Source organism: Cupressus sempervirens, chromosome 7 (assembly GCF_028749045.1).
Source record: "Cupressus sempervirens isolate cs-2001-9-10 chromosome 7, ASM2874904v1, whole genome shotgun sequence".
NCBI lineage: Eukaryota > Viridiplantae > Streptophyta > Pinopsida > Cupressales > Cupressaceae > Cupressus > Cupressus sempervirens.
The window spans coordinates 89,002,308-89,074,396 of NC_143124.1; the positions used below are offsets into that span (position 1 = coordinate 89,002,308).

Here is a 72,089-nt window from a genome sequence, read left to right on the forward strand (position 1 = left end):
ATCTTCATGAACATATGCAATTCTGGCCTGGCCTTCGGTTCTTCAATCTGTCCTTCCTTGGTGCTAGGAACATTCAAATGATATATGCCCTTCTTCTCCACAATGAAAAAATTTCCCATAGAAGCCTCCTCTTCCAAATCCTTGTCCTCTGCCTCTTCCTCTCTGATCTCTATTATTCTGATCATGGAAATTATTGGAATTGTTTCCCTTCTAGTTCTGACTGCTACTTCCAGCCTGATCCTTGTTCTTTTGATCATCATTTTGGTTGCCATAAGATCATCTACTAGATCTTCCACCACAACCTATTCCACTATTCTCGTTATCAAACTTCTTGCTTAGTTTCTCCTTAACTCTTAGGGAAAATTGGTATGCCTCCTCAATACAGGTCATTCGAACCAGACTCAACTCATCTTGAATACTTGGCCTTAACCCATTAAGATAACGAGTCACTTTCTCCTTATTAGCTTCTGCATGGTTGGTTTTGATGAGAACTCGGTAGAACTCTTCGGTATACTCTTGAACATATTTTCTCGCTTTATTTCAACCCTTACATTTTCTTCAACCAATCAAGCTCATAATCCATAGGAATGAATTGTCGCTTTAGTTTAGATATAATCTAATCCCATCTGGTGATTTTGTCTTTTCCCATTCTATTTTGCTCCAACTAAATCGCTTGCCACCAGATCTTTGCATGTCCCTTCAATTTTGCCTTCACAAACTTGACCCTATCAGGATCCTCAATATCCTCATACTCAAAGTACTCCTCCAATTCATTGATCCAATCGATCAACTCCTCTGGGTTAAGATTTCCTGAAAATGTGGGAACCTCAAACTTAGGTCTTTTTCCAATCTTTGAGATGGCCTTAAAACATCTCTCTTTCTTTGGGTTTAGAACTGCCTCTGCTTTGGCATTTTCTTCCACTTTTTCCTTATCCTCGCTTTCATCTCTTATGAAAAGATTTAGTCCTCTACGCATCCGTTCTTCCAATGCTTGCATTTGTCTTTAGAGGGCCCTAAAACCCTCCAGTGTAACACCTACAACTCTTCCCCCAAGCTCTCTTTGTGGAGCCATTTTCACACTTCCACTGAAACCCTAGTGCAAACTGCCTCACAATCGGTGATTTGTCTACTTGCTCAGCCCAAACTACGGTCCTAGTGTAAATTGCCTCACAGTTGGTGATTTGTCCACACACTCAAGAGCTCTAGCTCTGATACCACTTAATGAAGGGTGCTCTCCTTTAATACCACTAACACATAACAGAAAGCAAATAAATAACAATAATTTGCAAGAACAAAATATGGGCTTTCTATTATTGCCACAAATGCAAAATTATAGAATTTAGGATTACAATATGCTAACCCACATGGGTTCCTTCATTAAAGAAATTTGCAAGACAAAACTCTGAACTATCACCTAGAGCTACCCCAAACTGTCATAAACAATCCTACGGACCTTTCTTAAATAGGCAATTTTATGTCGCTTGGGAAGGTTCTAAAAATTAATCATTGTGGTTGACAAACCCCAAAGTACATAAATTCCATTTGTTATGTTAGATTCAACTCAAAGAATTACAAACTTTATTTTAGGACTATGAGTAAGGTAACCAAAATTCCGGAGACCATAACTCACAAACCATAGCTCTAATTGTCTATTGTAACCACTTTTTGGAAAGGGGAGATCCTGAACTTCATTGCTTGAATGTGAAGTGCTACATAGCTGAGGTTTTATCCCATTATGAAACCTCTAAAGCCTTCAAAACTAAGTTCAAAGATATTTCTAGAAAATTTTCCACCAAAAATCTACAATAACTTCTCCGATATAGAAGCTAGAGCCATGAGCTTTTTATGGTAGGCTTATAATTCTGAAATGAACCTTCCTGTAGAAAATGAGAACATTTCGAGATCGTATGAAAAATTTACTAAAAATAGAAAGTTCCCAAAAATAGTAACCCCTATTTAATAGTCCAGATTAAAATAGAAAATCCTGAAAGTAAAAATATTTTTGGGTGATGCAAGATTACTCTCACACCCAGGATGCTCCTGCATCAAAATAACTAAGAGACATTGTAGGGAGAATGGTCACATTGAAGGGGGGTTTGATTATCGTTTATTGGTAAGTTGTTTGTTATATTATTTTCGCAATTAACATACATATGAACCACGAAACAAGGGTTTGATTATTATCATTTTTATATAGGTCGATCTCCTCAGGGTAGTACGTAATCTGGACCAACACATATCAGAGGAACATGGAGGTGTGAGTATTGAAGGAGAAGATCATGGAGGTGTGAGTATTGCAGTAGCTTGGCATAATTTATGGATTAACATGCATGCAATAGAAGTCGAGATGATATTATTTGAATGCCTACGAATAGTTTAGCATTTATGGTTCCCTGTCTCTACAACAGGTGATAGATTTTACACAATTTGTACTTACCTAACAAGAGACATGCCTACTCGATAAGAGACATACATGATCCAAACATTTTATTTGCAACTTGCTTCCAAAATGATTATCTTAATGAATAATTTGAATCGAATAAGATGTGTACATCACATCACATCACATTTTCAGTAACCCCCAAAACAGACAGATGAGAACCCAGACAATAGAAGACATCCCATCATACCCAACCAATTAATGAGAATGTGATGACGGAAGCCAACCAGACATGTGATACAAATTTTTGAATCAATTTTAAATTTAATAGTGAACAAATGGGAATGAAAACAAGGAAAATAGTAAAGCCTCATTTACTACTATCTATTGCATTTCCTAACTCCTGACTTAAAAATTCAAGCTCATGCTTACAAGATCAAACTCTAGTTGAAGAGAACTTCACTCCAAAAATATCCATCATTGTTTAATTCCTACTATGTGTTGTGTTTAATCCTTGGGTGACAGACTAAACAGATTACCCCATTGAGTCATCGAAGCTAAAAAGATACATGACAAAAAATTCCTATATAAGTATCCTACCTAACTTAATGATCAGAATATGTAATGTGGAGCAGGCAATCCCTGGAAGCCCAACTAATTTTTGACATGAATATATTATGATCTTCTCTAGTGATCTTATGTTTTCTAGACTATCTATGCTCTCTAATTTGTCAAGAAAGTACAAATCAATTTGTTTAAGTGATGTTGAAACTTCTACCTTTTCCAATTTTTTGCAAAACCACAATTCAATTATTTTTAAAGAAGCAATCCCTTGGAGTCTTGTAAGTGCCTTCAACTTTGGATAGAAACGTAACTTGAGATCCTCCAATGATTTTAAATATTCTAAATTTTCAATCTGTTGCAATTTTGTAATACAAGTTTTTTTAAAGAAGTATACTCTGCAAAACTCGAAAGCTCGTCTATCCCTATGCTCAGCTCTCGCAATAATCTCAGCTTTTCTAGACCACCTATTTTCTTCACCTTGTTGCTATCATTGAATGTGAGATTTTCTAAAGACACCAATTCTGCAAAACATGGAAGCTCATCCAACTTCTTACAGTTTTCTATCTACAGACTCTTAATTTCTTTCAAGCAACAGACACCTCTAATGTCCTTCAAAACCTCACAATATCTAACGTCTAAGGTCTTAATTTTTTCTGGCAAATTTTCTAGCTACCTCATATCATCATTAAAAGAGAGGTCAAGGGTCTCAAGAGCAGGACAACTATCTCCACCAATTGAAATCTCGGACACTTATGTACTGTGTAGAATGATGCTCTTAAGCATGCACCATGACCTAACACTCAATTCACTAACTGGGGTGGACTTTATTGTGAGACTTTGAAGATTGACTAATGATTTTGGTAAACATTGCACTCTTGTATCATATATAGTCAAATATCTGAAGAGGGAAAGATGCTCCAGAGAATCTGATAAAGGTTTCAACTTCTTGCACCCTTTGATTGTAAGTGTAGTTAAGGGAGACAAACTCCCAACAGAGGTTGGCAATGTCATCAGGAACTCACTCCCTATCTCTAGATTTTTATGCTCAATATTAGTACACTGAATCCAAATGAGCTCTTTAGATATCTCGCTAAATTCCCCACTTAAAAATTCTCCATCCCCAACAAAAATATTATATCCAAGCACGGAGGGTATGAGGCTTCGCTCTCCTTAGTTTGTTGTGTTTATTATGAGCTCCCCATTTCATTGTTAACAATTATCACCAACTACGGTTCTTATTCCTCGTACTCATATTGCTTCCTTAATTATCAAAGTAAACATAAGAAATGTTTTAGAGCTCATTATAACTGGAGAAGTTGGATGCCCTATCCATGATTATTAAAGCCATAAAAAGAAGGCATTGACTTTAGAGCACCATTCTACACATGTACAGAAGTGTCCAAGATTTCAATTGGTGCAAATAGTTGTCTTGCTCTCGAGACCCTTGACCTCTCTTTCAATGATGATCTGAGGGAGGTAGAAACTTTCCCAAAAAAACTAAATACTTAGATGTTAGATATTGTGAGGTTTTGAAGGACATCAGAGGTGTCTGTGGCTTGAAAGAACTTAAGAGTCTGCAAATAGAAAACTGTAAGAAGTTGGATGAGCTTCCATGTTTTGCAGAATTGGTGTCTTTAGAAAATCTTACATTCAATGATAGCAACAAGGTGAAGAAAATAGAAAGCATAGAAAAGCTAAGATTATTGCGAGAGCTGAGCATAGGGATAGACGAAACTCCGAGTTTTGCGGAGTATACTTCTCTCAAAAACTTGTATTGCAAAACTGTAACAAATTGAAAAAGATTGAAAATTCAGAATATTTTAAATCACTTTACCTATTGAGGAGGAATATCTCAAGACCAAAGGGAATCATGGAATACCAATTCAATGTTTGCCACTAAATTTTATTTTTAATAATTTGGTCACTTGTTGCAATTGCAATGACATGTTCTGACAGATGGTCATCATTCCCTCAGCATTATTATCGCATACCCATCGCAATTGCTAAGGTCGTTCTAACGGATAGTCATCGCAATTGCAGCACCCTGTTCTGACAGATAGTTTTCGCTCCTATAGCATAGCTGTCACAAAACTATTGCAATTGTGACAGTAGACTGAAAGCTTAAGCCGACGTAATTGTGACGATCTACTATCGCAATTAGGTTGGCGTGAAGATGAACTCTTTCCCTTGCCTTCTTCCAAGTTACGACAACTTTGTCCATTGTAATTGTGACGGACGCCCTTGTCGTCGTAATTTGCGACCACAATAGACTGACGGGAGCCACTTTGTGGTACTGTCGCTTGGGCGACAGATTGTTGTCGCAATTGTGACGGCCTGCCATCACAATTCGGGCCTAAATGTAGTAGTGTAACACAATCCAATAAAGGTTGGCTCTTATCTTCTACTCTTCAAATATTTTAACATCATTATTTTCAATCCCCGAATTATAATTTGAAATGAAACATACTACACATTGCATCTAAAACGTAATTTATAAATTGATAAGTAGGAGATAATTTCCACTGCAAGTCAAATTATGATATTGCTATCAGGATTTAACTGTGTAATTTATACATGTTTTACCCTAGTTGTCATCTTAAAGTGTGGTGAGATAGTCTATCATTAGCATCAAGTATTTTCTCACTTATTTTTAACAATTCAATACCATGTACTGCATATGGAAACACTCAATTAGATATGAAGATGCAACAACCAAATGGTCCAAGTACTTAAAATTCAAGTCACGTCAAAATTACAAGTTTCTTTCTTTGTATAACATGTTTTGAGTATTATGAACATGTAGGAGCAACAAGATTGTTATTACGAGGTGTGATGGAGCCCTAAATTTTGCAAAATTTAGGATCTCAATTTAAGAATCCTCTCTAATCCTTAATTATATGATTAATCTTATATTTTACCTTAAATGTCTCTTGATAGAGTGTACAATCAGCAATATGCTATCATAAGCATACAATCCAAGCACATTCAAAGAGGCATCCATTATGTATTAAGAAAGACATATTCAAAAAAAAAAAGGAAAGAATTTGTAGGGAGGGATAAGGTGCTTATAATATGGCTTTGTAATGTAAATTCAAATATTTTATTTTAATAATAAAATAAAAGGTCATTTTCTTTTTTTAATAAAGGCATGGAGATTTAAATTGCAGTTGATTCGTCTTTTATAATCATTTCGATAAGTGGACGAAGTCATCTATGACATTTTTAACTCAAACATCACAGATATTGAGAAATATTTAATTGTTTCTAAATCTATATCCAATCTGTCTCCTTGATCTTAGGAGTTAAAATGCTATCTAGACTAGTTTAGAATTGCTTATTTATCTATATGCTATGCCACATCTTGATTATTAAATTTTGTATAGTTATGTGCATAGAACATTATAAAGTTGTATGTTATAATCTTCATTGTAGTTGACTTTGTTGCCTGAATAAGCTAAAGCACTTGTCTTTTATCATTGAAGTATTGGATTTATATTTGAAATCAAAAAATCTATAACTTCCTCCTTATAAACCTCAAATCCATTGTTAAAACCTTATACAATTCATTCAATTCAAACTCTCAGCATCCAGTTTCATTTTGATCAAGTTTGAGGTGAATATTTGAAGAACATCCATGAGCATCACCTAGATCCAATGAGTGCTAAGTGTTTCATTTATTCTCATGAGAGATGGATTCATGTTGAATCACTACTCATGAAACATGGGTCAATGAGTTTGACTCAAAATTACACAGTTGAATCCTGATAGCAATATCACAATTTGACTTGCTGTGGAAATTATCTCCTACTTATCAATTGATGAGCTTAAGGGGCTTTCTAATGAATGGTTCATTAGGCACAACACTTGGTGAAGGTTTTGCAAATGGGGTTGCAAGTTTTGGGTTTAACCATAGAAAAAACTCTGTAATTAACTGCGCTCAAGCTGGAGTAGTACTAGGATGGGTGACCTCCCAAGAAGTCTTGGTGCTTCACCGCAATGAGTATCACCTAGATCCAATGAGTACTAAGTGTTCCATTTATTCTCATGAGAAATGGATTCATGTCAAATCACTACTCATGAAACATGGGTCAATGAGTTTGACTCAAAATCACATAGTTAAATCCCGATAGCAATATCACAACTTGACTTGCTGTGGAAATTATCTCCTACTTATCAATTGATGAGCTTAAGGGGCTTTATAATGAATAGTTCATAAGGCACAACACTTGGTGAAGGTTTTGCAAATGGAGTTGCAAGCTTTGGGTTTAACCATGGAGGAAACTCCATAGTTAAGCGCACTTAGGCTGGAGTACTACTGGGATGGGTGACCTCCCGAGAAGTCCCAATGCTTCACCCCTGTGAGCATCACCTAGATCTAGTGAGTGCTAAGTGTTCCATTTATTCTCATGAGAGATGGATTCATGTTGAATCACTACTCATGAAAAATGGGTCAATGAGTTTGACTCAAAATCACACAGTTATATCCTAATAGCAATATCACAATTTGACTTGTTGTGGAAATTATCTCCTACTTATCAATCATTGCCTCTTGTTAATATGGCATCTACAGAATAACACCCTCACAATTGTCAAACATTGAAATTTGCATACTTGTTTGGGGTTTTTATCACAACTTCAAATGCATTGCTCCTTGATTTCTTGCAATTGTCAAGTGACTTACAGCTATACTATATAACTTCGTATTTGACAATGATGTTATCAAAAGAAAAGGACTATATTCAAGATGGTGGACAGAAATGGACATTAAAAATTTGGTTGTAAAGCTGGGTTCATTTTTTGTCTGTGGAAAGCTGCTCATAAGTTCTTGCTGGATATGACAAACAAGAACAGCTTGAAGTTGTCATTTGAACACATTCTAAGCAGCCCTTGACATAAACAACCAAAAGTAGAAGCATTAGTTTGTCAACTAGGCAAACCTCAAAAAATACAATTAGTTGTTTACATTGAAGGAACAGAAAAGTGGAAAATAGTATCCTTGTTGATCATAATCTGCATGGAGACACATATTTTGTCATAAACCATATGAAAGTGCTAATCAATAACTTCTCACAAATCCTTTCATAATCTGCATGGAGGCACATATTTGTCATAAACCATATAAAAGTGCTAATCAATAACTTGTGGTCATCAGACAATTTGTCTGAACAATCACTTTGCTTGGACGGGTAACTTTATTATCCAGGAAAGTCCTGAAGATATCAGTTTGTTAAAAGTGAACCAATCTTGTATTGTCGCTAATTTATTATAGACCTTCATTAAAGGCTAACCCTAATCCAGCATTTCATACTCCCAATAATACAAAGACTAATTCCTTATAAGCCACATCTTCATTAATATTTTTACATTTTTGGATGGACCAATATTTTCTGTATGCTTCTCTTTTCATGGAGCCCATCAATTGGTTGAAAGTTTCCACTCGACTTTAACGAATGGTTTCATCTAGCAGATGGTGATCAGAAAAATGATCTACTAGCTGACATTGTCAACACTTTTTTACAACAGATTAAAAAAATGGTTATATTGTCTACTCTTGCAACAGAGAATCTGAATATTCAAGGCCTTTGGCTCCTGATGCTGCCTCAGATCGCTTCCTACTTGAAGTTGCCCTCTGCATTAGACGAACAAGGGCTTGTACAACCTCTGACATTGGTGGTCTAAATTCAGGCTCCGGCTGGCAATCAATAAAAGAAATCAGATTCTTGCAACCTATAAGGAAAACACAGAGTATGATAAAAGTAATTGTTACCTGGACACACAAAGAAATGATGTCAGCAAACCGTGAAAGAGATTTAGCAGAATACATTCCTTTCAAAGCAGGGTCAACCATCTTGGATAATGAATCGATATCATGTAGCTGGGGAGCTGCCCATCTCACCAGTGACTGCTCTGGCCTAGGCCTTGAGCTGTCTCCATATAACATTAGATTAGATGTACAACATCCAAAAGAACCAATATCTTGCCAAGTTTATTAATTTCAAAATATCTTTTTCCAGATGATAGCAATAACTGTCTTCATATGTAAATATTTTTTGCCCAGGGATTTAAGAAAGACTCTCTCACCAAAATCCAATAACGACATACCTATCCAAGGGCTTGCGACCTGTTAGAAGTTCCAACATTACAACACCAAAACTATATACATCACTTTTCATGGTATAGGTTCCTGACATTGCAAATTCTGGGGCATTGTAGCCTGGCATGTGAGCTGGAACCTGAATGTAGCAAGCATAACATGCCCACACTTCAAATTCTGTTCATCAATAGTGAGCCCATATAATATACAGGTCCCAACCCTCATCATAAATATAAAACCCATGTATCGTAGAACTAGCAACCCTGAGCATCTAATGTAGACACATTTCAGTATTTACCTGTCTGTCAGAAACAGATGATGTAAGAGTAGCCAAACCACAGTCAGACAGATGTGGATTGAGTTCATCATCCAGTAGAATATTCGTAGATGTGAAATTTCGATGAACAACAGCAGGTTGGAAAACTTCATGCAGGTACCTGCAGTAAGAAACTGATTATTAGGTGCTCCCATGCCTGCTACTTTCCGTATTAAAAAATAAATCTAACCAACCCCTTCGCGTCATAGAAACTTTTAGATCTGTAGAACTTACTCAAGAGCCCTTGCTGCACCTAGAGCAGTCTTGACACGAGCATTCCAAGAGAGCTTCTTGTTAAGTTCATCTCTCAAGTGGAGCATCTCATGAAGTGTGCCGTTACTCATGTATTCATATACAAGTAAACGCTGACCATGTTCAAAACAATAGCCAACAAGCTCTGTAATGTTGCCATGCTGGAGCTTTGAAATATTTGCAACAAAATCTAAAAAGTCTTCATCCTTTTCCAACATGGAAGCTGAGCAGTCAAGCTTCTTTATGGCCAGCAACTGCAATCAGAAAGCACAGCTTCAGTATAACTATTGCATAAAAAGGCCTATACAATATTGTTAATGAGTTCTAATCTATCAGATTACATACAATAGTCTTGTCCCCACCCTTCCTACTTACTTGAAATAGATTTCAGAGTCCATTATTCTACACAAATATTTGCCCATTTGAGCTGAAAGGCACATGAAAACAAAAAATGTTTTTCCATTTCAACAGTCAACATTTTTATACAGTTTTGATATTTTGAATTATTCATCTTAGCTGGTTCTACTCAAATACATATTCCCATCAACCACTAGTACATTACCATTCCAAGAGTTTTGATAGTACCACTCTCTCCATCTTTATGTTCACTTTTGTTTCATGGTATAAAAGCATTTAATCAGTGTATACATGGGAAATCAAAACGTTCAGAGAAATTGTTTAGTAACCATATTCAGATAATTAAAATTCTTGGCATTATTTGAAGTAAACCCTCAATGTCCAGTATTTGATAAATTTTATTCAAAAGATGTGACGCAATAGAAAATGGTGTAGACAAGTATACTCCAAATCCCTCTTCTGTATTAGAGAGACCTAAAAATCAGACGACACTCGAGCATGAGAAAAATAAACATCCCCCTATTGCCCTTCCCAAAAAAAGTCTTGCTTAACTCAATATATGTCTTCAATATCCTAAATTACCACCAATTGGAAACTCATGAGGCTTTGTGAGATTCTTTTAGTTGAGAGTGGAATTCTTGCACAAATACAATTGCTCTCCTGGGATCACTCTATAACTGTCAAATGAAATCACTTGTAGAAACATCAACTTCCACTTTGCTTTGGCTACTGCTACCCAATCGAATTGTAACATTGAAGTGGCACAAAAAAAACTTTCATACTTATCATCCTTCCTAGATAGCATATCTAGCACTCAAAATCATATTCCAACATCTTACTGACCCATTTTTGTTGCTTTCCAGAAGAACATCTTTGTTCCAAAAAATATTTTAGGCTATCATGATCTATCTAGAATTTGAAGTTTCCACCCATTAGATAAGGCCTCCAATGTTTGCCGCATGAAAAATAGCTAGCATTTTGTTATCATTGATAGTTTTGAGTGTTTCTTATCCTTCAATTGATGGCTCTCAAAAGTAATGGGCCAACCCTACTACAAGAGAACTGCTCTTATACCAATTCTTGAAGCATCACATTCCACAATAAAATCCTTGGTAATGTAGCAAGAACTAGAGTAATTCACATAGCCCCCTTGAATCTCTCAAAGGCTGCATTAGATAACTCATCGCATCAAAAGGAAGCCTTCTTCAGTAAAGTTGTAAGTGGTACTGTTATACAGCTATAATTCTTCACAAATCTTCTATAGTATCCAATCAATCCCAAGAAACTCCTCAAGTTCTTAATGGTTTTGGGAACAAGCTATTCCATGATAGCCTTAATTTTGTTAGGATCCACCTTTACTCATTCGTGTAAAAAAATGTACCCCAAATACTCCACCTTTTTGAGTCTAAAAGCACACTTGGATGGGGCTTAGTTTAAAGCAAGTGATCTTTCAGAACTTGCAATACTTGATCTACATTTGCAAAGTTACTCCCATCTCTTCCAATAAACCAATATCCCATCAAAGAACACTACTACAAACTTAAAAGTTTCTTAAAGATGGAGTTCTTTAAAGTTTGAAATGTAGATGCTGCATAAGTAAAGACCAAATGAAATCACTAAAAACTCATAATGACCCTCACGAGTCCTAAACATTGTCTTAGGAATACCTCCTTTTTTAAATTTGAATTCGGTGATAACCATATTTGTTAGGTCTTTAAAAAGTTGCTCCACTTCCTAGAACCAAATGTCACTCACAACCCATGGTTATCGTAATGCAAGTGAAATCAGTTCATGAACAAACTGTGGTGGTTAATGGCCAATTATAAAGGAGTGGATTAAATCTACACTTTGAGCTCAGCTTAGACTTGGAAGGATATTCCCAGGGGTACACCTTAACAGGTACTCAAATAACATAAAATATACGATGAATAAGCAATTTGCAATCAGAATCAACCTGATATCTCAATCCCAAAGTCTGCCACCAAATTAGAACAACTGGTTGCCATCACCCCTATATAGCTGATACGACTGTGCATACACAAACCACATGAAATATAGTCACTAATCATTCTCTAAAGATAAATTCTTGGTTGTGATAAGAGGTTATGAACACAAACAATCTTGTACTGATTTGTGTTTTTCATTTGAATGTTATGAAATTGGTAAGTGTTCTAGACCGGTGGCTATATATTGAGCAACAAAGTCATAACATATTGAGAGGTAAAAATAGAAACAAAAGAACGTGAAGCAATGTATTTGCATAAAATAGTGACTACATGTATTCATGTATAAAAAGGAGAGATTGATACAATACTAGAAACAATTCTAGAATGATGCTGCATTCATCTGACCCAAAATTACACTCATCCCAGTAAATGTAGCAAAGGAAAATGCATGGCTGTGACCAAGAAATCTTCTTAAACATACACCTAATGCCCTGCAGAAATTCTACAACACAACTCACTTGCAATATTAATATTCTTTTATCCCCACAATTTGTACCAACAAAACAAATTGGAATTGTATCAATGGCTGTCTTGCAACCTCTTTCTGCATATGCAGAACAACACCAAACCAGTCTCCACAAAAATCAGAACGATATAGCATTTCAAAATTTGTGGCCAAAAGCACATCACACCCCAAATGAGCATCCCAAATCAAGGGTATAGATCTGCAATAACTTATGGAAGCTGAGAAGAGGGATGCCATTAATGCATGTAAGCACAACAAACAATTGAGTAATGTCATCAAGTCACAAGAAACCGACATGAACATTAAAAACTTGACCACCACAAAATTGGCATTAAAAAATCATAGACCTCCGACGAGAGAAAACTATCATGGGTCAAGCCATAGGGTGGAACTCAGAAACGTGTAGGAGGTTGTGGTGGTCCTTGGAACCACTCACTAGAAACTCCAATAAATAGATAATAATATACTAAATATAATTACAAGTTAACTAAGTTTCATGAAAGGTGAAGAGCTATACAATGAAGAGTTGTGACTCCCTCAACATAAGATATAAAAAAGAGGAGAGTCCATTTGAAAGAAATTAATAGAGGAAGAAAGGAATGGGAAGAAAATGAGGGGACTCTTCCAAAGGGCATAAATTATGAAGGGTTGTAATTCTTTGAAAGGGATGTAATTATGAGGGATTTGACTCTTTGAAGGGGGTAATTATGAAAGGTTGTCACCATTGCAATTTGGGAAATAATATATTATTCTAAGGCAACAACAAAAAGCGGTGACTCAATTCTTATGAACAATTATGACCCTTCACCAATAAAGTGTAAGGAGATCTCATTCCAAGCATTCAAGAAGGGCAGGGATTAAGTGTAGATATGAAGGAAAATAAGATCTAGGAGCAGATCAACCTAATTAGAAGAGAAGATTGACCCAATCAGAAGACATATAATCAAACATGAGTAGCAATAAAAGCAATGGTGACAAATAAATGAGCAGGGGTAAGGATTAAAATTTAAAGCAGCAGAGATATACTAATGGGCAGAGATAAATAAAGGAAAGCAGCAATGAATGTAATTAAGCAAAGACAGTAATTAGGGGCAGTACTTTATCTCCGTGATGAGTAACAAATTATTCTTGATAAAATGACCATGTGAGCAGACAATCGTTCTTTCTTTTCTCATCACATAACCAATGATACCAAATAAATTGGTTTATTTACAAGTATAATGATGCCATAGCCACCTTCCACTGACTTGGTGAAGATTAAAATACTACTTCATTTGGCAAAGTCAATTGGTTGGACCCTTGCCATCGAACTTTCTGATATCCAGCTTCATTATAAATTGCCTAAGCATGGGGTATTAAAGAGATGAATCTTGTTGAAATCATAAACAAGACCAACACTTCATGTCCAACAAAAGAAAGCATTATACTTTACTAGTGTGAATCTTCTCCCTTATACTTCATCCCTGAGCAAGCATATTGAACATCCTAGAAACTTCATTCATCTCTTTTCTGGAAATTTTGCAGGTGTGGTAGCATTATTTTTGCCTTTTATTGCAAGTTTCATCATGATGGAAAATAAATTTACAATAAATCACACCAATAAAGTAAAAATACTCAAAAAAAATATTGTTACTTACCAAACCTAGGTCACACTTTCCTGATCTTCATTGTTGGAATTTCATCTTTGACCTTGTTGATTTCCTCATCAAGGGTAGTATTAACAATTTCTACATCATCCTTATTTGGAGGTTTCCTAGGTGTGGTGGCATTCTTTTTGCCTCTCATTACAAGCCACGACATGATGGAAAATAATTAACAATAAATCAGACAAATAAAGTCCAAATATTGTGAAATTTTTATTGTAACTTATGAAGGCCCTAGATCACATTTTCCTAGAAACTTTCGTAAAAAATTGTTGATTTGCAGCCTTGAGAGCATACTTGTTGGAGACCCTAATTCCACAATAAATTGCTTAATTCTGCTCTGAAACATTTGAAATTGGGACAACCTGGGGAGGGGGGGGGAGATTGCCGAATATTTTTTCATTGATGTCAATGGTGAAGACAATAAAGGTATTGGAGAATAGATATGAAGCTAGACACCATTCTATAAGGAAATCATGGTCATACTTGCTGCTATTGGACATGGTGATTTATTGCTGCTAACATGGCAATTTAGTGAAGTCAATATGGTGTTATTCTTGGTGTATGATAGTTGTGGGTGTCTTAATATTTTGACAGCTTAAGAATTTGAATCTTGGCAACTACAGGTGTTCTGTCACCGTCACAATAGGATTCTTGGTAGGTTAATTTGTGTTAGAAAATTAATCTTTCCTTGGATATATTATATAAAGGGATATTCCAAGGATCCCTACAACTTGTTTGTCCTCTTGTGTAATTGTGAGGACGTATCATATTTTATAATTCCTTTCATAAGGAAATTAATTTATCCTCCTTAAGAGGATGTTGACACTTTGCACACACCTGTTATTTATGGTGGCATTCATAGAGTTGGGAGTTACACATGCAACTCCTCTCCTCATCTCTATATAAGAGATATAAGAGATGTTTCTCTCTCATTCTTGAAAACAACACACATCAAACTGGATGTTATTGTAAATGAGCTCTCTCGAGCTCTCTCTCTCATACTGTTACATGGAGCTTTCCTTTTTTTTTCTCCTTACAAATTTGTGTCTCTGTTGATGGTTCTTTTGGTCCAAGCTTCTAGTTTATGGTTTTCTCATGGTAACATTTTCTTCATCAACTAGCTCTTTAAGATTTTGTTCATTTATTTTTCCTTTCATGGTATCATAGTGGGTGACTTGTCCTTATTTTGAGTGAAAGTTGATGAAGGTTACCATTCTGTGGAGCTCGCCTTGTTTTGGAGGCACATTTTGAGAACAGGGGCTGTATTCATTGGGGTTGTGACTTCATTGATTTACTTTGTTTCATTTAATTTTCCTTTTAATTTGAAACCGATTTATTAATTATTCATAATTTTTTGGGCAATGGTTGTGTAATGTTTTGTATTTAAAAGGGGAATTGTTGTCGGTAAAAAGTATTATAGCCGATGAGTAGAATTGTATCCGAAAAGGCATGTGGCGATTGAGTCACCCCTTCAAGAAAGTATATGTACATCATCTAAAGGGACTATCGGATCATCATCATCATAATTATCATTGTAAGCATTGAACTTGGAGTGCATATTGCGTATATGAATAAAGTATTTGTTTTGTGTTATATCTTACTGTACTACATGCAATAAGTATCCGTTTACCCTGTACAGTAAACACTGGAACAAGGAAGTGTTATAAAGATTAATGCCGAATCTAATTAATAAAGATAGGAATAAGATAAAAGATAAGAATGAGATACACACAGCATGGGAAGTATTGATTTCAGCACAACAGGCAGAGTGCAAACAAAATTTATAGCAGCTTACCGATGGACACCAAGCAGGTGAAGGAGCACAGACGGAGAGAGTGCATTCACCTAGCAGATTGAGGAATGCCAAGGAATTGCTCGAATAAACTCGACAATGATTGAATTTGGTGGAAGAGACAAAGGAGGAGTTCCTTAACTTGTATACACCAAGGGTAGAGAAACCAAACAGAAGGGAAGTAACTTGCATGACTCAAAGTGTCGAAGGAGCACGAGCGTGGAGTGAACTCTTTGTTCCCGATACACCTGACGAACAAATACAGGCAAAGAATCAAACAACTTTGCTTGAAGAAGATCCCTTCAAACCGGGTTACACAATTGTCCACAGTAGGGCGATTGTCCGCAGCAGCGTGGTTGTGCAGAACAATGCGAGTGCTCAGAACAATGTGGTTGTGCAGAACAATGCAGGTGCTTAGAACAGCACGGGTACACAGCAAGTACCACTAACTCAAAAGAAAGTAGCAATGGCAGGACCGAAGGAAAAATTGCCGAAGTTTAATGGCAATGGGAGAGCTGATCCAATCAAAATTTGTAAAACATGTGAAACAATATGGACGGCGAACAATGTAACAGACTAGGATGATTGGGTCCGACACTTTCCGACGAACCTACGGGGTGTAGCAATTGACTGGCTTTCGAATGTCGATCCACAGAAATTAACATGGCCGAATGTAAAGAAAGAGTTCATAGCAGAGTTCCGGCTACTACGGGACGATAACGAAATTGTAGTAGAAATATATAGTACGAAACAAGGAAAGAATGAAATGATCTATGTATATGCTAGAACGCTGAAAGAGTTGGTGGAGAAGATGGAAAGCCAATCAGCCGACAGATTGAAAATATGATGGTTTGTAGAAGGACTACGACCAACACTCAAAAAGAAAATGAAAATCATACCTCCAACATCATACATAGATGCATATAATCGGATGATGGATCTGGAGAGCGAGTAGAAAACAAGCAAAAAGAAGAAAAAAAATTGTCTGACTTAGACGGTTCGTCTTCCGGAAGCAGCAGCAGCGATGAGGAGTAAAGCAAGAAAGTTCGCGCATTGCAGAAGGATATGCTACGAATGGAATTTAAAAATTTGAAGAATCCGGACTTAGTGAAAGGGGAATTGTGGTGTACGAAGTGTATGGAGGAAGGCCACGCGAAGGGCTCCTGCCCGAAGAAACAATTTTGCAATATCTACCAAATTACGGGACATTCCACAAAGGAATGCCCGTTCAATATGAAGACAAAGGGACATTAGCAAGTATTACTAACGCGGGAAGTGTCCACCACAAGAGAAAGAACGAACACAAATAATGATGCAACCTCAGGAGGATATTGTAATAATAACTAGAGCGAACGAGGCGATAACAATAATAATAATAAAAATGGGGGCCGAAGTCGGATACAGTACAACTCAAGTGGACGATCGATGATACAATGTCGCGCATGCAATCTCTAGGGGCACCTTGCCAAAGCCTGTACCACGAAGGAAAAACCACAGCTGTTATGTAAATGGTGTGGTCCGGGAGACCACAAGGATTCGGAATGCCCTAAGCAAGGGGTGAACTTCTTAGGCATTGGAACATGTCATGAGGAGACACTAGCTATGACTTGTGAGCAAGCAAAGTACCCAAATGCAAAGGAAAAAAAGAAAAGGTTGCACTAAGCACAAATATAATTGGAAAAACAAATGGAAGCCGAAAAAGTACAAACAAAAGACACTGTCGACACCTCGAAGAGGAACCTAGTAGAACAAAATATTATAAGGCTAGAAATGCAAATGGAAGTTCCTATGAAATTACATGACCTTCTTACAATGCCTCAGTTGCGAACGATGATACTGAATATGACACCACTCCTAAAAGCAATGGAAGAGACAAGAAAGGATGGCAGCGGAATGACTACAATAGACCCAATGCTACTGGCATTCACTATGGGAAGACCTCCGACAGTAGTAGAGATGGGTATCCTGGGAACCGTACTCACAGACACAATCGTCAACAGAGGGTCAGGAGTAAACATACTACCGAAGGATGTATGGAAAAAGTTGGGACAACCTACGTTGTGGCCACCTACATTTCAACTACTCACTGCCGACTAGCATGTAATCAAGCCTTTATGGACCCTGATGGCACAACCTATAACTATCGCCACACAACCATTCTTACTGGATTTTGTGATCATCCCGTTAAAAAGAAAATGGTATGACGCTATCCTCAGATGGGGCTGGTTGGTGCAGGCATGGGAGGAATATGAATGTAATGTGACGGAAAAAAATCTATCCTGTTATTGTTAGTCACAGTTAATGTATTCCATTTTGTTAATTTGTCTTGGACATTTTGTAATTGTCATCCGGAGATGACTTTACTTTTTGGGGGAGATGATGTTGTCGGTAAAAAATATTATAGCCAATAAGTAGAATTGTATCCGAAAGGGTGCATGACGGTTGAATCACCCCTTCGGGAAAGTATATGTACATCGTCTAAAGGGACTATTGGATCATCATCATCATAATTATCATTGTAAGCATTGTACTTGGAGTGCATATTGCGTATATGAATAATGTATTTGTTCTGTGTTATATCTTGCTGTACTACATGCGATAAGTATCCGTTTACCCTGTGCGGTAAACAAGAATTGTTTGAGTTTTATAGTAATTGATAAATACTTCAGCAGTCCCTTCTTTAGAGATAATTGAATCAAGCATGCATACTAAGTGCTAAAAATGTTTTCTATTATTTGCTCTCTTATATTTTGCACAAAATAGTGTTTGATCCTTCTTCAGCATGCTAGACATATGTTGTCAAGAACTGTTCCAGGGGATGGGGTACAAATTTTTGTATGGTGATTGAAGTGATTGGAGTATCATAAAAAAATGTTAATAAGTTTCGGTGCGTTTGAGTTTGTGTGAAATGAGAAGTTCCTAATTCAGTTGAACAAAGTTGGCGCTCTATATGAATTGTTGTTCACTTATGTAATCTAGGTTGGTGTGATAGAATTGTTGTCATTGACGTCAAAGGTGCATTAAGAAGTTGTAATAGCCATTGATATCAAAGATAGGAAAACCCAATGTTGACAATCATTAGAGGAGTTAATTAGTGCAACAAATGATTATATCAATTAACAAAACAAAGCTAGGTCACAATTATCTACAGCTATTGAGTGATTGAATGTGTTGGGTATAGTCGTAATTATGTTGAAAACATAATCTATGCTTAAGAACTGTCAAGTAGGTTGGAGATAAAATCAAGCATTGGTAATTTAGTGATCAACACTGTTAGATTATGGTGAGTAGATTCGCCATTCGTAGATTCGCCACTAAAGTTATGGCTAATTTATGGCCGACATGTTATAACCCTAAAGCGGTTTAATATTTGTATAAAAGGGCTTAGGGTTGGGGATTGTAATATAGTGATGCGAAATTGCTTCTTGAGGCGGTATTGAGCAGTAAGGGATTATGGATTGTAATCAGGTTGTAATTACTGGATTGTAATAAGAGCGGACTTGCTGTTTGGTGGACGTAGCCCAAGGATTGGGCAAACCACATTAAATCTTGGTGCCTTGTGTTCATTGTGCCTTGTGTTCATTTTTATGTGATCTATTATTTTTCTGTTATTGGTTATATTTGCATGTAGTTTTTATTTCTGTCCGTGGTTTTATCCTAACAAACACAATACAAATTATAATGACAACAATATATGGTCAGCATTCAAGACAAAGTTTGTGAATGAATAAAAAAGTGATAGCAATACATAACAAATATGAAGATACCTCAGCAGAACTGGAAAGGAAAAACATAATATACAGCAATACAAAGATATAAAAATAGAAAATCAATTGAAGACTAAAATAGAATTCTGGTGGGAAAACTTGTGCATAGAAAAGGAGGATACTCGGACATATATTCTTTCATAAGATACATTCAGAATAATAAGAAGCTGCACAGGTAATATAAGTGTCAATATCTACAACACAAATAATATAAGACAGTTTGTCGATGAAAAGCTCTGATAAACTACATGTAGTAATATCATTGTGGTCAAACTAATATCATCAATGATCAATACTTGGCATGAAGAAATAAATCAGTAGAAGGAGGATATGAAAAAAGTGAATTCAGATTATATTTGGAATAGAAGGAACAATTTATATAATCAATAGTTAAGAAGACAACATTCTAAGGTTCGAGCAACAGCAGATTAACGAGCACAAACAGAGCAAAAATTCCCCAACAGAATATATATACAAGGCTGGAATAATATGTTAATGGAGAATAACGTCAGTGATCACATATGAATCCCGATAAACATAGAGAAGGCTTGAGAAAATAATACATTTGTATTTGACACCATCTTCACCGTCAAGCGAAGGAAGAAAAGACATTCAAAATTCTGACAGTGATGGAGTTATCCAATATATTAAGTGGCGTTGAAGACATTGCCAATAATCACAAAAATATATCGTGACCCCTTTCAAAGTCAGGTGTGAGTCAGCTAGCAAAATCGCAGATACCAGGTCATTGAGCATGACACAACAATAATAAACAACGATGAAATTATCACCGTGATTCCAAGGCAACCACGAGAAACCACTTAAGCGATAACATAATCTATCATATATAGAAGGCGAGTCAGCGTTTGAGATAAAAAGGAGCTTGTGAATATCGGTGCCATTTGTCTATGGAATACAAAAATACTTGCAACAAATCACATGCCATCTCATCATAGGTTTCCAGTATACGTCAGGTGGAGCATGTCCCTAAGAGTTGTACAATCATGTTGGCTAAGTGAATAAATCATAATGCGTTCTACAGGAAAATATATCGATGGTGGTCCCAGTAGCGAGTCTTCATGTAAAGATGACGTTGTTTTGGATAAAAACATAAGGCGTATACTCTGGAATGACAGAACAGTCCCATGTCAGGTGTTTAAGGACCCCACGTCGAGCAATACCCTTACGTTTTGAGCAGTAAAAATGGTGTGATTGATTGAGGAAGGGACAGATGTGAAAAGATCATATCCAAAAGCAACAACCATTGAAGATATTGTAAATTATTAAGCAAACCCAACAACATTATTAGTTCCTGCCTAATGGATCTCTTCAATTTCTAAAACCAATTAATTTGTCCAATAAGATTTATTAATGGATCTCTTCAATTTCTAAAACCAATTAATTTGTCCAATAAGATTTCAAATAAGATTTCAGAATTATTTTGAGATCAAAATTTATTATAAAGTCCACATTTTCATCTTATTTAATGAAAAAACAAAATACCATTAAAGGCTCATGATGAAAAAAACCAATGAAAAAATTTATTTTCCTCCAACAAAAATACAACTATTTTTTGAACACTTCTATTAATGCAAGCATTAATTGTAACTTTATCTCTACTAATAAATGCATTAATTTCAATCTTATCTTTTCCACATTCGTGACAAATGGATAAACTTTTTTAAAAAAATAATAGTTTTAATTGATGTTTATTTTTTTCATTTGTAAAATGTTATTCAAATATAACATTTTAACTCTTTTAAATTGTCAAATTTTAAAAATTATTTTTTATATGCTTTAATTTCATATTTATTTTTATTTTAATTTATATATAGTTTAAATTAGAATTTAATTATTTTTATTTTTACATATCTAAACAAATGCTTTTAATAGATTTTCTTTTATTTTTTATTTTTATATATAATTTTATTAGATTATACATTAAAGGCTCATGATGAAAAAAAGCAATGAAAAAATTTATTTTCCTCCAACAAAAATACAAGTATTTTTTGAACACTTCTATTAATGCAAGCATTAATTGTAACTTTATCTCTATTAATAAATGCATTAATTTCAATCTTATCTTTTCCACATTCGTGACAAATGGATAAACTTTTTTTAAAAAATAATAGTTTTAATTGATGTTTATTTTTTTCATTTGTAAAATGTTATTCAAATATAACATTTTAACTCTTTTAAATTGTCAAATTTTAAAAATTATTTTTTATATGCTTTAATTTCATATTTATTTTTATTTTAATTTATATATAGTTTAAATTAGAATTTAATTATTTTTATTTTTACATATCTAAACAAATGCTTTTAATAGATTGTCTTTTATTTTTTATTTTTATATATAATTTTATTAGATTATACATTTATTTAACATATATAATTTTTATTATATTGATATTTTTATAAGTGTATTTTGTTTTTTTAAAGCATAAATATTATTTTTAAATTAATTTATGTTTATTTATTTTTATGCATTAGTCAAGAAGTAAATTTAATACCTTTGTTTTTTATCCCTTCTTCGATACCCGTTTGAGTGCTTCCCACGCTATTCTATAAAGTCAATTAAATGTTAAAATAATTGGTAAATTAGTAATTAGTCAATTTAAATAGAAATTATGCTTTATTTATTTATTAAATTGGTTTTCAAAAAATTCTCATGCATGTATTTTATATTTACATTACTAAAAAAAATACGAAGTTTGAAAAACTTTATTATGTCCACATCATGCAATAACTCTACTATAACAAAGTTCTCAAATTCTCACAGCTTCCAAGATTCTGAAGATTTGAAAATATTACATTAAATTGCATGTACAAAAAAATCTACTCGTGTGCATAAGTGTGACTTTAGTAATTAAAAAAATCTTCAGATTTCTAAAACTTTCCTGTTATTTTCAATTTTGTTGCTATTTTTACTACTTTTGCTCTTTAGAACATTTAATTAAGCAAAACTTATACATATCTTTTGAAGGAAGCAATTGAAAGTATAATATTCATATTTATTTTTAATTCAACCCTATTTTATGGTTATTATTTTTCTCACAATGCAAATTGAACAATCATAAATATATTCTTAGAAATTATAAAACTTCTAAACAAACATTTCATATCTCACAAACTCAACTTCATAGATCTCTAGACTACGACACATTTAATATCTTGAAATCATCAAATTCGGCAGGAACTTTGGCGCTTGCGCCTCTTGTTATAATTCTTAGTATTATGATATGAAACGATGTCATTATAATTAAAAATTATAATTGTGGGATATTCAAAAAGGCAGCTGTTCAAAATGGAAAGTCGTGACTTATATGGGTTGAAGGCAAAATAGAAAATAATTTTTTAAGATTAAAAAAATGAGAGCGAATACATATAAAATAAGTGTGTTGTGGAGAAGTAAGAAGCGGTGGAGATGAGAAGTAATTAAAACAAGAGAATAAATTAAATGGGGATAGTGTTAGTTATATATATATATATATATATATATATATATATATATATATATATATATATATATATATATATATATATATATATATATATATATATATATATATATATATATATATATAAGTTTGTGAAAATAATTAAAGAGACATTAAATAAGAAATATTGCTGCTCTCATAAAGGAGACACGGAGAAGGATATATTCAAATACAATTGTGGGAAATTTTGTAATCAAACTCGTGAATATTGTGGAAGAATATTACAGAGTTACAAAGACTGTAAGAAGATTGTGTTTACAGATTGGCGAAATAAATATAGCAGATGCAGTGAAGAGAAAGTATAAAGCATCCATCATCAGTTGCGTAAGCAACGTTGAAAAGGTGGAAAAGGAAGTTGTGTGCAATGAGTTGGTGCTTATGAAAACAACAGTGGGGGTTGGTGCTTCCAATAGGTTGGAGCTTGTAAAGTGTGGGAGTTGGAGCTTCCAATGAGTTGGTGCTCATAAAGATAGAGGTCATAGCATTTAGTACATTGGAGCCTACAAATCTTTGTAAAAGAAAAAGTTTAAATAAAAGTATTTATTGTATTGATATGTTTCTAGATTCGATTGTGTTAAGATTTTTACCATCAACGTTTCGAATCACACTACGTGATCCATCATCATGATGAAGAGCAAGAGATTCAAAACGTTGATGGTAAAAATCTTAACACAATCAAATCCAGAAACATATCAGTACAATATAATGGATTGTGGAAATTTGTTCTCTTTAAAGCATTTATTGTTGTGGTTTTCTCTCGCATTGCATTTCCACGTAAATCTTGTGTTATTGTGTTCATGTGTGTAACTGTTTATTTGAGCATTTGGAGTTAATTATTTGGATAAAAGTTTAAATTGGTAAATTTTTTAATATACTAATTCACCCGTGTGTGTAACTGTTCATTTGAGCATTTGGAGTTAATTATTTGGATAAAAGTTTAAATTGGTAAATTTTTTAATATACTAATTCACCCGCCACCCCCTCTCAGTATATTCGTGTGCTCTTCATGGTGCTTATTTGTTTAATGAAAGCTATTGATCTACCATGGCCTTTTACCCAAAACAGTTTTCCATGAGAAATTTGGTAATTTTTGTCTTGATGTTTTCTCTCTTTTCCATCTCTATTTTATGTGGTTGCATGTGTTTACAAGTTTTAGAATGTTGATTGACACCCCCCAAGTATTAGTTGGGGGCTCCTTCTGGAAAAAGAGCTTATATGATAGGAGGTGAATCCAAATTACACCCATAATATCATATTGATGAAGGAGGAGAAGTGGAATTTGACGAGGAGCAGATAAGTGCCCTAATTGAAATCAAGAGATTAAGAAAGAAGAATCATAACTTAAAGTTGCTGCTAGAAGAAGAGAATGAGATGAAAAAAGACATCTCAAGCTCTCGGAGAAGCACAAAAAATGATAGTTGATTTGAAGGTTCAGGTTAAAGAAGCAAAGAAATAGAAGAAGAAATTAGAAATCAGCTTAAACTCAAAGAAGAAAATTGTAGAAGACTTGAAGCATTGTTTTGCTTAGAAAGATAGATAAATATTTGTCACAATGGAACCATGGGAAGATAAATAAATAAAAATCCATATCCTTGGACTAGGTCATTGGCTCACGAAGATCATCTACTTCTGAAGAAGGTCAAAGCTCTAAATCTACAAAAGAAGAACAGCAGAAGAGCGACAGTTATAGGACAAAGAGTTCACCATCAAAAATCAGAAATGATGCTTTCAAAAGGTCTCCTATCTCAAGACAGGCACCTTATGAAGAAGTTTAATAATTCTTTCTTTTATGGTTATTGTTTCTCTTGCAATTATTTTGGACACAAGGCAGTCAACTGTAGAGTGTTAGTGAGAAATTATTTCTTTCTTATGAGTAGGAAATTCTTCAAGGAACTACGAAATTATATGTTATAAATGTAATAGCTTTGGAGACACTGCAAGTTTTGTTAAAAAAATCGCTTAGCAGAACATGAAGGTTGAAAAAGAGAACAAAGCAAAGGAGGTTGCTAAGGTTTGGAGGAAGAAAAAGGAAGTTTCAGTGGAATTCTTGACTGTGCAAACAGCCTTTCATGCACAAAATGAAAAATAAAATGGTACTAGAGACTAGACAAGTTTTACAATCTCAAAAAGGACTAATGGAGGTACAGTCAGATTTGGTGATAATGCATCTGCAAAAGTCAACGTTTAAGGTACAATTATTTTGGATGGTGGTGAGACTAAAGTTGAGAATGTTTTATATGTAGAAGATCTATAACATAATCTATTAAGTGAGTCAAATGCGAGATCAAGGACACAATTTAGTTTTCAATCCAAATTGTTGTTAAATCGGTACAGATGGTAAACATAATGCTGATGCAAGGAGGGCTACTAACAATTTGTAAATTCTTGATGATATCGAGGGAGAAGTTGGGAGTAATTTGACTCCATTTTTTAATTGCTCTTTTGACTCACGGGGAGTTTTCAGCCCCATTTCAGACATCCAAATGGGTATCAGTCATTGATGTCATAGGAAGAGTAGAAAATCAGGGGGAGGAACATTATATCAAAACAGTTTTGGTTTCAGATGAGGTGCCATCAATAACAATGGGGGAGATTGTTAAATATTTGCCATTGATGTCAAAGGTGAAGACAATAAAGGTATTGGTGAATAGATAAGAAGTTAGACACCGTTCTACAAGGAAAACATGATCATACTTGTTCCTGCTGGACACTGTGATTTATTGAAGCTGAGTGGTAATTTATTGAAAGTCAATATTGTATTATTCTTGGCGTGTTGTAGCTATTCTTGGTGTATGGCAGTTGCAGGTGTCTTTATACTCTGATAGCTTCAGAATTTGATTCTTGGCAGCTGCAGTTGTTCTGACAGTGTTGGTATATATTTGAAACCGATTCATTAATTTGTTTGTCCTTTTTTTGAGACATTTTGCATTAGAAAAGGGAAGTTTTTTTAATTCTGTGGTAATTGATAAATACTTCAGCAGTCCCTTAAAAATTATTTTTCAAGCATGCATGTTAAGTGCTGAAAATGTTTTCTGTTATTTGCTATCTTCTTTTTGGCATGGAATAATGTTCCGTAGTTCTTTTCAGCAAGCTAGAAATAACTTGTCAAGAACTGTTTCAGGGGATCGAGAGCATATTTTTTGTTTAGTGATTGAAGTGATTAGAGTATTATGAAAAATATTAGTAAGTCTCAATGCATTTGAGCTTGTGTTAAAACTGAAGGTGTTTCGAGGAAGTTTGGTGCACTAGAACCATCAACTTGCAGCGCAAAATCAACAACCACCTCAGGCTCTATGCTTTTAACAAAATTGCCTCAAGAATATCCACAACCAAAATGGCAAAGTATTCAATTTATTTCATGGATATAGAAGTTTTAATACACATAGAAATTCCAATATTATGCCTGTTCCAAAATAACGCTCCTCACACATCACTCTCTTAGGAGTGCTTCTAAATCTTCTTCCTTGTGCTCTGGTTCCATATTGTACTGAAATTTATTGAACCGTGATCACCTAGAGTTTCAAAATAAATATAACATCAATAATGTTCATAAGGGTTTAGTAACTAGTTTTACAATGACTTGTGCAAATGCTTATAAAGCATTGCATCCCAATAACTTTCCCAAGCTACCTAAACTTCCCATGGAGAACTAATCCCCAACAAATAAATATTTTAATGTTAAAACTTACAACTAAGTCACTAAGTTGAATTTATTACAGTACGTAGATCTTTCCAACATATTCAGAGCATCAATACTCTCAGGTCGCCTGGACACCACAAGTAGCAGCCTTGCAAGATCAATTCCTAATTACAGATTAAGGAATCTTTTGTCAACAATCATTCTTTGTTAAAGCTATTTATGGCAAGGGATTCATTCATTAAAGAGCAGCAAACAGAATATAGTCAATTTTGGTGTTTTTAGCAGAACTACCATGGAATTCTGGTTTTCTGAAGACCTTTTAGAGGGCATTTGAAAGTTATCTCTTCTAGGCACCTGATTCCAAGGAACTTAATGGGAGGCTACAGACTGAAAATCATTTGACTCATCTCAAACACTGAATAAATTTGAGAAACAGGGTAGGTCCTGGGATAAAATAGAATCAAATGATACCTTATTCTCGACGATGAGGATGTTGACCATTGTCTAGGGGGATTGGAATTCCTTGTGCATATAGCTGTCGGGGCGGGGCTGAAGGTGGTTTTTCATTAGCAGCCAACTCTATAACAGCTTATTCTTTGACATGAATTGACTGCAATGCATTTTAATATTCCCTTGCTCCACCTTCATGCTCATAAATCAATCAACTGCTTACTTTCTTTTTTAAAATCTAATCCTCTAAATCTGAAGGTACTTATTTTCTGCATTTCATTCTTTTGTATTTTAAACTCACCCCCTATCTTATTCAAGCATTCAAGCTTGCCATTGTTTCAAAGACTTGGCAGCAAAACAAATCAATGTGCATTCAGCTACCCTATCTGGATTTTATTGATTGATCTTATGGACTTCAATAGATCACAGAGATCAGTTGGTGGGAATATAAGTTTGCTGCCAAAATCAATTTATGGAATGGATGATTAGCATGCTTAACAGATTTTTGACAGGATGGGTGTATCAGAGATCGTCTGAGTTCTCATCCACCCTAATCAATAAGAAATGTTTGAACTTTGAGCTTCTTTGTGCTGTATACACTCCCTGTAGTTTCATTTTCATCAATAGAAGATGTAAAGAAAACATCCTCAGAAGCATCTGGAGAGGCATGTTTGCTTGGAAGAATTTTGGATTTTCTATACATTTAACTGAAAGAAGCTATCAGATTATGGTACACTTACTAGAGCTCAATAAAGCTGTCTGAAAATTTATTTTCATTGCTTGAAGGGAACATATAAAAGTACATTGTTACTAACTAGGGACCAGGTGCAGAATGTAGGGAATTGGTTTATTGCAGAAAGAAGGATCTAGTGGCAAGAAGGATCTAGTGGCAGAAGTCTTTAATAACCCCTATGTTATTATAAAATTGAAAAAAAAAGAGAAACATGTTGGGTGTTCTTCAATTTTCAGAATACATATTAACGATGATTGTTGGATATAATTGTCATTCTTATGGAAAGATCAAGCAAGAGGATCATGTATGAAACTTGGACTAGTAATGAGACTTTAGTCGGTTTTGTTATAAGCCGTAATATTTAAGAGAAAGTTATCGAGCTACAAGGCTATTACCAACTTTGTCAATAATTATTTTTTTCATATCAAAATCTTTGACATCAACAATGAACCCAAGGAACAAATGTTATCTATTTCCCTTGATAGTGTGCACATACACAACTTTCAAGGTGTAATGCACCTTCCCAAAGATGAACCAAAAAGCTACCACTACTTGGAAGATAACTCACAAGAAGTTTGCAGATACTTTTGGCCAGGCCAAATGAGTAAGTGACCAAGGATTCATTTTGGTATAGAATTGACTGCAGATAAATCAGGGTAATATTGAGAAAAAGTAAAGAGGGATTAGAAAATGGCATTACTGTGATCTGCCTTTCATGAAAACTTACAATTGTATTTTGTCCCTTCCAAATCCTCTCCTCCCTTACATGCTATACAAACCAGAGACCACACTTCAAGGTTCATTTGTTGAGTACAAAAAAAATACTGTTTAAAATGAACCCATTAACAACCTGTAACACAAATTACTGCTTAAAAAGAAACCCTTGTAGACAGTTTGACCTTCATACGCAATGCAATTGAACTTTTATTTAATTTCTGCAGCTCCTTCTATTATAAACATGGTCCTCTATTTTTCCCACTAGTCCTTTTTGGCTGTGACCAGAACTGAATTTCCCTTCTGTCCGGATTTTCATTTTCTTTTCAGCGATAAAAGTTTCTCTCAAGAGATGAGCTTCCTTGGGAGACATAACTGATCTGAGCATCAGCACAACTACACGATCATGTCTTACTGATCTTATTGTGTGATTTGGAAGGCTTCAGATTACATTCTCAATGTAAATAATAAAATATTCAAGAGGAACTTGTTTTGGAGTCATTGTATTGAAAATATTTTTCCAAAACTTCGTTAATTAATATAATGGAATCTGGTTAAGACTGGAAAGCTTTATTATAAGTATCCTACCATCACCAGCTAAAGAGACAAGGGCAAATATTTTGAAGAAAGCAAAGGACATGAGTTATGAAGCTAAGACTCTGATGTAATTCTATAGATGGTTGCATAATCCTTCCATTGTCGGATACAGCTAACTCTGGCAGGCAATGATCTCACCTTGGTTAAGAGGGCACAAACACTAAAAGACAATGTGACATTAGAATGAGAGAATGAGCAAACTACAGAGCTGATAGGAGTGCAGGTAGATAAGAGAAGATGAATTTGGAACAGGAGAGATGTAAGTCAGAGAAGTTGCGCAGAAAATTGCATCCATGCCACATTGTATCGGATATGGGGATATGCATGCCCATTTAGGGGAGAAGGGGTATCCAATTACTCTGCTTTAACCACCAAAGACATAAACCTAACATTGGGTTCACTTGACCTTATATCTAATGTTTTATTGGATTCGTGATTCAGTAAATAAGGTAAAAACAGTTATTGATAAAGCAAATGCTGATCCCAAAAAACCAAGAAATAATTCAATTTCCAAAATTATTTTGAGGGTGAGATTGCTGTGTCTTTTATGCATGGCCCCATACTATGGTAATTGTAATTCAATTCTACTTTTCCAACCTCCAATGTAAAAACTTATTTCATTGAATATTCTTGGTTGTTTTTTGTTCCACAACCAAACTACTACAAGTTCCTTGGGATGAGGACACATCTTCAAGCTAGGGATATCTCACCACTGAAACATCAAACGGATTTGGTTCAATGACTTACATAACTGATACATGCAGAGCTTGCCAACAGCATCCCTGGACCCTAACAATCCTAAAGCCTAGTTGATCAGGGGTGTTAGCACACGCAAATCTGTACCAGGCAGAGCAGGGAGCACAATGAGAGCATATGCTTTTACTTGCCATGCATTCACCCAATTCACAAGAACTTTGTGAACTTTCTTCCTGCCATGTCCCCTTTTTTTAGATTAAAATAACTAATAATATTTTTCAAAGTTGAGCCAGGTCACTTTTATTATAAGACAACTTAATGATATTATTTTAATAAATTTAAAAATAAAGGGTTTTTTAAAATAAATATATCAAAAGTATTTTCAGTACTTGGAGGGAAAAAATAAAGTAATGGAGGGCCCAAAAAAGGCAAATATAAAAGCTTAAAAAGTGCACTTTTCCTCATTTCATCATCACTCAACGTATCCTTTGCATCCATTTTTCAGATTTGGGCAATTTGTTCAATCCAGTCCATCCAAGTACAAAACTCCTTGAATTAATCAGGATTTGAGAGAACAAAAACAACCTTGGATTCCACATTTGGGATCAAGAACAAAAACCCTTGCCTCCAATCTTAGGTGATTCCATCTAGGAATTACAACTGTGCCCTCAATCTGCTATACTGGCGCTACAGTGTTTTATGCAAGCAAATATCATTGTCTAATTGGCAAATTGCCAAAGCATAATTGAAGGTTTATATATTGGTTTTTGGGTTTTTGGTGAATTTTTGAGCATCATATAGAGCTAGATCTGAGTTGCTTGAGTCAACTCTAACTGAACGTCACTTTAAGAGAGAAAAATTCAGTCATTCTGGGTATTTGATCAGTCTGATCAGCTGCTAGTTACATTATTTCAGTCATCAAGCATCAGCAACCAGCCTTTGGAGTGAAAGCACCTTCATTTCTAGAAGGATACCAATCAGATCTGGGTATTTTGCTGATCATCTTCCTTTATCATGTAGTGTCCCAATCTTGAACTTTTCGTAATTTTGCTTTAAATATATATGCCACATTCACAATAGCACTCACAAATAATATTATAATTGATATACATTTCAGTTTCAAAATTTATAATATTACTCTGAAAAATATAAGCCTATTTTTTCATATCTGCTGTAATCTTCTTGCAATTTCCAACTATTTTATTTGTACAAATGTTTTAAAATATTCTTGCTAAAGTTAAGGATTTTCTTCCACTAACTTGATGAAGAAAATATGGGTTTTTGTCCTCAAATTTCTGATCTATGGGGGATATTTTTCCTCGAAGATTGTTGAATCATTGATTCATACTGTTGATGTGGTTTTTTTTACCACTTAAACATGCAGAATATATCCTCCTGAACAAGGAAACTTCAAATGCTAAACAATTCGGCAAATGTGTGATCACATGAAGCAACCCCAAGGTTTACAATGCATACATGCAACTTTGTGTCAGACAATTCAATGATTTGATATGCTGGTTCTCACAATGGCACAAACTCTAATCCACCTAGATTTAATTCACTTATTTTCCTCAAAGGCTGGAACTTGGAACACTAACTTGAATTCAAATAAATGACAAAAGAAATGAAGGGTTTAGAAATATCGCAGCTGTTTCTAAGGACAAGGATATCAATGGATGATGCTTAGATGAGTGAATACTTCTAACTAAGCTATGCTTCACCCAATAAAATCCTAGTTTTTGGGTTTGTGCCTAGGAGTCTGGATTCGGTTCCGCGTCTGATTTGGATTCGGATTTTTGCTGATCCAGGCAGGTCCTTGTTTTACACTATGGATCTGTCCAAATCCGCGAGCCCACGAATTCAGATGGATCCATAGTGTAAAACAAGGAGCCTGCCCGGATCGACACGAATCCGCACAAATCCTTGAGGATTCAACACATATCCACAGGCAGGCCTAGGTTTTAAGATTCATAGATTCATACTATGAAATGATTTAGTTTTAGAATTATGTATATCTCTTATTTTTTAAAATATATAATGCAACGTATATATATATATAATGCACGCGCACGCGCGCACACACATATTTATATGTATATATACATGAATCCATAAGAATCATAATGGGAAAAAAATCACAAATACACGGATCCGATTTGAATGACCAAATCGGATTCAAATCCCAAATTGGCAACTAAGAAGAAAACTACTACACAAAGATGATGTAATCTCCAAAGGTAATGAAAGATTTTCACATTGTCACCATTCATCTAAATACCCAATATTGGCGCATCCAAATGAACATTGACAATCAAACTTAATTAAGTCGAAACTAACCTTACACTATGACTTGCAATCAACAAGTAACAAACATGAAATTCATCATACATCTTAGCATTTCTCCATTTCAATTGATGGACTTTAACTAAAACTTGAAATAATCCTAGCACACACAAGGATCCGTCATATCTTCACTAGAAATTGTATATTAACTTTGACATAAGCTTGGCAACAATTTCTTGTCTCCTCCTAGTGCTACTCTATTCTACCATCTACTGAATAACTCCTTACAAATGAGAAGGCCGAGCCTTTTATAGACCTCTTAAATAGAATGAAGTACCCAAATTGATATGAAACCAACAGCCAAGATAATTCAATAAAACCCTAATTAGAGTTAGTTGTAACCTCAGTCACATGGTTCGAATTCGAATTCGAGTTCATGAATCATAAAATTCAGATGAAATTAGGCAAGGGTAAAAACTCGGAAAAAATTCAACATTAAATTTAACTTATATAAATTTATTATTTTCAAATATAAGTAATATATCCACAAAATAGTCAAAATTGTTTGACGTTGCTAAATAATTAAACTAAATAACTCAATATTATCAAAATAAAATAATATTATTACAAATAACAGTTTATATTAAATATCATAAAATTCAGATGAAGTTCAAAAAGGTTAAAAATTCGCTGAAATTTGAACTTCATGGATGAAATTCAGCGAAGCCTATGGCTTAGGTTGCTACCATAGCATATATCATCCAATTTAAAAGTTACATAGTTTTGAAATCCATATCCTTTTAAGGATGAACCAATGAGAAAATTGTGTGAAATATTACATTAAATGTACTCCACATGTCCACTTGTGGGATGAATTTGATTGGATGACCTTCGACGTGTTGACTTCAAATTGCTTGATTGGTTAAAGATGAGCGGGCCTGCCTCAGCTTGTATGTCTTGTAAACTTCATCACTTCATCACAAAGAAGAGATGTCTCTTGATACTCAACAATCAACATTTTTAAGCCTTCAATTGATTGTGATGACTCGTATTCCCAAATTGCTTCACCTTGTCTATTCCATTTCACCTTTACAACTTCTTCATTTTGGAAATCTCCTTGAAATTGCTCCACTTCTGCAAAATTTGCATTTAATTATGTTTGATCTACACTTGAATTTGATTTTGGATTGTACTTGGATAAGGTTTGCCATCTTCGTTTATATGAGCATCTACCTCCAAGAGGTAACCAATGGTGGAGGTCCAACCCTAGAATCAATATATCTTTCCTTAGATCAGGTCGGCCAGCATGTTCCTACAATTTTACCTTGCTTAAAAGGTATAAGGTTTTGCACTCAACCTGAAGCCCATCTCACACATTCACATCCAAAGAATAATTCTACTCTTACATAACGTATCGCTTCTCTGATATTCACACTTCTACTTCTGATTTTTGCATTACCTCCTTTTATCTAGGGCGGAATTTCAACACTAGGTCAGACTTCAGAAGGCAAGCTGGAAATTGCTCTAATTACTTAGGTCAGAAATCCACTAACAATATGGAAATGGTATTTGAAATGCTGGGCAGATTTTCTTCGTCAAGCTGGAAATGCAATTTTCAAATTTCAAATTTAATAGACACCTTTAATGTGGGTGTAAATGCTAATAGGAATCTCCAAAACCCAAAATGCTAGGTTGGAAATACACCAAGGAGCTGGAAATCGTCTTCGAATTGCTCCAATTACTTGGATTGGAAATTAGCAAGGGAGCAGGAAATGATTTCAAAATTGCTCAAACACTAGGTCGGATTTCAGCAAGGGGGCTAGAAATTGTTTTAAAGAACTCAAATTGCATGATTCCCTTAGGTTGTAAATTTACCTAGGAGCAGGAAATGCAGTAGAGGAGTTGGACTTCCAGCCTAAAGTTAGAAATGAACAAAGTGAAATCACCTGTCTAAATTAACGTTTTAACTTGCTCCTCCATTGCACTATATTCTTATAATTGATCATCAAAATTTTGTCCCATGACTTTGTCAACATTGGATTCCTTTCTTCTCTCCAGTTGAGATTTTATTTTATTTTTTATCTTTGAAATGCCCTTATTTTTCAAGGTCATGTTTGGGAAGAGGAGCTGTAAATGGCTAAGGTGTAGGTCAAATTTCCAGCTTGGAGCTGAAAATGAGCAATTTAGATTTACCACTTCATCACTCAAAAATTGATCTTTAAAACCCATCCAACTTCGGATCAAAATCCATCATTTTCAATGCCTCTTTCGCTTTGAATTGGGTTTCAATTTGACTTGGCCATTTTTACCTCAAAGAATCATGCCTTTTTCAGGTCGGTATTTCAGCATTGAGCTGGAAATGGTGTAAAAAGAGATGAGGTCTAGCTTGGAGCTGGAAATGAGCAAAGAAAAAGATTGAATTTCCCAACACAAGTTGGAAATGAATGCCAAGGGGGGTCATAAATTAGAAGAGAAGCTGAAAATGCTCCATAAATTGACCAAATTTAGCCAAGTGAGCTTAGAAATACAAAAGGTTTTGGTGTAAGACATGCATTTGTCAAGAACTTAACTTGATTTTCAATTGATTGCGCACAAATCACTAAGGATTTTCTTGTTTTGTATTAGATTCTCAAGCACTTTATCCTTCAGGTTCCTTAACATTTGCATATTCCTAAGCCACTTGACTTACAAGCTTAAGAAATCTTTATCACTTTCACAACTTGCTCATGTTATCAACTTGACTTGATCTAATTTCCACTTAACACCATTTCACAACACCTTACATAAAGATATTTTTGCACCTTTACCCTCGATTCTAACTTTGCAATTGCAAATTTATTCCTCACCCTTGTACCTTTACAATTGGGATTTAATCCTCAAACAATTCTTCATTCAACATCTCAAGCCAGGAATTTTGAGTCAACTCGCCCATTCTTAGGAGACTAAGAAACCAAAAATGTTGCCAACCTAAGGGCACCTAGGCCAAACACTCAACAACTAAGAAAAAAGTAGGGGTCCTTATTGCAATGGGGTCATGTATGTTGACCCATTCTCAGAAGACTTAAGAAACCAAAAATGTTGCCAACCTAAGGACACCTAGGCCAAACACTCAACAACTAAGAAAAAAGTAGGGGTCCTTATTGCAATGGGGGCATTTATGTTTACAACATAACACATACTCCATGAAGGAAAACATAACAATTATCCCTGCTCAATAAACTTTTCCTTCTCCTTGGTTTCTCTTCTTACATACCCCTTTAAATCCTATAGTCTTTGTTTTGGGTTTTAAATAATTGCTGGGCTGAGAATAAGCCCCATTACCTGTCTGCCATCCTTTATTTTTTAAATATAAAAATGTCTGAATCACTATCGCCTCTCTAATATCTTCAATTTACTACCTGCAATGGAATTCATGGGCATAATATTAATGGTAATGTTTAGGCAGGGATATGACAGCTTGCTGGACTTTAATCATTGACAGTGCCCAGAATTTGAACCCCAATAACATGGTCACGGCAGATTATACATATTTCTTGTGCACAAATTACTTCACTAGGGGTGCCGATCAGTGGTTGTGAGAATAAAGGGTATATAACAGGGGATTAGGGGACACCACTCACTTATGTCACTACTCCATATTCAACACATATCCATCCGAGTGGTTGCAGCATACAAGCCAAGATTTTTTTTCAGATCCGTGAAGCATAGACAGTTAATTGTTTGCAATCAGTAGAGTTTGTTTATTGCTGATTATATACAAGTTACAGATTCTACTGATAACAAGTTACAGATTCTACTGATAACAAATTGCTTTTATCTCAATATGTCTGGGGCTGTACATTTGTCATGAAACAATAATAAATTACTTATTCTTTAAGTTGTTAAACTTCTCACAGAATCAATAGATTATGCACAATGATCTGCTCTGCATATTGGTAATTGATGGAACTTGGAAGTTGGAAGCATACTGCACCTATTCACATTTCTTATTTTTCAGGTTTGGAATTATGTAAATTTCATGTGAAAGGTTTATGCTGGGGATCAGTTCATGTAAAGTAATTTTGGCTTCAAATAATCAAAAAACACAGAATAATTCAAATAAATCAAATCCTTGTTTGGGAAAATTACACTTGTACAATTCCCTATGCACTTTCAGATCTGAATCTGTAATGTTTATAACTTTATTATAAGAAACAAAACTGCAGAAAATTATATGGTGAAGTTAAACAAAAGCAGTATTCTACCCATTCATTTTATGAGAATCTAATAGGCATTGCTGATAAATTTGTGATACACTACCATCAATGGAATAACTTTCCATATGGACAAGAATAAGACTGGAATATGTGGCCAGCTTTGTATGATAGCTCAAAAAGGCTCTGGGTACGCTCAAAATTGTCATCACAGGAACATGACAACAAAGATGATGCAGAATATACAGATTGCACACTGGTTTTTGTTATTCTCATTCTACCACCAAAACAAGTAATAAAGATAGAGCTGACTTGAAAATTACGAGGTTTTCAGGAAAAATGCACAGAAACGGAAATGATTTTTGACATATTGGAAGATTGTGTTGTATTTCAGTACTCCTCAGCAGTTCAGAGACATCAGACATGATTAATGACCATTAGCTCCAAATACTTCATAGAAGAAGCCTGTATAGCATGTTATTATTTGTGAGAATCCTATCAGGATTCATCTATGCCATTTTTTTGAGTCAAACTCATTGACCCATGTTTAATGAGTAGTGGTTCACAAGAGTCCATCTCTCATGAGAATGAGTGGAACACTTATCAAATGGTATTGTTTCTCAATAAATATATTAATTTTAATTTTGAAGCTAGACTTGATCCCATAGAAATGCAGCAAAAGTTTCTTAAATTGATTATGTCAGCAGAAGATAGTCTAGAGCAATAAATTGGAAAAACTTCAGTCTATGGACATGGCTTTGGGCAACATACATGGATACTTTTTGTCAACAAGCGAATTATGAACAGCTTTTGTGTTCTTCTAAAATTTACATCATTTTTCCATTTTATCTAGTTTCCACAGAAACAGTGGTGAAGTATATAGTTAATACAGGATTGAATAACTAAAAGAGTTAACAGGTTTCCCTAAGTAACAGAAAGATTGCAGTACAAAATATTCCTGTAATAAGTCAGTCAGATTTACTAAAAAAAATCTAAATACAATATGTCAATCAATATAATTTGTAAATTTTCCTTAATACGCCAAAAACTACAATGCTTCAAAATGGTGGACAAAAATGAAATTACCTTTCCATCAGGAAGTTCTGCTCTATAAACTTGACACATAGAACCTTCTCCAATCAGATTTTCCTGACCAAAGCTATTTGTGGACTGTTGCAAGGCGGCAACACTGTAGGCAGTTGTGGCTATTGCAGCTCTAGAATTAGGGCGTCTGAATGGCATTTTGTGTGCTGGTGATGATACAGACATGTTTGCAGGCACTTTGTATTTTTCAATTGGAGGGGGCTTTACATTCACATCTGGCACCAATGTGATTGCTTTCTCCTCCGATCTTTCATCCTGACCTGTTTTCACAATTTCAATTAGAAAATAGTGAAGCAAAATATATTTTTCTACAAATTCAAACTAAGTAGTGCTAATTCATCTATGTATATGTATGCTTTCCGTTGTAAATAGTTTTGGAACTAGGGATCATACATGTTGGAACTTATTAAGAGGAAATACAAAGCACAAATTTGTCATTTTAAATTTAAATTTTAATAGTTACCATTAAGTATAGTTTCAACAGATATCAGTAAGAAAGTTGTATGTGCTAACCTGGATAAATGTGCAAAGTGCTTACCATTAGAACTTGGAGTCATGGGCCCAGTCCAAGAAGATTTGTTCTTTAATTCATTCTCCACATCTTGATATGATAACTTGTCCTCATGCTTTCTCTTCTTTCCCTTACCCATGTATTTCTTTCCTGGACCTGACCTTTGATCATGCTTTCTCATTACAAAGAACATAATCATCAGCACAACTACAATTGCAGTTAAGAGTCCTGCTACTGCAATCGCAGCAATCCTTCCATTTGTTAGATATTTTTTACTTTTATCATGCTGAGAATCCTTCGCTGGTGAAGAGCCATTCCCTGGTCGACTTGAGGACAATGGGGAACCAGGGTGGGGGGTAGGACGAGATGCTGGAGAAGCTGGAGATGTATTAAATTGATTGCCAGTAGCCCTGCCAGAAGGAGGATAACAATGACTATATGTCCAGAATAACTAAATTCTGGATTTGATATAAGTAATATGCACATCAATTCAACTTTTAGAATCAGTACCTAAGATCTTCCATGTACTTACTTGAAGTTTGGAATCGTCAATAACTTTGGAGGAATCTGTCCACTAAAAAGATTATTCTCTATGTTTCTGTTGAAATTTAAAAGTAAATCCCTTTTAGTCAAGTGTGTATCGTTGCTGACCAAAAGATTCTAGAAGATCCTTTCTAGCAAACTGTCCTCAACCTTATAAATTCAGAAAGCTTGACTCAATAACAGAAGTGTAAACACAATGCTTGTTCATAAAATACAGATAAAGCAATGGGAAACAAAATTACAAATCTTTTAGATTTAAACTGGCTAATGTATCAACAGTGCCACTCAGCTGGTTATTCTGCAAATGCCTGCAAGCAACATAACAAAGTTCAGAATAATTCAAACACCTGCATTCACCAACAAAGATAGCTTATCAAACAATTTTTCTCTACATTCACCAATAAGATCCAAGAAACTTACAGAGAAGACAGACTTGTCAATGCACTCAAGGAAGCAGGTAGTTGACTGCTAAAATTGTTGGCAGAAAAATCTCTGCAAAAGCAAAGATATACACATAATCAACGAATGAATATCCAATGCATCAAGAATCAAGATGGATTCATTGGAAAACATATTGCCATTAATTTCTATATTATGCTGGGGTCAAATGAAGTTTTCTCTCTGCCATCTGGCTAATGATGTGTTTTATGAATGTAAGCATCTAGCTCTTCCATAAACATTTTGTGAATGACTGCCTTCAGTAAATAGCTTTCCTTTGTTTTTATCTAATAAAAACAAAAGAAAACATAATACGTCACTTGACAAGTGTAGCATGCATGTTGGCTATTTTGAAAATAAAACTAACAGATTAGAGATTTCTAATAGTATAAACAAAGAATTATTTATATACATGCCACACATACTCACAGATTAATTAATCCTGTTAGATCCTGAAATATGTCTGGAATTGTACCTGTTAAATGGTTGTTACCCAATAACCTTCAACAAATGCAGGTTCGCATAAGTTAGCCATACTAACTATATCATTACTTAGATAAAACAAATCTGAGAATAACGCTAAAAATTAGAAAAGACTATGAAAGGATGTGCTGAAATCTATCCATCAGTTCTTACAGATCAGAGAGTAATGTTAAAGTTGATAAAGAATATGGTAGGCTCCCACTGAATTGGTTACCAGAAAGCAACCTGCGATGTACTAAAACTTGTCACCTCAATTCTAGTTGAAATTAGGTGTTCAAATGAAACAGTAATCTTTTAAGTATGCATGGATCAACAAACATTCATTAAGCATAGAACAAAAGCCAAAGAATCATTTAAATTCATTTTTTGTGTCCATACAAGAAATAACAGATAAACTATACTCCACAATTTCAATGGTGAATAGACTTGATGTTTTCAAGAAACGTCTCAGTATCCTCAGACCTCAATTTCAATAAGGATTAATATTAATGCTTTGCAGAACAAAATTGGACTATTTCCAAGAAGCTTACAGGCGTTGCAGGTGAGGTGGAAGCTGAAATGGAATGACATCTCCTATATGGTTATTTTGAAGATCTCTGCATTAAGGACCAGAGTACTGTCAACCTTACAACTATTATAGATTCAAATACTCCCTTCTATAAAATTGCATTTTTTCCACTTAATCTGAACAAAACATTGCAATAGGTTTAGGAAATTGCCCTTGTACTTACAAAATTATTAAAGATGTAAAATTCTGCAACCCATAGCCCAACTGTCCTCCCAGATTCAAATTGGGAAGAGTTCTGATTATCCAGTAAAATCAATCTCAGATTTAGGTGTAGCAAGGTTAGAATCCAACATTAATACTTGCAAATTACTCCAAACAAATGACAAATTTTTCCAGGACAGTAGATAACTATAATTCAATAAACCGATATACATCCACCGATATTGGAATAGAAAATACATTTCAGTGATGTTAGGTCCAACACATTGAACACCCTGCCAATTTTCACCACAAGGATCACCTGCACTTTGAACCCATCCTGTAAGGGGCGGGAATCCCAGATTCGTATACAGAACATTTATGGCATACACTGCGGAAAATAGCATAATATAAAGTCAGCCACAAGATCAATTTCACTAAAATTTGCAGAAATGTACAATTTCCTACATACAAAAAGCTTTTAAACTGATTCCAGCAAATGCAATAAAATTCAATTGAGAGACTAAATCTAAACCTCAGCTGTTACAAAGATCAAGACTTTAAAATGTGATTATTTATACAATTATAAAGCAACCTTGCCTAGAACAAATATTTGAACAATCATAGTACTTACCCTACCAAGATCAAAAACTTTGAAGCATATCTCCCACAAGCTTGGTGGTGGCTGAAGAAACCTAACCCAAACATGGTGTACATTGGCATTGATCACGTGCGGGATTATCCCAAAAATCAAATCACGAGTCAAGACAATTTAAGCTAACGTAATGTTGTATTTAGGTCTGGATGGACGAGGGGAAAGTAAGGCTTTTACAGCCCGTTCGGTTGTCTATTGTTTCGAAGCTTAAAAGTGGCAGTTTGGGTTGAAAATTTTCACAAACTAAGTCCAATCATGAAACTAATTCACTAAAATTGTCCAAACGGCTATAGTGTACTGGCAATGTGAGCTCTTCTACAGGCATGACCGAATTCGAATCCTTCTAATTTTGTACATAAAAACGAGATCCATATAATTTATAACAAAGCATGAAAGCAAGATCCTTATAATTGAAAGAGGCAATAAAGATATTGCAAATGTTGCCGATAGCCTACCATCTTGAAGGTCCGTAGAACCTTGCGTGAAGGAGAAATCTGCAGCCAGTATCAACGCCACCAAAGCAGCAAAATAATTATTTCGAGGAGTTTTCTTCATTGGATGCTGTATCAAATTCTCGTCTGAAATATCTTGAAGAACACCGTTATTCTCAAATTAAAACCAAGTACTCCTGTTATAACTGCAGGGCCTATCTATTATTAGCCAGATCCAAAAACCAGCTCCCCGACTAGGGTTTAAGTATAACTGCAATGCAATGAATCTTTTAAGCATTGACCATCAAGAGATTTTAAAATTACACAAAATAATGCTCCAAAGAGATTAAAATGCTTAGCTCCTGTACAAACCTTGAATAAAGCTTCAAAATAAAGCGACAATTACGGATTTAAAACGGACAAAAAGTCGATGGCTCTGCAAATGCAAGAATTCCCTTGAAAGTACAGAGTAATGTAGGAGAACTGAAAGCCGAGGAATAACTACGACTGCTAATTTACATTGGTTCTGTAAAGTAAACACCGTCGAATGTACGAATCCAAAAAATGTTCACTGCATACTACAGCAACAGCAAAAATTAACAGTTAATGCCAAACAAAAACTACTGTTTGTGGGTTGTGTAACACATTAAACTGAAAGATAAAGAAGAAGAAATTTTTCCCGTTAACTCAAAAAAATCCATGCTGACGAGTTTAAAGGTCAAAGAAAAAGTGTAGCTTTCTGCACTCTTGAGCATTAAACTAACGAGATTAAAGGCCGAAGCACATTATTCCTTAAACTGAAATAGAATTTTACCACAAAAATGAGCTTAAAAAAATCACTTCAAGTTTTGACAAGAAAGCAGCTGAGAGTATCGAATCCCAGCGCTTTCCTCAAATGAAAGTACTCTACGGAACAGTTTGCATTACATATTAGAGCAGAAAAGTGGAGAATCATTTTTTTTCAAAGCTTAAACAAATTAAGTTCGTAAAATCAAAATAAGTGCACGGACAAAGATGCATCAGATTTAACCACGAAAGCAGTTTACTGACAATTCGTAAGCTGTTCACAAAGCTTTAAACCACACATTCAACGGCTCTGACGCGTTTTTTACACGCCAATTGACGGGAACATGTGCACGCCGCAACGTTGAACAAGCGGTTTTTTGAAAAGACCAAATAACAAAACAAAACCTCTGCTTTTGACAGTCCAAAGCTCAAGAAACACTCACGCGAACAAAAAAAAAAATTATCCTATAAAGAAATGAATTACAGGTTGGCAAGGAGACGGGCCCTATCAGTTTGAAACACTTTTTACAGTTGCGTTTCCCACCAAAATAATTTTCCGCTAAAAGATAAGGATGAAGAAATAATTTTCCATTTATTACTAGAAAATTATTGTCGTTTCAGTGCTTTCCGTATCGCGTTGAAACGTTTTACCATTAATGTTGTGATGAAATTTTCTGCACCCCGTCCAAATCCAGTCAATTTTTTTCATTGCTTTTGAAGTCCAATCGATCCCGGGATCGAACTCGGGGTGTCCTTCTACTAGTGGACAAAATTTCCCTGGCTTAACGTTGTGCTTTTCCACGTCAGCGTTGTTTTTATGGGCTGTTTAACAATTATATTTTTCGTGATCTGCCCATATTATGTCGTCGTACAATATATTCGGTTGCTTAAATACTTTAGAAATTTCATTTCCTCACATGTTGAAGAAATCCCAAAGAATACAGTTTTTAAATTAAAAATCAATTATTTATCAGGTAAACTCAATTTGTTTTTATTTGTTTTTTACTTTAATAATGTGCAAGGTTTTGTTTGTTTTTATTCCAAAATTCATAAGAAATCTTTAAAACAAACTTTTTCTTTAAAAAACAAATATTTATTAAGTAAATCTAATTTTTCAATCTTAATAATGTGTAAGGTGTAACTTCAATTATATAGCTATAATTAAAGTTGAAGTAGAATTAAAGTTGAAGTAGGGAAAAAATGAATTAAGATGAAAATTTGTTATCATTATTTTGAGTTATAAGTATTATATTTAAGTTTAAGTTTCATTTTATTGGTTAAGAAAAAATCTCTCACAAGTCTATTTTTATTTTAAAGAAAAAAGTTGAGTGGAGTATTTTATATTTAAATTTTGGTGACCTGTCATTGTATCATGGATAATAATAAATAAAGAGAAAGGGAAAGTTATAATTATATCATTGTATAAAGTAGGTGAATATTTATTGCATTAAAAGGAACTAGCATTTATTCAAATTTATGTTTATTGAAAGTAGAACATAAATTTTAAAATGTCATTTTTATGACCAATATATATTCAAGAAAATTGGCAATAAAAAAATTAGAAATTTCACCTTAACAAAGTAAAATCACTATTGTAAAATCTTTACATTCAAATATTGTAAGGGTGAAAATTTGTATCCAACTTCTCTTTTCTCAATTTTTTAGTTTACATTTCATTTTAATATCTTAATATCATGAGATATCTAACTTACAAAGAGAGGCTTATTAAAGAATGAATATGTCTCGTCACACCACATCTCTCAATTATATTATCACTTGTATCATAAGATTGATAATGATCCCTAAATAAACAAAATGTGATTGATGTAAATATTATTAATGAAGGATCGGATAATGAGGCATAATGTTTGATTGTTATTAATGCAATCTTGATGGAACAACATCTGTAGGTTAGAAAATTGCATTTGGGAGGATGGTCGGGGGAAGGGTGGCGTGTGGGGTGATTCTCATATTGTTGTTAATGGCATTGTTAAAGGAGAAATGGAAGCTTGCTATTTGAACAAGCATATTATGAGGATTTAGAATATGCTTGATTATTTTGAATAGTTTAAAGTGACTCATGTGTTTAGGGAGGCTAATGTGGAGGCTGATAGACAATATAAATTTGGGGTTGGTGGGTCTAAGAAGATCAAATGTGACATTTGTGAAGTATTAATTTCGCTGATTTAAATTTTTTTAAAGGCACTCTATGTGGGTGGCAGCTTTGGCAATTTGGGAGTTCTTTCCCATGATTGGCGTAGGCTTGACATTGCCTTGAGATGGTGTTTTCATCAGAGGTGAACAAATTCGATGGGAAAGAGAAATTTATTTTGATGGGAACTTGTTCCCTTTTATGTTTGGCATGGTTGGGAGTATAATCTTCTTTTGCCACTTATGTTGATGACGTTGGTGATTGTGATCTAGATGGTTTTGAGACTCTATTTAAGGGTTGTGGAGTTGTAGTTATTTTTAGTTTGGCATTTGTTTCTTTTTCTTGGAATTGGCTTTGGTGTGTTGCGCAAATGAAGGAAACTTTCTCTTTGCAATCCCCAAATCAACTCTTAGCTTTTCATGGTGTAATTTATGTGAAGTGTACGAGGGGGTTGTTTTGGTTTGATTTGGTTTGTTGTTTTGGGATTTTATTTGCATTGTCTTTGGTGAGGGGCATTTGAATGCAAACATGTGTCCCAAAAGTAATTTGGATATTACTTCTTTGTTGTCGACTTGGGCTCTTACATTATGAATGAGGGATGAGGCTTGGAAGGTGATGCAATTATGTGTGAAGTCTACATGAGTTGAAGTTGTGGAAGACTTTATGAGTTAGATTGAACCTAGTGTTGGCCTACATATGGGGAAAGTCTTGTGGATGGTGGTTGAAGTTGGAGTGGGTGAGCTACAACCATTAATCTTATGGATCTCATCTAGGTTGATGTAGGAGTAGATTAATGGTGCATATGTGGGGGGGTTAGATTATTGTTGTGCATTTATAGGTGTGAGGAACATGAGCTACTAGAAAGGGAGCAATGTCAAAAAATGAAATCTACCTAGTCAATGGGGTGTCTGCTTCTAGTACATCTAATTCTAGGGTGGCCAAGGCTCATCACAATAGACCTAGCACAAAGGATGTGTGTGGTTACATGCTCATAAACATGTCAAAGGAGGAAATGTGGAGGTGGCTTTTGTGTTGATGTTCTACTAGATAGTCCTTTTGTCTATTTCTAGTTTTCTATTTCTAGTTTTCTAGTCTTTTTATTTTTTAATAAGGGTTATTCTTGTACAAAGTTGTTATTTGAGGGAGCTTGCTAATTTTAGTAAGTTGGTATTATGTGTTCAGATTGTTCTAAGCTCACATGTGGAGGTTCATCTTTGACAAATTGGTCTGCTAATTGAGTTTTATTGTCATATCATATGTATTGGTGCAATCATTACAGACTTTTGGTATCAATTTTGGCTATCCAAACTCCAAGTCCAATGATGAAGGCCTAAATTGCTTTGAAACAAGGTGAAATCTTGACTAATGGATGCTTGTATGATCTATCAATGTAGATGGCTAATCAAGAATTCTAGAATGAGGTTATAATAGCCAATTGGGTCAACGGTTTTCTAGTTATGGTCTCCAGAAGTGGACCCTTTTGAAAATGTAATTTGTAGATCGTCTTGAGTCAATCTTATGTAATAAAGTGTAATGAGATAATATAATATGACGTTGGTCAGCCTCAAGGATTAGGGCTTAGTGTCCAGACCTTCCCAGATGGTTAAGAGCACATATATAAGTAAGGCCCATAGGCTATCTAGGACAATGTTGGGCGATAGTCACAACTTTTTCTTGCAAATTATTGTAAGCAAGGCGCTCATGTGGATTTGTGTATTATAATTCTATAATTTCACATTTGCAGCAATAATAGGAAACCCATAATTTGTTCCCCCAATTTGTGTTGTTCTTTATCTTTATCATTTGTTGTGGTATTATTTCCTGTGTGTGTAAACAGATCACTGATTGGGAGGCATTTTGTACCAAGATTGTGGTTTGGGTTGAGCATGTGGAAAGATCACCAACTATGAGGCAGTTTGTACTAGGGCTTTGGTAGAAGCAAGAAAATACCTCCATGAAGAGAACATGGTGGATGAGTCATATGTGTTATGCCCGAGGGTTTTAGAACCCTCTAGAGATAGATGCAAACATTGGAAGAACAAATGCATAGAGGAATAAATCTTGTCGTAAGAGATGAGAGTGAGGATGAAGAAGAAGAAGATACCAATGTTGAAGAAGAGGCCATTTTGAACCCAAAAGAAGAAAAGATTTTTAGGGTCATTCCCAAGATTAGAAAAAGACCTAAGCTTAAGGTTCCCACATTTTTGGGAAATATTAACCTGGAGGAATTGATCAATTAGATCAATGAATTGGAGGAATACTTTGAGAATGAAGATATTGAAGATTCAAATAGGATCAAATTTGCAAAGGCCAACTTGAAGGGGCATGTGAAGATCTAGTGGCAGGAGATCCAAATGGAGCAAAATAAAAAAGGAAAAGATTAAATCACACGATGGGACCGGATGATAGCCATATTGAAGCAACAATTCTTTCATGTGGATTATGAGCTTGATCTATTGAAGAAAATGCAAGGGTTAAAGCAAGCGGAAAGATTTGTTCAAGAGTATATCAAAGAGTTTTGTTGAGCTCTCACCAAAATAGGCCATGTAGAAGTTGACAAGAAGAAGGTTGCTTGCTATTTTAATGGGTTAAAACCAAACATTTAGGAGGAACTGAGTCTAGTTTGAATCAATAGTATTGAAGAGGCATGCCAATTTTCTCAAGAGTTGAGAAAAAGCTAAACAAGAAGTTTGAAAACAAAAATAACAAAAGAGATCACGATGGAAAATTGGGTGAATGGTCTTATGGATGTCAAAATAATGATCATAAGAGTAAGGATGAGGCTAGCAGTAGTAGTCAGAACTAGAGGGGGGAAAATTCCAATTATTTCCATGATCAGAACAATAGAGATTAGAGAGGAAGAGAAAGAGGGCAAGAATTTGGAAGAGGAGGTTTTTGTTAGGATTAACAGCAGGTATAAGAAACAATCATATGCAAATATAACCAATGTTTGAAAACAATAAATCACACAAAAGAGAACACAAGACACAAGGATTTAACATGGTTCACCCAATCCCTAGGCTACTTCCACCAATAACAAGTTCAATATTATTATTACCTAGTGATTACAATTTGCAATACCTTACAATTCAATACCGCCACAAGAAGCTACAATCTCATTATACATTGTGAAATCCCTAACCTTAATCCATTTTATAGAAGCTTTTAACTCTTACAAAATTAGGGCTAGAATAAGTCATCCAATGGAAAAATAATACTCGACACCTTTTACAATAGTGAGTCATTTTTGGCTTGGGGGAGTTACTCCTGAAAACTCCCACGGGGGCATTGCCCCTCAACCCCACCTTATATTGTGATAGGGAGTGCACTTGAGGTGCTACCCCCAAACCTGCCTAGAAATAATCTGGGGATAAATTATGCTAAATAAACCTTTGATTTTGATTAGGCTCCACATCACAACAATCTCCCAATTAGAGACTGATCAAACTCCACAACAATAACCTCCCACTTGGAGACTGATCATAGCACCGCTAAACCTATAGCTCCCACTAGAATATCAAACCTCTGTGGACTTTGTTGTTATTTTATTTTCTTTAGTCTTGAAGACCAACCAAAGTTGAAGAGGATTTCATCTTCTCCCTTGTTACTGCCTTGGTAAACATATATGTTGGATTATCATCTGTATGTATCTTTTCTAGCTTTAACTATCCATCATCCAAAACTAATTGAATGAAATAGCACTGCAATAGTATGTGTTTTTTCTTTGAATGTAGAGCATAATTCTTCGCAAGATGAATGACACTCTAGCTATTTGTGAACAAATAAGTATCCCTCTATGGGTGTCTTGATTCTTTCATGAAAAATAGAAGTTATATCATCTCCTTGGTTGCCTCTATAGTAGCAACATACTCTACCATTTTTGTGGATAAAGCATTCGCCTTTAGTAACTAAGAAACCTAGCTCACTATTACCCCACCAATAGTAAATACATAACATATAGTACTCTACCTGGTATCAATATCCCTTGCCAAATCTGAGTGAACATAGCTTTATAAATTAGTGGTAGAGCCCCCAAAATGTAAACACTTTTTGGATGTTCCTCTCAAATATCTGAGAATCCATTTGACTACATTCTAATGCTCAATCCTTGGATAACTCATATACCTGCTAACAATTCCCATTGCATCTGCAATATCTATGTTAGAATATATAGTCCACTGATATAACTAAGAGGGGGGGAGGGGGTGAATTAGTTATCCATCTATTATCACCATTATCAACCTTAAACAAACTTAACCATACGAGTAATGTAAATTAAAACCACAACAAGATACTCATACACAATAACACTAGATATGTTAACTAGGGAAAACCTTGATTAGAGGGAAAAGCCTAGTGGGGATGGTACCCACAAGATGATGTACTAATATAAATATTCCTTGTTAGAGGATGCACCCTGTTAGGAGTCTATGAACACATTGAGTACATATGAGTCCTTGTTAGGAGACTTTGAATCCCTGATAGGAGTTGTGCCAACCCTCTTAGGAATTAATAAAGACAATTGGACCCACTACCCAAATAGCTTCAAGGACAAGACCACTGAACCCACTATCCAAATGATCTATATATTATTCCTTGTAGAATTATTGAATTGTATTGTATTGTTCCTTTCTCTTTCTTTTTCCTATCAACTATACATCTGCTCTTTCTGATCTTGTAAATAGATCACAAATCTCACATCCAATAATCCCTTGGATTTCTTACACGCATTTAGTAAGCACTCCACTCCTTTTCGCACTTCTCACTTCATACAATGATCACAAAACTTGTTCCCATTATTGCAAATGAGGAACACAACTTTCCTTTATACCATATCTTCATAATAATTCCTTGAGTTAGCCTTGAGGCTTTCCCATTTAATTATAATAAGATAATTAATTAATTATAATTACAATAACATTACCGGCTCACGGTCTATACAAAACTTCACATGTGTGATACTAGGGTTTGTGCACTCACTGATATCATCAACTAACTGTCCTCTAACACTACCTGATTATACATCTTCTCATCACATCTCAGATGTAAGATAGCAAACAAACATCAAGAATAACTTTTTCGATACTCTGTCTCTGAACTATTCTTTGTAAATCAGGCACAACTTTCATATGTCTTCGACTCAGACTCTACACACTTGACCACATCATCAGGATACAGTGCCAAACATGTCCATGACTGTGCATTACCAGACAATCAAGATATTGTCTGTACTATTAAGATCTATGTCTGCTACTCAGCTAGTCTTTATAGTAACTGTGCTATGTTGACATTAATGACAAAAATAGTCATGAATGCAATATGTTAATACTCTCTAATGCTTAGGATACTCCCCCAATGTAGTATCATCAACATTTATGCTACCAATCTCCCCCCTGGGCATTGATGGCAACATAGATGAAAAACACCTAAGTTCTAAGAATACCAAGTAATACTTTGTTGTTGTCATTATTATCATCTTCTCAAATCCTCTCTATCAAGAAAGTCTGAAATCCTTTAGATTTTAGCACTAGCATTAGTAGTCCACATGCTAAAAAGAATTTCAACACAACAGGTGCACACAGGTTCATACCCCTTCTTCTTAGACATCAATTATTTACTTCACACTAAATAATTCATAATACATTAGGTGCATATTACTGCTCCCTTTCATGAATCTTTCTAAATCTCCCTAAAGAGATATCCTCCTCCCCCCCCCCCCCCCCCCCCCCCCATTGATTAGGAATCCTTTCTTTCATGAATACTCTCCCTCATGCCTTGGGAGATGTTTTTCATGCATACTCTTCCCCATTGACATTAATGCCAAAGACCTCAATCTCAATGTTACAACATACCTATTGTTAAATACCAATTTTACTAATATACTACACCAAAACATCAACTAGCTCGAGTGTCCAAAGACACTATTCAATACCAAATACCAAGAGTCCTTAGTGACTCAGATTATCATAGATACTCCCACATACATGAAGTGTCAACATTCAATCTAGGCTAACAATAGTGCTCTGTACCACTAGATTGATGCACTCTCTACATCATCTACTCAGAAGTAGGCAAGGGCATAACCCCAAGCATACCTCTCAAGTACTCAAAAACATCTTTAGGAAAAGGCTTCATAAAAACATTTGCAATCTGATCTTTAGTACTCACATACTTCAATCTAATCTCCTTTTCTATTGCTTTCTCTCTTAGCACATGATACTTAACAGATATATGCTTAGTCTTAGAATGCAATACAATTTTCTTAGACATACTCACTATACTTGTGTTATTGTAGTAAATGATAACAGGTTTTTGAAACTCAATTCTGATATCCCTGAGCATCTGCTTCATCCACATCACTTGATTACAATTATTTGTTGTTGCAACATACTCTGCCTCAACAGTACTCTATGAAATAAAATCTTGCTTCTTACTGAACCAAGAAATCAATCTTCCCCCAAGAAAGAATGCTTCACTACTACTGATCTTTTTGTCATCAATATTGCATGGCCAAGCTGCATCAATATATGCGCATAGAGTAAAACCACTTAACCTGTCATACCAAATTCAATAGTCAGATGTCCCTTTCAGATATCTAAATATTCTCTCTACTGTTGCAAAATGATACTCCTTAATATCAGCTTGAAATCTAGCTACAATTCCAACTGCATTTTTTATATCTAGTCCGGTATGAGTCAGTTACTATAAACCTCCAATCATGGGTTTACACTTCTTCTGCTCTATTGCACATGTCTCATCTTTGCTAGATAACTTGTGACCAATTATCATAGGTGTACCAATAGGTTTGCAACTTTCCAAACCAAAGCTTTTCAACAAATCATTCAAGTATTTAGCTTGTGAAATAAAAATACCATCACTGTTTTGCACAATCTACAATCCTAGGAAAAACTACATTTCTCCTATCATGCTCATTTCAAATTTATTCTTCATCTCTTTAGAAAACTTATCAATTGCTTCATCATTACCTCCAAAAATGATATCAACCATTCTCAACTTCTTTCAAATACAAGTTATTGTTGTTGTACCTTTAACAAATCCAATCTTTGCCAAATAATTTTCTAACCTTGCATTATATGTTCTAGGTCCTTTCTTTAGACCATATAAAGCTTTCTTTAATCTGCATGCCATGTCTTAAGCTTCTGATAAAGGAAAACCTTCAAGCTGCTCAATAGATACCTCTTCTTCAAGTTCTCCATTCAGAAAGGTTGATTTAACATCCATTTGATAAACCTTGAACTTCATATTCATTGCATAAGCCAAAACATCCTCACTACTTCCATTCTGGATACAGTTGCACATGTCTCCTCATAGTCTATGCCTTCTTGCTATGAATATCCCTTGCATACAAGTCTAGCCTTGTTTCTCACAACTTCGCTTTGCTCATTCCTCTTGTTTCAAAATACCCATTTGGTTCTTATCACATTCTTGTCTTTAGGTCTAGGAACTAACTCCCATGTATCATTCTTCACAATCTGATCTAATTCTTCCTTCATTGCTTGAATCCAATTATCATCTTTACATGTTTCATTTGCACTCTTAAGCACAACTTTAGATATCAAACATATATCCTCATTTACTATGTTTCTTGTCATCACACCTTTGTCCTTGCTTCCAATTATCTACTCATGAGGCTGATTCTTTGTCAAATTTCTATTAGGGGTAGGAGTTGACATCTCAACTCTTATCTCTTCTCTAGGTTTAGATCTTTGCTCTTCTCTTTTCTCAACAGTTAGCACATCATTCTGCAAATCATTGTTAGTCTCAAAGAAAAGTTCAACATTTCATTTAACAATTCTAGAATTATCTTCTTCTTCATCTAAATTATAATCTACCATATTTTCCTTAGTTCCAAACTTTCATCTATCCTTACATTTTCATATTCAAGTATTGTCTCACTTCTATAGTTGAAACATTTGTATGTCTTTCTATTCAATGAATAACCAAGAAACATACCTTCATCCCATCTTGGATCAAACTTACCAATGTCATCACCTCTCTTAATGTAAAATTTTCTCCCAAATATTTTGAAATACTTAACTGATGGTGAATGACCAAACCATAGTTCATAAAGTGTCTCGTCCATACCTTTCCTGATCTATACTTTGTTCAAAGTGTATACTATTGTATTGACTACTTCTCTCCAAAATTTCTTTAAAACATCATTCTCAAACAACATCACTCTTGTTTCTTTTGCTACTGACTTATTTCTTCTTTCAAAAATCTCATTTTGCTCAGGTGTTCTAGGTGAAGATAGTCTCCTTTTGATTCCATTCTCTTCGCAAAATATATTAAACTCTCTAGAGGCGAATTATCCTCCTCTATCAAATCTCAAACACTTTATCTTAACACCAGATTCATTCTCAAATCTATTCTTAAATATCTTAAACTTGTCAAAAGCTTCAAATTCATCTTTAAGAAATGTTACCCACATCATTCTAGTGAAATCATCAACAAAATTCATAAAATACCTTCCACCATAGAATCCTCTTGTTCTAGAAGGACCACTCAGATTTGTGTGAATGATCTCCAACTTCTTTATGGTAGAGAACTTCTTGCTAGGAAATGATACTTTCTTCTACTTAGCTAAAATACATTCCTTACACACAACATTAGTAGGCTTTGTAATCTTAGGCAATCATTGACTGCAAAAGTGCTACTAACCTTCACAATATTATCAAAGTTTATGTGACAAAATCTTCTATGCCACAACCAACTATTATCCACTTTAGCTACTATACATGTCATTTCAGTAGGATTCAACTGATTTATACATTACCTTTGGATCTAGTATTAGTTCCAATCAACTTACCATCTTTGTCTTTGATAATGTAGGTCTTCTCAGTGAACTGCAACATATAACCCTTGTCCACCAACTATCCAACACTCAACAAGTTATGCTTCGATCCATCAACAAAATAAACATCATTAGTGTTAGTTTTACCATCAAGAATAATGGATCCAATTCTTGTTATATGACAGGCTGCATTTTTACCAACTCTAACAATACTTCCATCATGATTCTTTAACTTAACAAACTTATTCATATCACCAATCATGTGATGTGAACAACCACTATTAATTATCCAATCAGATTTCTTTTCCATTCGAGAAATTAGAGCTCTTTGTTCTCTGATCTCTGTATCACGATCATCTTCCTTGATAGCCACAAATCCCAATTCATCATCACTTTCACTTTGACCTTTCTCATGAGATTCTTCATCTTCATTTGCATACAAACAATTTATATCTCTATCTCTTCTAGGCTTAAACTTTCCCTTATACTTTTTATCTATTTTAGGACATTTAGATGCATAATGACCAAATTCATCACAAGTCCAATATTTAAAGATTTTCTTACCATCTTTTTCTCTTCTCATAAGAAGGGTTATTCCTTCCTCAATCTTCTTGTCTTCATCAAATCATATGTTACTGGCAAAATCTCCACGTGTTTGCACTCCTTGTTAGATTAGGTCAAATGTTTAGGACATTGAAGGTTGTTTTAGTTCTTACTAGATCTCCAGACTATCTCATATCTGCTTCTATGGATTCTAATCTTCCAAGAAAAGTTTCCTTTGTGAAATCTTTAGCGTAGGGCATTACTAGTTGAATCATCTGAGCTACTTGTTTGAAAGGTGGTGTCAAAAATTTCAAGATCTTCCATATAACTTCATCTTCTTCCTTGGTTCCACCATGAGACCTAATTTTTGCAACAATTTTTGATATTTTTCCAATATCACTTCTTATAGATTCATCTTCCATCATTTTAGCATCTTGAAATGCACATATCCAATTCTATAATCTCATTCTTTTTGCATGATCATTGCCTTCAAAAGTAGATTCTAATGCTTTGCAAATTTCATAAGATGTTTCAACCGACTTTACCTAATTGTATTCATTCTCCAGAAGAGTTGTTAGTAAAGCTTCTCTTGCTTTCATGTTACACATGAATAGATCTTTCTCTTCTTCACTACATCCTTCAAGCTTTCCTTCTTCAATGATTTTCTTCTTACTCTTTGTCAAGATCCATTTATCTAAGACCCGTGCACAACAGATGAGTCTTCATCTTCTCTTTCCAACTATCATAGTTGGTCCCATCAAATCTAGGACTATCCTTTCTAAAAAGATTCTCCATCGATCTCCCAAAGTTTTAAACCTTATCCTTTAAGGACCTAATGCTCTGATACCAATTGTTAAAATATATAGTCCACTAATATAACTAGGGGGGTGGGGGTGGTGAATCAATTATCCAACCATTATCACCATTATCAACCTTAAACAAACCTAACCATATGAGTAATATAAAGTGAAACCACAAAAAGATACTCATACACAATAATAACATATATGTTAACTAGGGAAACCCTTGATCAAAGGGAAAACCCTGGTGGGAATGGTACCCACAAGATGATGAACTAATATAAATATTCCTCGTTAGAGGGTGGACCCTATTAGGAGTCTATGAATACATTGAGTACATATGAGTCCTTGTTAGGAGACTTTGAATCCCTGGTAGGAGATTCCAACCTTGTTAGGAGTTGTGGAAGACATCTAGACCCACTTCCCAAATATCTTCAAGGGTAAGACCATTGAACCCATTGTCCAAACGATCTTTATATTATTTATTGTAGAATAATATAATTGTACTATATTGTTCCTTCCTCTTTCTCTTTCTTGTCAACCAAACCTCTCCTCCTTTTGATCTTGTAACCAAATCACAAATCTCACATCTAATAATCCCTTGGATAGCTTACACACATTCAATAAGCACTCTGCTCCTTTTTCGCACTTCGCAATTCATATACCATTCAAAACACTTGTTCCCATTATTACAAACAAGGAAAACAACTTTCCCTTATACCATATCTTCATAATAATTCTGTGAGTCAACCTTGAGGCTTTCCCAATTAATTATAATAAGATAATTAATTAATTATAATAATATAATTAATTAGTTATAATAAGATAATTAATTAATTATAATTGTAATAGCATTGTCAGCTCACAGTCGATATAAAACTTCACATGTGATACTAGGGCTCGCACACTCGTTGACATCATCAACTAATTGTCCTCTGTTACTACCTGACTACACATCTTCTCATTACATCTTAGATGTAAAATAACAAACAAATATCATGAACTACTTTCCCAATACTCTATCTTTAAATTGCTCTCTATAAATTAGGTACAACTTTCGTACATATTCGACTCAAACCCTACGCACTCGACCACATCATTAGGACATAGTGCCAAACATGTCCATGAATACACATTACCAAACAATCAAGATATTTTTCGTACCATTAAGATCTATGTTTGCTACTCAGCCAATCATTACAAAAACCATGCTATGTTGACATCAATGACAAACATAGGCATCAATGCAACATGTTAATACTCTCCAATGCTTAGGATACTCCCCTAATGTAGTATCATCAACATTCATGCTAACAATCTGGCCTAGTACATATCGTAGAATACATCAAGCTTACTACGGTTGAAGCATAAGGTATGTTGGACATATTAGTCTCCTCTTGTAGTATCTTTGGACACATCTCCTTAGTCAACTTCAAATGACCAGGTAAAGGAGTGTTAATATCTTCAACATTCCCCATAAAGAAATGTTGCAACATCTTCTCAATATAATCAGCCTAAGGTAATGTCAATTTTCTATTTTTCCTATTTCTACAAATCTTCATACCAAGGATTTGTTTTGCTACCCCCAAATCCTTCATAGAAAATGAATGTGCTAACTATTATTTTAACCCCTTAATGTGATCCATGTTAGATCCAACTACAAGCATATCATCAACATAAAATAATGTAGTTGTCATCATCCAACCTCTTAAAATAAACACAATGATCTAAATGACACCTACTATGTCCATGCTCATGCATAAAATTGTCAAATTTCAAATACCATTGTCAAGGTTCTTGTTTCAAGCCATATAAATTTTCCCCTAGTAATTAGGCTTTAAGGCTTAATCAAACATTAATTTGTAAGCAGATCTGATAGAGAAATCCCCCGTTGAGGTAGCCTTCCAAATGAAAGTATCATTCTGGTCTGCTCCCGAGATTCTATACCTTTCAAGTAGGCCATTTAGCTCTTTGATCAGCTCCCCACCATCGAAGGTGTTCTATTGCAATTAAACCTTTTTCCACTTCCTCTTTGGGCCAATAAAATTGACAACCTTATTCTGCACCCACTCCTAAAGGTGATCCGAGAGGGACCCATACTTTGTTCTTGTAAGAGGTTATTTAGAAAGCTACATATCCTCCCAAAAATTAATTTGATTGCCATCACCTACTAGCCACCTCACACCTTCTCTCAAAAGACTTATGTTTCTCACTATATTACCCCAAACCTTAGATCCCATAGGAAGATCATTTCTCCAAATGTAGTGAGAGAATTTCAAATTTCCTAGATACTTGACTTTCAAAAATTTACACCAATTGGCCTCCTCCTTCATCAGGTTCCAGCCCACCTTTGTGAGGAGCACATTATTCAAATTAGATATCCTTCTAACTCCCAAACCTCCTCTACTCTTAGGTTTACAAACCATGTCCCATCTTACCAAGCTTAACCTATTCTTCTCATTTCCTCCCAATCAAAGGAAATTTTGTTGAATTTTCTCCAATTTGTCCACCATACATTGAGTAATTTTGAACAATGATAGGATATACACAGGAAGGCCTTGAAGGGATGAAATTAGAAGCTGAAACTTATCCGAACTACTCAAGGTTTTACATTTCCACCCTATCAACTTCTTTTCCATTTTTCCAAGATGATATTCCAAAAGTTATTACTTACATCTTTTATCATCAAAGGAAGGTCCAAATACGTGTTGGGGAGCACAGTAGTATTACACCCAAAACTATTTAAGATCCTTTGCTAAATATTAGGAGTGTTAAAGAAGAACACTTTACTTTTATCCAAATTAATTCTCCATCCTATATTGACCGCATAAACCTCCAAGACAAATTTCTAGGCCCTAGCTTCACCCACAGAGGATTCCCTGCTTAGGAAAGTGTCATCCACAAATTGTTGTACCACCTCTAGTGGAAGTGTGGAAGTAGGCTTAATACCTTTGATCCCCCCCCTTCCATCTTTCTCAGGAATGCCCTTCCCAACATTTCCACCACCATAATAAACAAGTAATGATAGATAGTGTCTCCCTGTCTTAGACCCCTCTCCCCTCCAAAGTTCCCCCAAGGTGAACCATTCACCAACACCAAATAATTATCAAGTTTCTATAATTGATTTAACCATCCTTATAACCTTTTGGCTAAACCCAATTTTAACCATAACTTCATACAAGAAGGTCTAGTTGATCCTGTCATAAGCTTTAGAGATATCAAGTTTCAAAGTCATACCTGGATTACCACTCTTCTCCATAGAGTGAAGCACCTCATGAGTGGTTATGGCCGCATTAAGGATTTGACACCCTAGAACAAACCCATTCTAGATTTTCCCTATGAATTTATGTAGTAGTGGTTTTAACCTGTTCACCATAATTTTAGAAAAGATCTTATAAGTAGTGTTACAGAGGCTAATCAGCCTGAAATCAAAGAGGGCCCTTGGGTCTTTGACCTTAGAGATTAGGGTAATAAACATTTTATTGAGTTGCTTGAGAAGCTTCCCAATTCTAAAAAAGTCGTGGGCAGCCTAGAGTGGATCCAATTTAACCACTTCCCATAAGTGTTGGAAAAAACCTGGGGTAAAACCATCAGGGCCATGGGATTTGTAGGCTTTCATAGAGAAGATAGCTTTGTGAACTTCTTCCTCAATAACCAATTGTGTTAGTTCCTCATTCTCCTCCATTGAGATTATTGTGGGTATGGAATTAATTAACCATCATTTATCCTTCTCCTTGATATTTCTAAGCTCCTCTTTATAAGAGTTCTTGAAGTAAGTAGTAGCCCAGTTACCTATCTCTTCAGTTTTAGTGAACTTCACATTATTATCATCTTTGATAGTATCCATTGTGGTTCTCCTTTTATGGATGGATGTTGAACTATGAAAAAAAAAGCAATATTCCTATCTTCTAGCTTGAGCCATAACACCCTTGATCTTTGCTTCCAGAAGGTCTCCTCTCTGCTCATCATATCTTTCCAAACCTTCCTATAGTTATCCTCTTCCAGAATCATTTCTTTAGAGGCTAAGCCTTCCCACATAACTTTTTGGAGCTGCTCTAACTTCTTTTCCACCTTCACCTTAGTTTGAAAGATATCTCTAAAGAATCTTTTCTACCAAGGTCAAACATTCCTTCTAACATTCTCCAATTTAGCAGAGAGTTTATACATAGTAGTTCTTTCCACACTAACCCCCCACCATTCCACCACCCCAGTACTAAAATTAGGATGAGGTTGCCACATTATTTCATATCTAAAATGTCTTGGCCCCCCTGGGACACTTCTTTCCAATTAAAAAAGATGGGAGCATGATCTGAGACTGTCCTAGGTAATCTCGTGAGAAAGGAGGAAGTCAAACCCTCCCAGCTAGTTAGGACCAAAAGTCAATCCAGTTTGACTTGAATGAGGTAAACTCCCTTCCTACTATTTGACCAAGCGAACTTCACTCCATGCATTACCATATCCATTAAATCATTTTTATTGATGAATTCGGCCAAATCCTTCATATTGTCATTAAAATCCATCGTTCCTCCAAACTTCTCTGAGGGATATAGAGGGGAGTTAAAATCTCCCATACATAAAGTATTTTTATTACAAGATAAAAAGATAGACAACTCCTCCTAGAGACAGCTTCTTCCTTGTCTTGAGTTTGGGGCATAGACATTAATAATATTCTAGATCTTGTCATCTTTCCTATGTTCAATAATAAGGTAGTTTTTAGAACAATGTATGAAACTTCCTTTACCATCACTTGGGTTCTAGAAAGTGGCCACACCTCTTGATGCTCCCTCTACTTCACTATAACAAAAATTAGCCCCTAGTCAAATATAACTAGCAATACATTCTAGGTTATACATAGTCATTTTAATTTCCTAGATTAGAAGGATATCCATTTTCAAGTTAGACAACTACTACTTTAGGGAAAATTGTTTTTGAGGGTTGTTCAACCCCCTCGTATTCCATGATAGAATGATCATTTTCTACCTTTTGTCAAAGACTCCAGGGTAGGTTGCCTACCCCTAGCCACCTCCCTTGCCATTTGCTTCATTCTTCTACTTTGTTTCCCAAATTTCTCTACAACCATCTTTGACTCTATCTCCACCTCATATTTCTTTGATACTCTTGTCTACCTTTTTTGGGTTTGTCATTTCCCCTCAATGTCCTCTAGCATAGCCAATGGTTCCACCCTCTTAGAAATTGGGGGAACCTTTTCACTCCAACAAAGTACCCTAGCTACCTCCACATCTTCTAAGTCTTTTCCTTTTCCTTTCTCTGAAACTTTACTTTTATCCTTCTTACCCCCATATACCTCCTCAATCACCATGTTTCTCAAAGGGGTGCTAAGGAGATCCTCTATGTCTTGTAGAAAGGGGAAATTCCCCCTCCATTGAGATCCTCAATCTCACCTTCCTCTAACCCCCTAGAAGGCCCATCCGGTTCACAGGTCTTCTTCGAAACCTCTGTCATATTAATCTCCACCTCTCCTTGATGGGTAACAATCTTCTCTTCTAGTCCCTTCCTAGGTGAAGAAATCATCTTCACCATCCCCTCCAACTCTCTTTCACCTTTATCTAGAGACACAACTCCCTCCTCTCCAATTTCTAAAGAAATAAGCACAACTTCCTTCTCCCCTACTGACATCTCGTCAACCGACTTATTGTTCTTGTTGCAATCAATAACCTAGTGTCTAAACAATGAGCATTTCTAGTAGAAAAGCCTTGCATTTTCATAGATAATGGGTTGCACTTTCTTACCCCACTTTGAGCTTAGAATAGTGGACTCAAGTAAAGAAGTACCCATTACAACATTCACACTAAATCTAGCAAAACACCAACCTAGACTTCTGTAGGGTAACCGTGTTTGTTACAACAAAATATCGAAAGGAGTTCCCAATAGATTTTAGGATTCTCTCATCCCAAAACTCCAAGGGGAGTCCCAAGAGCCTCACCTAAACTAGAGCTATCTTGTTCAACTCTTTCATCAGGTCCAACACAGGGTGCCACTTGGCCATTGTAAAATCGTGCTTCCCATAGGACCAAGATCCCACCAACACCATTGTCATGTCTTCAGATGGCATGAATTTAAAGTAGAAAAGATCTCCTAACATTGTTGAAATAGTCACACTCCCCTTTAACTTTCATCTCTGGCTTACCCACTTCCTTACCATCTTGATCGATGGGCAAAAGGCCACAAACCTGCCAATTAGGAAAAGTTTCAGGTGAGTAGACACACTGTCAACCAGGCTGTCTGGGACAACAATTTTCACTCCCTCATCACTATTGATCACCTTGGGAGCTTCCAGTGGGATATGAGTCATTTTTTCTCCGATGACCATGTCCTTTCATCCTTTAGCCATTGTAGGACTCATTTTATCCCCCTGACACTCCACAAAGTTCATTGTTGACTCCATCGACACCCTGCAAGCAAGACGATCAGAGTCTACACTCCCCTAGGCAGCCCCAGACAAGGTCAGAACAAGTTGTAGGTCTGGGCAGGATTTCAGGACCTGGCCTAGCCCCTAGGGGCCATTCCCACTCATCAAAATTCAAAAACTAAAGGAGTGGAAAAACAACGAGAGTTGTAGAGTGGAAAAAAATGTCTCTTATGGTGGTATTATTGCCATTATTGATTGATGAAGCTACTTGATAAAAATGTTGATTGATAAGTATAGTTGATGAAGAAGGTACATATTGGATACATTAAGATTGTTGGCATAGTTAGATAAATCAATTATATTGTTGTCATTGATGTCAAACTATTTAGCATGTTGTTTTAACTTGTGATCACATATCCATAAGAAGAATAAGTGAGTTATATAATGAATTTAGTACAAAGACGTTTATTGGATTAAATCAAAGAATGCATGCTAACTCCATTCATTTTGCATAACCATAGATCTAAACTCCATTTAAAAAAATCACTAGCTTCTTTGTACTAAGTATTTTGAGTCAACCTAATGCACACTTGCATGCTATTTGGTTATATTTAAGAATAGTTGGAATATCTATTTGAAAATATATAAGGACAACCTAAGGATTATAAAAAAATTATTCAACATTGCACATTTATGGGGGACAACATAGAACATTATCAAAGCATCACATCAAATACACCTTCATAGCTCTATGTATGTACACTTCCTCTCAATTGTGTTTCACAATTACACTACTAATCATTACCAAGATCCAAATAATAGAAGATCGAAGCACACAAATATATACAATCTGTTTTTGCTAGTTCATTCACATGAATACAAGTTTAGATTCATGCATTTTAAAAATTCTATAGTTATGTACATAGATTATACGATCATAATTTGAAGATGCCTATTTGATCATCCTAAAAATATAATTTTATTTAATTCAACATTTATTATTTTCACTCCTAAACTTCTTTACCTTGATTAATTGTATACAATTGACTACATTTTTTATTCAATTAATCTATACATAATTTTATAAACATTTTATAATTTTATTTTACAAATATACTTATTTGTCACTCTTTTCTTATTATTATAAAATAACTTTATAAATAAATATGATTTATTATTAAATATTTTTGTACTAATATCAATCACTATGTATAATGACTTGACTTGAAATCGCTTTAAAAAAAATAAAATTTACTTAATAATTTTATTTTATTTTAATATTTACTTTTCATCCATAAATATAGAAAAAGATTGCTCAACTATAAAGAAAACTATACAAAATTAAAAAAAGATTGCTTAACTGCAAAGAAAACTATACAAAGCAAAATAATTCATCTAAAAATTGGACGAAAGTTGGGGAAAAGTGTGTCAATATAATATATAAAGTTAAGGAGTGAAATGGACGAATGATTTGACTTATTGAACATATTTCATGAGAAACGGGGGTGGTGGTTTGGAAGATCACGTGGCAAGTGCTTCATTTTATATTTTATATATTTCCCTTTTCATTAAAATAAAATTAATTAAAAGATGCAATGATTTACTTCTCAACCCTTCTTTTGTCCTCACTCAAATTTCAACATCCCATGCATTTATCCTTTAAATTGGAAAATGGAAGATGGTAGCTATGGTGAATGATAGATTAGTTAATTTCTTGTTAAAATCGAGATTAGTTAATTTATAATGGATTTATTATTATTGTTGTGCGTTGAGGGGACCCTCTCGAGGATCTATTTGCTGACTCTAGTAGAATCGTCTGTCACATTTTTCAATTTGAAGTATAAATTGAACTATATTTAAAGTTTAATATTCAATTTAAAAGGCATTGTTAATTAAGGGGAAATAAGCAAGTAGATTGGGCCAGCCTTAAACATCACACACTGAGGAAGAAATTAAGCCTGAAAAGTAAGTCAAACTTTGACTATTTAACACTTTTGCACTAGGAATCAAGCCTTAGTGCGTGATGTTTAAGCCGTTTGGTAGATTGGTTGGTAAATGTAGGATGTGATTCAATGGAACTCTATAAATCTTTTCTACATTGTGAAATTCTTTAGTGAATAGTAGTCAAGGTTTTTAAATATTGAATATAAAGCATTTCTAAATGTAAAGATGTCATAGAACAAAATGATATAAACGATTTATTAGGGATAGTGTTATGGAACCATAATTTTTAAGTCTAGAAGAAGTAAAATGTTTGAAATGCATTATCAAGGATGCCACCTCTTCATAAGTATCATTTTTTCACATAAGACTTCTTAAGTATATTCCCCATTACTCATGTGGATAAGTTACGTGGGAGGGAATCATAGAGGCCTTGTCGCTTTATATTCTAACATTTTGTGTATTTTGTAGGTTCATCTTAGTTAGAAAGACAAGTTTCGTCTTTTCGTAGCAATTTACAACATACAATGTTGTAGATAACGAGTTTTCAATGACACTGTAACATATTCACTAAAATTACAACAAGATGAATGAATGAACAATTATCAAGAGTGGAAAATTGGTTTTATGTAACAACATTTTTTGTCAAAGGAACACAAAGAAAGGCAGACTTTATCAACGAACAAGAGTTTACAAGAAAGAAGGGAAAGTTCTTAATGATAAACAACACCTAGGGGGTGAAACATGTGGGTTTTTCTTAGGGAAAAATTAGTAGAAAGAGAAAGCGAAGGAATCTCATGCTATGATACACTCTTTGATGACTAATCATTTGGTACCACCCAATATTCAATTGGAAATCAAATAGAGGTAGGGTTTCCTGCAAGTTGTTAATCTAATTGCTTGGATGCTCTTTTCTTTAGTTATCTCCTTTCATACTGGTGTACCTTTGTGATAAATTTTTACAATTAGAGTTGGTATTCTCATTGTCAAACAAGAGATGTTATTTGTTATAGATCTTTATTCATTTTCACGGAGAGGTTTACCTTTATTATATGCCTTTGTGGTAGGAGTTTCACTATCATGAGAATGTGTTTACTATTATATTTTTGTCCTTTTGGAGTGGAGATTATCACCACAAGAAGGCAGGTCTAGTCATTATATTTTTAATGCAATGTTGAAGGCACTGCTTATAATGAATGTGAATTCAATAGGATATATCTAAGAGTAAAGACTCTGAAATGTATAAGAGGATAGTTATTATCAAATGCATAACATAAGTCCTTATAAAGCTGAAAAGTAATACAATGTCATGATGATAGTAATACACATAAATAGATAGAGGACATGATGCCAAATATGCTAAGAGCATTACAAGGAATTAGGAGAAGTATTGAAGAAGATACAGGAATAGTAATAATGAAAAATGCACAGAATAAGTTAGTGACACTAAAATTAAAGATAATGATGAAGACAAATAAAATTGATGTGAGAATGTAAATATAAATATTTTCTATTTTTGTTTGGTTCTAGATGTGACCTTTGAAAGTGCATGAGTGCTATCTTGGAAATATGTTGACTCATAACTTGTTGGGAAGGTAATCTGATGGGCTTCTCTAATTCAAATCTGAAAGGCATGATGTGCCCAAGTACATTGGTATCACCTTGGTCCATCTACATCTAACCTTTAAGAAGTTAGTAGCCTCCTCTCAAGAGACAAACAACAAAAATACCTAGTTTCAGCCTTAGTCTATGATGCACATAAATCCTCTCTTGAAGTACAATTTTTTTAAAAACATAAGTTGAACTAAATTTGCCAGTTTTTATTACTTCAAAATTAGGGCACCAACAAGCCATAATATCTAAAGAAGAAAAATTACTGAAATTTGCAAAATAAAGTTTTTTCATATGGTTGTATTCTCTAAGTTATAAGTAGGCTCCATTGTTTTATTTTAACAACTCTTGTAGTAGAAACATGGAGTTGAGCTTTGCTCTTTACATGTTATAGTTGGACGAATGAAGCTAAAATCTTATCCTCCAAAAGCACATTAATAACTACCCTTAAAATATGTATTTATTATTATTATCATTAAATCACATATATGTTCTAATAGTTTAATCAAAATTAAAATATCAAAGGAATTGAACAAGCAATTAATTAAATATAATGTTGAGATATTAAAGACAAATAACTCAATGACCATACGCTAATACATAATGAGTACGTTAAAAGGAATCAATATTTTAAAAAAATGTTTTTAATGTGAAATGAATTGATAATTTTTACAAAATGTCTTTTTGAAAAGAGTTTTATTATTTAAATGGTTGAGTAGAATCCCTTAAAACATGATGATAATCTTTTTTTAAATATTGAATTAGGTAAGAACAATTTGACCAAAGTGCCATTTTGTTAGGCCTCAAAAGGTACTGAGAGGGGGGGAGGGTGAATCAATGCAGTTAAGAAACCAAAACAACTTTTAAATAATATTTGTATCATATAATATGCAACAACAAATATCACTAATATCCCAAACACATAAAAAATTTACACACAAGAAACACTTGACATATGGACTTTACTAGTGGAAATCCTTGCTAGAGGGTGAAAACCATGTGTAGGATGATGTCCACAATCTTCCACTTGTGCACAAATGAAAGTTTCCCTATTAGGAGCATATATAATGTCTTCTTCAACGAATACACAATTAAGAGTTGTTAGAATATTTACAATCTTGTTGTACCAATTGAACATTTAAACACTTCAACTAATCTAGATGTAAACATTCAATAGCTCGGTCTCTATAGTAAACAATCAACAACATAAGCTTGTAGTCTACTATCCTAATATTTATCAAACTTTTAGAGTGTAAAACATTAATAGTAAAACATCTCAAATGACATTCACACAAGTATGACACCAAGATTTAACATGGAAACCCAATTTGGGAAAAACCACCAGTAACATGTCACCAATTTTTCACTCTTCTGAAGTGAGCTCTATTAGGAGCCAATCTTGTTAAAGGTTACAAAACGCACTGTTAGGTGTGGCCCCATTAGAGGATTTAATCACCCTATTAGGAGTGACCTTGTTAGAGGACTTTGGAACATTCCATTAGAATGCCACCTTGATTCAATGATTTATATATGACTATTAGGTCAACCTTGATTAAAGGATTTCAAGACTAATACAATGGTTAGAAAGTAACAACAGGTTTGATATGACAAATACAACTCACTTTGAAAATACTGATCACAGTTTAGTTCACAAGTTGATCCACTAACTGGCCTTTATCCTTATCTCTATCTCTGACCTGTTTCTCACTCCTTCAAGCAATCACTCTTCAACTCTTCACAACACTTTTGAACATCTTGCTCAAGTTTTCCAATCAATAGCATCAACAACTGCTCCAACCTTGATTAAGTCTTTACTAGATCTACTAACCTCTCCCAACCTCTCTTAGATTAGACCGTATACCTCCTTAAATAGTAACTCTAATATTTTTCCACGTAAACACCGCTGTAGATCATAGGGTTTGGTTAGATTCATTGAATCTTTCCAAAAAATTTCTCATCTTTTCTCTTCTAGAAACTTCTCCAAACTTTTCCTTGAATTCTCACATAGAAACACTCAAACACAGTATCCCTTGAATTAAATGCTTTAGGTCATCCATCTTTATCTTCAACATGTTTTACATTTTCTAAGAAATCGACTGTTTCAACTAGAAATCATGATTTCCTTATAAACTGTCAAATGTTGTCCCTCAGCCAACACTATGTTCTGATGCTCAGTCATTACTACATTACTTGGTCGCTACTAACTATTAAACTTTGCATATATACTATCACTTAGTTGATACTAGCAGCATTCTACATAAACTTCAATTTTCTTAATGTTCTGCTCTATTGCTTAGTCAAGCCTATGCATTTGGTCATTCTTTGATCACTTCTTTAGGGCTTTAGTACAACTGTATTCTTCACTTGCAGCATGATTTTAACAATAACTTTATCTTGTTAAAGTCTAACTAATCAAGTACCCATTGTAGTTTTGTCATAACTCAACATTTCCCCTAGGTGCTTTTGTTATGTCCATCTTCTCAAATCCTCTTCATCAATCATCATGATATAGCACTTACATTAGATAGCATTGTCTTACTAATAAGGTTTGACATCCATAACGACATAACAATTATCTCAATCATAGTTTCCAACAAGAGTATCTTTATCCTAGTTAAAGGCTAGAAAAAAAGACATATAAAGAACACCCAATTAAGGAATTTAAAACTCCTTCTAAGAGTCGTTTGGTTAGAGGATTTAAAATTCAAGTCCTATTAGGAATCCTATCCACCTTGTAAGGAGTGACCTCGTGAGAGGATTTAACTTGCAAGTTTGTTAGGCTTGCCTTGAGATAGACCCAAGATGAATATGATATGTTTATGACACTCTATGGCTGAAATATCCTCTCTAGGACTTATCACTAACCATCCTACATTAACCGAGTACTAACTCACAATCATGCCTTAATACCAACAAAATCTCAATTTCATCCACTTTTATAGTACACATTTTCCACCGCCTTAATCAAGTTGACCTTATATTTAAATTATTCATTTTGATTTAATTGTGCCAAATGTAAAAATTAAATTTCAAAATGTCGACCTTCGTCATAAAAATTAAAATTTAAAGCAATATTAGCCATACATTTGACTAGATAATCAATCAAATAGAGATTATTCATACCATTCCTATTCTTATTATAGTCTCTAATAAATTTGTAATAATTTTCATCAATCATCATTCTAGCTTGTAAAATTGTATAAATATGTATGTATTCTCCTATACATCACAAAGTAATGACTGCACACCTTATCTTGATCACCATCATTTGATTCAATTTAATGGATGATTCTTCATTGATTTCTTGAACACTTAGGTGATTTACAAACTAATTCTTCAACCTTGTTTATAGGCCTATCTTTAATATATAGATAAAACACATTGCCAACAATAAAAACACATAAAAGTTGCACGTCAAATGCCAACAATTTCCCTCTTTGGCATTTATGAATTTTTTTTTTTGCTAAGTGCCACTAATTATCAGGGAAAAAGTTCCCATTCATAAGATGTTCAATACATGCATTGTCCAAATCCTAGAAACATACCTCTACTCTCCCTAAGCACTATTTCCCCTAAGAAATTTTGAGCAATTGTATTGTGCACCACTCCCCCTTTGATAACAATAAAAAAGGTAGAATAGGAATAACCACATATTACATTTTGCTAAATATGGCCTTAAAATTGTCCTTCATCATCTTCAAATATACTTCCCATTTCTTAAGGGAATTCTCCACAGAGTAACCTTCCTAGGCAACATAAGTGCAAGTCCCTCCATCTCATCAAGTGAAGATACTTGTTGAACTACCAAAGATGACTCTACCTTTTTTAGACTATGTTGTAGGGTATCTACCTTTATTCTTTATAATTTTTTTAACATTACAAGACTACCTTAATCTCCTTCTCTTCCTCACTTTGAAACCATGCCAGTTAATTGTGTAAGGTACTTACTTGGTTACTAAAATCAATAGAAGGTTCTTTCAAAGGACCAAAGTGTTCAATCAAACACTTGAGTTCATCCTAATTTTTATCCTTAGCATTGGTGATGGCCTTTGTAAAACTTGTGTGATATGAGACAATCCTTAACAATTTGTCACCTTCTTAGATTACTTCCTTTTCTTTCTTGATCGCCACCACAGGAGATTGATAATCCATGAAAATAAACTAAGTAACATCTTGATACAATTTTTTATTTGTATTTATAATGGAGTGTTTACTATCCACTACATATGACCTATACCTAGAAAAAACTTTTGAAATTAAAAGAACAAACACATAATCAACTCAGTGCATTTAAATTATTTTCTTTGTTAGGTCTATGATCTTTTTAAGATTTAGCATCAATTGCTCTCTCATGTCCCTAGCAAGATCATATTCTTCATTTTCCTTCATCATTAGGTATGCAATGTAAGTGGCTCCTCCTAGTAAAATTGTTATTCAACTTGAGTGATAGAGTTTGTAGCTAATTTACATAGGGGAAAATTTCAATATTTTATCTTCTATGTCATTCAAAGTCATGGCTCATCCATCCCATTTGAAATTATATAATTTAATCACTTAATCATTAGGGATAGTTCATGGAACACACACTTCACCAATAACACACATAATAGTCATTGTATGTATTGCCTCTTTGGTTATCTTATGTGACCTATCTAGCCACTTAAATTAATCATGAGTCCTACTCAATACATAATGAACCATCTCTTCTTCAAAGTCATTTGGGATATCCATCATAAAATGTAACCCTATGTAGGAGATTCTCTTATATTAACTTCAAATCATCTCCACATATCTTCTTGTATTGTAACCTGGTTACAAAGGTTCCTAAGCTTTCTAGCTTGCAATAGATATTTGACCTCACATATTTAATGTGTATAACATTGTATGGAGCACTAGATAGGGTATTGATGGGATCATTCTCCATTGACTTGAATCTATGCCTCTTGAACTCAAGATAACTAATATAGGTGTATTCATCTTAATAACTCAAAATATAGATGTAAAGTATTCAATAAATACCTCAATGTCATAAAACAATGCTTTATTTGATGATATCTCTTGACTATTGTCTCCAAACTACCTCAAATAATATTTTCCACAAGTTCACTTAAGGACTATTCCTTTTCTTCAAAATTATCTTAAAATGTTGAAGGTGAAAGATAATAACAAAATATCTTCCTTTTATTCAACTTTTCTTTCATGCATCAAATTATCCCACTAATACATCCTTTTTTTCTCTAATAGACTTGGAAATCATACCTAATAAATTAGAATATCAAATGGTTTCCTTACCACCACTCATATTTTCCTCACTGTAGCTTATCATGCTATTAAATGTAACCACACATTCATAGGAGGGGGTTTCAGATATAAATTAAAGTTATTGCTCCCTTAAGATGATGTATACATTAGTTTGATGATGGAGCCTCCACATCCAGTGAAGTTGTGGCACTTCCTGATGGCTTGCTTCCATCTAAATTATCTCCTTTCCTTTTCCATGTCTTCTTCATCTGATCTTTTATTTCCTTAGTGTTAACTTGTTATTTTCCATTTTGATCTTCAGACTGATTGACTGATTGATTTTTCAACCTAAAACTTCTTGCAAGATTCCCAATACAATGGAAATAGAAACATGCCATGCCTATTTTCCTCCATGGTGCTGCATTCCTAAGCTAGGCGAGCTCATCCTACAACTTATTGCAAAATGACCATTATTTCCACATATTGAGAAAATGACATTGTGTTGCCTTTCTAGGCTTATTTGTGACCTAGGAACATTCATTCTGGTCCTGTATGCATTGTCTTTGTGACAATACTTATTTCATGTATAACATTAACCATCTAATACTCAACCTAGACCTACACTCATGTGCAGAATGGCCATATTTGTGACAATTATAATAGTAACCATAAAATTTATATGGTATTGTCATGGGTTGAATGCTACAAATATTTGTAGCGTGGCCAATTTTTCTATAGTTTAAACATCCAGGTTTGTAGGTTTCTTACCATTCTTTCTTTTATTAATATTTTTATCATGTTTGGGATTTTTTAGGTTTTGATGACTCACCAACTTCAAAGGAGATTTGACCAATATAACCACGTCTATTGGATTCCTTAATTCTTCTTCAACTCCTTAGTTGCTCAACGAGATTTTATGAGATCTCATTGCACTTTATTAGCTTCTTGTTTGCATACTTTTCAATATTTAGTTCACTATTCAAATTTTTATTTCCTCTTTCAAACTTTTAGATATCTTCATCTTTGTCATGTAAGTGTTCATGCATGACAAAATTTTCTTGTGACACCTTAAATAGTTCTTCTTCCTTGTTCCTCAGGTTGTCCTTATCTTCCATTTAGGCTTCCTTTATAATTATTTGGGCTTCCTCTGTAGCTTCCCTGGTCTCTTCTACAATCTTCCTTGCACCTTATGCAACCCTTTTTTCTTCCATCTCTTCACACATCCTGATTGATTGCATCTCCATTTCTTTCCTATGTTTTTTTTTTGGTGAACTTTTCATTCTCCCCAATCATATCAAAAGTTTCTTCTTTAGATTCTTCTGATCCATGTTTTAAAAAATAATCAATGTATTCCTGAGTGTCACTTACATGCTTACAAAGATCTTGTCTCTTGGAAATGAAAACTTTGTCTCTCCTTTAATTCACTTACAACCTTTTCAACTTCTACAAGTTTCCTTATGTGCTTATACCTCTCCATGCCTTTCTTTATGATCTTCTTAAGATGTTAGGATTTCTTAAGAGAACTTGGCTTTGATACCAATTTTTAGGCCTTAAAGGAACTGAGAGGAGGGAGGAGGGTGAATCAATGTAGTTAAGTAATCAAAAAAACTGTCAAACAATCTTTGTATCAGATAACATGCAACATCAAATATCAACAATATGCCAAACACACAAAACATTCACACATAAGAAACACTTGATACAGGGATGTTTCCCATGTAAAAATTAGTTAGACGGTGAAAATCACATGTGGGATGATGCTACAATCTTCCACTAGTGCATTAATGAAAATATCCATGTTGGGAGAATATACACCAAATTTTTCAAGGAATACCAAGTTAAGAGTATCTTTATCCCAGTTAAAGGCTAGAGACAAAGTTTTGTTAAGAACACCTAATTAAGGGATTTCAAACTCTTTCTAAGAATTTCTTGGTTAGAGGACTTAAACTTCATATCCTATTAGGAATTATGTACACCTTGTAAACAATGGCCTTGTGAGAGGATTTAACTTTCTAGTATGTTAGGGCTTGCCTTGAGATAGACCCAAGATGAATATGATTTGATTATAACACTCTCTGTCTAATAGATCCACTCTATCACTTATCAATAACCAACTACTGTATCAACTACATAATAGCTTGCAATCCCACCTCAACACCAATAAAAACTTAAATTCATCTAGTTTTCTAGTATCAAGTAGGAGGAGGGGAGGAGAAGAAAAGGAAAAGAATGTGAACAAGGAAATGAAGAGGAAGAAACAAAGAAGCCCAATAAGAAAAGTAAGAGGATGAGAAGAAGAAGAGGAAAAAGGAAAAGGAAAAGAAAATGAAAAAGAAAGGAAGGAGAAGAAAAAGAAGATGAGGAGGAGGAGGAGATAAAGAAGGATAGGACAAGGGAGAAAAGGAGGAGGAGAAGAAAGGAAAGACAACAAAGAAAATGTAGGAGTAGGAGCATAACAAAAAGAAAAAGAAAAACAAGAAGATGATATATAACTCAATAAATAAGGTATAAAG

The 72,089-nt window shown here is 34.5% G+C and overlaps 1 protein-coding gene across 3 annotated transcripts; it reads right to left on the reverse strand.

Annotated features, from left to right (window-relative positions):
* Nucleotides 1–7,997: 7,997 nt before the first annotated feature.
* On the reverse strand, nt 7,998–42,967 carry LOC149545630 (protein STRUBBELIG-RECEPTOR FAMILY 8-like). 3 transcript variants are annotated; one of them, XM_089790747.1, is made up of 18 exons: nt 42,755–42,967; nt 41,690–41,895; nt 41,342–41,588; nt 40,493–40,622; nt 40,257–40,328; nt 40,056–40,121; nt 39,679–39,750; nt 39,472–39,543; nt 39,025–39,096; nt 38,847–38,912; nt 38,594–38,659; nt 38,089–38,471; nt 37,533–37,810; nt 9,589–9,860; nt 9,337–9,475; nt 9,047–9,177; nt 8,712–8,868; nt 7,998–8,636 (listed from the first exon to the last, which is right to left on the reverse strand). In XM_089790747.1, the coding sequence occupies exons 3-18, from the start codon at nt 41,439–41,441 to the stop codon at nt 8,490–8,492; spliced, it is 2,223 nt and encodes a 740-aa protein (XP_089646873.1). In that variant the 5' UTR covers nt 41,442–41,588; nt 41,690–41,895; nt 42,755–42,967; the 3' UTR covers nt 7,998–8,489. The 3 variants fall into 3 exon arrangements, with proteins under 3 accessions (XP_089646873.1, XP_089646872.1, XP_089646875.1); XM_089790746.1 differs by lacking the exon at nt 42,755–42,967 and adding an exon at nt 42,368–42,580; XM_089790749.1 differs by lacking the exon at nt 42,755–42,967 and having other exon boundaries at nt 41,342–41,523; nt 41,690–42,080.
* Between the last annotated feature and the right edge of the window lie 29,122 nt (nt 42,968–72,089).

Excerpts from the sequence above, each read along its gene's own strand:
- LOC149545630 (XM_089790747.1), bottom strand. The coding sequence starts at position 41,441 with ATGAAGAAAACTCCTCGAAATAATTATTTTGCTGCTTTGGTGGCGTTG. Across the intron at positions 39,544-39,678 it reads TTAACATTACTCTCTGATCT|GTTATTGGGTAACAACCATT; the intron begins GTAAGAACTGAT and ends CATTTGTTGAAG. Across the intron at positions 8,637-8,711 it reads TCATTTCTTTGTGTGTCCAG|CCGGAGCCTGAATTTAGACC; the intron begins GTAACAATTACT and ends ATTGATTGCCAG.